This window comes from Pelophylax lessonae (assembly GCF_965119305.1).
Source record: "Pelophylax lessonae genome assembly, chromosome: 1".
NCBI lineage: Eukaryota > Metazoa > Chordata > Amphibia > Anura > Ranidae > Pelophylax > Pelophylax lessonae.
The window spans coordinates 584284248-584356336 of NC_138768.1; the positions used below are offsets into that span (position 1 = coordinate 584284248).

Here is a 72089-nt window from a genome sequence, read left to right on the forward strand (position 1 = left end):
CCACATAAAACACAGAGCCATGGCTGCAGCACGTAAAGTGGGTTAATTGCCTGTCACAAAAGCCTTGAGAGAATTAAAAATTGTGTACATTTGAATTTTTCCTGACAGTTTACAGGTTTCTCACCAAGGGCACACTGTAAGTATGAACTCTACTCTCCGGAGGAGGTTAAAAAACTTCCTCAACAATGGCGAATTCCAACTCCCACGGTGAGAGACAGATATTGCTCTAACCTCCCTATCCCTCCTCTCAACCCCCAGTCCAGGCTAGCCTTCAGTGGATCATAAGGGCTCCATTTGACCTATGCTATTTTGTGTACCATTAGCTTATAAGGCATCTATCACCCTCCCCTTGTACAGATCATCTAACCTCATAACCTCACGCACTAGTTGTTAGTTCATCTGTTGTATGTTACAGGACATTCAGTCCAATTTTGCTCACGTTTTTGACTCTGTTTCCTATTGTTATCTTACTTCTGTAGTACTACTATAGGATGTTATTACTTCTGACTGTTTTGGCGTAGAAATGTACTTGTCCTAGGCTGTGGTACATCCCTCTGACCGTGTGCACTTCTCTGGATTAACTCCTCACTTAAATCTATATTATTTGACAGTCCATCTCCTTCATCAAAAATGCCTCTTAAAATTGTTTCCCTAAATGTTAAAGGCTTGAATAGCCCCTACAAGAGATCAATGTTTTGGAGAGAAGGTCTTTCTCAGCAGAGTGACATATTTTGCATACAAGAAACTCATATAACTCAATATAACATACCCATTATAGATTCCCCTACTGGTTCTTTGCCAACTCAGAAAAGAAAACCAAAGGCGTAATGATTGCAATTAATGATACGATTACCTTCTCGCAAAAAATTGTGGAATATGATCCCAAAGGTAGATATATTATATTGGGAGCGTTAATCACCAACCCTTCACCTTGGTGTTAATCTACTCTCTGAGCCTTACTGAAGCGAATCTGATTAATTTAGCTTGGTCACTTTATTATGTGTAGATATTTTAATGCAATCTTTGACTCCTCTTTGGACTCCACTAGCCTTTGTATAAGACACACACAGAACCTTGACCCCCCTTTTACATGAGGAAGGGCTGTATGATGTATGGAGACGTGTACACAGATCAGAGAAAGACTTTACTTTCTACTCTTTCACTCTTCACATTTACTCCAGGATTGACATGTTCCTGGTAGATAAAGCCACACTCTTCCAAATATCTAATGCTAAGATAGGCACTAACTTATGGTCCGACCATGCCTCGATCTCACTTTCACTGGTACTTTACCATAATATGCAACACGCTAAATTGTAGAGACTGAACACTGACCTATTACATAACCCTAACTACGAGCAGCATTTTGAGTCTGAATTGGAAGATTTCTTCACACATACTGTAATGTATATCCTGTAGCAAATATGCATTCCTTTTGGGCGGCTCACAAGGCATTTATGTGCAGAATGTTTATCAAATTTGGTACCCAGAAGAAGTGCAGGAAAATGCGAGAGGTGTCTAACCTCACTCGAGCTATCGCTGACCTTAAGTCCAAAAATAAACTCTACTTCTCCTCTGACAGTGATAAACAATTGAAAGATTTACAGAACAACCTTTCCCAATGCTTTGTGTCACAATATAATATTCTTCTTAAAAGATTCAAGCTAAATTACTGTGTAACAAGTAACAAAATGTTCCCTCTGTTAGCAAGACAGGTTAAACACAAATTGAGCAAAAGCGGAATTGATCACCTTAAGAATGCCCTTGACTAGCGACTTACTAACCCGCTTCATATCGCTAACCGCTTCGCAAATTACTATGCAGATTTTTACAACTTAGAATTAGAGATGTACAGAACTGTTCGCCGGCGAACAGTTCCCGGCGAACTTCGCATGTTCGCCGCTGCGGGCGAACATATGCGATGTTCGGTCCGCCTCCTATACATCATCATTGAGGCAAACTTTGACCCTGAACATCACAGTCAGCAGACACATTCCAGGCCAATCAGCATACCTCCCTCCCACACCCTCCCACCTCCTATAAATAAGCAAGGGCAGCATCCATCTTAGATCATTTCTGTGTTACTGAGAGCAGGGAAAGTGCTGGTGCTGCTGCTGCTGTTATAGCTGGGGACAGTTCCCGGTCTTGTTAGCCAGTGTTCTTGGTACACTCCTGCTGTAAGGACAGCACCCCAAAAAGCCCTTCCTAGGGCTGGTATTTGAGGTTTTTTTTTATATATATATATATATATATATATATATATATATATTGTCCCCAAAAGCCCTTTTGAGGGCTGGTATTTGTGTATTTTTTTTTGTTCTGTGATATATATATATATATATATATATATATATATATATATATATATATATATATATATATATATATATATCTATTGTCCCCAAAAGCCCTTTTGAGGGCTGGTATTTGTGTAATTTTTTTTGTTCTGTGATATATATATATATATATATATATATATATATATATTGTCCCCAAAAGCCCCTTTGAGGGCTGGTATTTGAGTATTTTTTTAATATATATATATATATATGTAGCATGTCCAGAACCAGAAAAAAAAGATCATATAGGTGTAAAAGGGGTTCCCACCATCCCTGCTCTACTGAAAAATTATCTTTTTTTTTCTGGTTCTGGACATGCTACAGAGCTGAAACTTCACAGGTACACTTTTTAGACCCCCTAGACACTAAATCACACAAAAAAAGTTCTTAAAAATTGTCATTTTTGATAGAGAGCCAATTATTGGAAAAAAAAAAAAACTTAAAAAAAAAAAATGTCTTTGGATTTATTGTTTGGGGGGTCTAAAAAGTGTACCTGTGAAGTTTCAGCTCTGCAGCATGTCCAGAACCAGGAAAAAAAGATCATATAGGTGTAAAAGGGGTTCCCACCATCCCTGCTCTACTGAAAAATTATCTTTTTTTTTCTGGTTCTGGACATGCTACAGAGCTGAAACTTCACAAGTACACTTTTTAGACCCCCTAGACACTAAATCACACAAAAAAAGTTCTTAAAAATTGTCATTTTTGATAGAGAGCCAATTATTGGAAAACTTAAAAAAAAAAAAAAAAAAATTTCTTTGGATTTATTGTCTGGGGGGTCTAGAAAGTGTACCTGTGAAGTTTCAGCTCTGTAGCATGTCCAGAACCAGAAAAAAAATAGAATCAGGGTTAGGGCTAGGGTTAGGGTTAGGGCTAGGGTTAGGGTTAGGGTTAGGGCTAGGGTTAGGGTCAGGGCTAAGGTTAGGGTTATTTTTAGTGCTTAGGGTTAGAGTTAGAGGGGTAGGGGTAGGGCTACTAACTCTAACCCTAAGTATCTCACCGTAACCCTAACCCTAGCCCCTAACACTAAACCTAACCCTAACCCTCTAACCTTAACCCTAACCCTCTAAGCCTAGCCATAAAAATAACCCTAACCCTAACCCTAACCCTAGCCCTAACCCTAACCCTAACCCTAACCCTAACCCTAATTCGTAATTTTTTCTGGTTCCGGACATGCTACAGAGCTGAAACTTCACAGGTACACTGTTTAGACCCCCCAGATGCTAAATCCAAAGAAATTTTTAATTTTTATTTTTTTTTTAATTTTTCCAATAATTGGCTCTCTATCAAAAAATTACAATTTTTAAGAACTTTTTTTTGTGTGATCCCTCTCCGGCATGCCACAGTCCAGGTGTTTGTCCCCTTGAAACAACTTTTCCATTACTATTGTGGCCAGAAAGAGTCCCTGTGGGTTTTAAAATTCGCCTGCCTATTAAAGTCTATGACGGTTCGCAATGTTCGCCGGTTCGCGAACATTCGCCGATGTTCGCGTTCGCCGTTCGCGAACAGCAAATTTTATGTTCGCGACATCACTACTTAGAATCTTCCCAATCAATTCCTCGCCCTAACTCAGACCAAATCCAGTGCTTTATTTTGTCTCTTTCACTCCCTTCAGGGTCCTCTATAGACCTTTCCAATTTATCCACCCAGTTTTTTTTTCTTATTCCAAAGATTCTTTATTGGATTTTCAGGAAATAAAATGATACATGCATGTAAAATTATTATCAAACACATACAGTTTAAATTCAATGATGTGAACATACCGTATAATGAGTGTGTACACCATAAAAATATAGGCATGTTTAAATTTCTAACATTGGATATTGAGCAAATTTTAACAGTGTTGACCCTGAATTGGGAACAAACTTCCGTTTTTTTTCAAAGAAAAAATGTTTTTATTCAGATATCAAGTGAAACAAGTAACGTTTAGTATATGCAGGTATTGTGGTCGCAGCTGCTTTCGCGATTAAATAAACATATCAAATGAAAAACCATCAACCCAGTTTTTTACCCAGGAAATCCAGAAGGCAATCTCCACGCTCCATATGCACAAAGCCCAGGGACCTGACTGTTTCGGTAACGAGTATTATAAAAAAATTAGGTGAAAAACTCTCTTCTTATCTACAAGACATAATACCGCATAAAATTTATATTAAAAAAGAATAGCGCGCAAATGCAAAAGAAATTACTACCAAATCTGAAGAGAGTCCATAAATAAAAATGGGGGTTTGGTCCCACCATATGGCCATATCGTGCTCAAGCCCACTACTGCGTCAAAGTACCCCATTATCAGTGGGTCCTACACTATCCATGAAAAAGAGATGAATCCAGCCCTTCTAACCCTTGGAGACAACACTCCTTGCTGGGAAAAATGTGCAAATGCACTACAGGGGACTCCTCCTATATCCATTTGATGGTGGACACTGATTGAGTACAGGTGTATGTGGGGGGTGGGGAGGGCTGCTCAACCTCGATAGTCTGGTCAGACCGAATACATAATAAACAGGCAAAAAATTTGGGGGAGCATACCCATGTATTTCCAAAGCTGCTGCAGCTATGAACCAAAAGACATGTATATTAAAAAAGAATAGCGCGCAAATGCAAAAGAAATTACTACCAAATCTGAAGAGAGTCCATAAATAAAAATGGGGGTTTGGTCCCACCATATGGCCATATCGTGCTCAAGCCCACTACTGCGTCAAAGTACCCCATTATCAGTGGGTCCTACACTATCCATGAAAAAGAGATGAATCCAGCCCTTCTAACCCTTGGAGACAACACTCCTTGCTGGGAAAAATGTGCAAATGCACTACAGGGGACTCCTCCTATATCCATTTGATGGTGGACACTGATTGAGTACAGGTGTATGTGGGGGGTGGGGAGGGCTGCTCAACCTCGATAGTCTGGTCAGACCGAATACATAATAAACAGGCAAAAAATCAGTGTCCACCATCAAATGGATATAGGAGGAGTCCCCTGTAGTGCATTTGCACATTTTTCCCAGCAAGGAGTGTTGTCTCCAAGGGTTAGAAGGGCTGGATTCATCTCTTTTTCATGGATAGTGTAGGACCCACTGATAATGGGGTACTTTGACGCAGTAGTGGGCTTGAGCACGATATGGCCATATGGTGGGACCAAACCCCCATTTTTATTTATGGACTCTCTTCAGATTTGGTAGTAATTTCTTTTGCATTTGCGCGCTATTCTTTTTTAATATACATGTCTTTTGGTTCATAGCTGCAGCAGCTTTGGAAATACATGGGTATGCTCCCCCAAATTTTTTGCCTGTTTATTATGTATTCGGTCTGACCAGACTATCGAGGTTGAGCAGCCCTCCCCACCCCCCACATACACCTGTACTCAATTAGTGTCCACCATCAAATGGATATAGGAGGAGTCCCCTGTAGTGCATTTGCACATTTTTCCCAGCAAGGAGTGTTGTCTCCAAGGGTTAGAAGGGCTGGATTCATCTCTTTTTCATGGATAGTGTAGGACCCACTGATAATGGGGTACTTTGACGCAGTAGTGGGCTTGAGCACGATATGGCCATATGGTGGGACCAAACCCCCATTTTTATTTATGGACTCTCTTCAGATTTGGTAGTAATTTCTTTTGCATTTGCGCGCTATTCTTTTTTAATATACATGTCTTTTGGTTCATAGCTGCAGCAGCTTTGGAAATACATGGGTATGCTCCCCCAAATTTTTTGCCTGTTTATTATGTATTCGGTCTGACCAGACTATCGAGGTTGAGCAGCCCTCCCCACCCCCCACATACACCTGTACTCAATCAGTGTCCACCATCAAATGGATATAGGAGGAGTCCCCTGTAGTGCATTTGCACATTTTTCCCAGCAAGGAGTGTTGTCTCCAAGGGTTAGAAGGGCTGGATTCATCTCTTTTTCATGGATAGTGTAGGACCCACTGATAATGGGGTACTTTGACGCAGTAGTGGGCTTGAGCACGATATGGCCATATGGTGGGACCAAACCCCCATTTTTATTTATGGACTCTCTTCAGATTTGGTAGTAATTTCTTTTGCATTTGCGCGCTATTCTTTTTTAATATACATGTCTTTTGGTTCATAGCTGCAGCAGCTTTGGAAATACATGGGTATGCTCCCCCAAATTTTTTGCCTGTTTATTATGTATTCGGTCTGACCAGACTATCGAGGTTGAGCAGCCCTCCCCACCCCCCACATACACCTGTACTCAATCAGTGTCCACCATCAAATGGATATAGGAGGAGTCCCCTGTAGTGCATTTGCACATTTTTCCCAGCAAGGAGTGTTGTCTCCAAGGGTTAGAAGGGCTGGATTCATCTCTTTTTCATGGATAGTGTAGGACCCACTGATAATGGGGTACTTTGACGCAGTAGTGGGCTTGAGCACGATATGGCCATATGGTGGGACCAAACCCCCATTTTTATTTATGGACTCTTTTCAGATTTGGTAGTAATTTCTTTTGCATTTGCGCGCTATTCTTTTTTAATATACATGTCTTTTGGTTCATAGCTGCAGCAGCTTTGGAAATACATGGGTATGCTCCCCCAAAAATTTTTTGCCTGTTTATTATGTATTCGGTCTGACCAGACTATCGAGGTTGAGCAGCCCTCCCCACCCCCCACATACACCTGTACTCAATCAGTGTCCACCATCAAATGGATATAGGAGGAGTCCCCTGTAGTGCATTTGCACATTTTTCCCAGCAAGGAGTGTTGTCTCCAAGGGTTAGAAGGGCTGGATTCATCTCTTTTTCATGGATAGTGTAGGACCCACTGATAATGGGGTACTTTGACGCAGTAGTGGGCTTGAGCACGATATGGCCATATGGTGGGACCAAACCCCCATTTTTATTTATGGACTCTCTTCAGATTTGGTAGTAATTTCTTTTGCATTTGCGCGCTATTCTTTTTTAATATACATGTCTTTTGGTTCATAGCTGCAGCAGCTTTGGAAATACATGGGTATGCTCCCCCAAATTTTTTGCCTGTTTATTATGTATTCGGTCTGACCAGACTATCGAGGTTGAGCAGCCCTCCCCACCCCCCACATACACCTGTACTCAATCAGTGTCCACCATCAAATGGATATAGGAGGAGTCCCCTGTAGTGCATTTGCACATTTTTCCCAGCAAGGAGTGTTGTCTCCAAGGGTTAGAAGGGCTGGATTCATCTCTTTTTCATGGATAGTGTAGGACCCACTGATAATGGGGTACTTTGACGCAGTAGTGGGCTTGAGCACGATATGGCCATATGGTGGGACCAAACCCCCATTTTTATTTATGGACTCTCTTCAGATTTGGTAGTAATTTCTTTTGCATTTGCGCGCTATTCTTTTTTAATATACATGTCTTTTGGTTCATAGCTGCAGCAGCTTTGGAAATACATGGGTATGCTCCCCCAAAAATTTTTTGCCTGTTTATTATGTATTCGGTCTGACCAGACTATCGAGGTTGAGCAGCCCTCCCCACCCCCCACATACACCTGTACTCAATCAGTGTCCACCATCAAATGGATATAGGAGGAGTCCCCTGTAGTGCATTTGCACATTTTTCCCAGCAAGGAGTGTTGTCTCCAAGGGTTAGAAGGGCTGGATTCATCTCTTTTTCATGGATAGTGTAGGACCCACTGATAATGGGGTACTTTGACGCAGTAGTGGGCTTGAGCACGATATGGCCATATGGTGGGACCAAACCCCCATTTTTATTTATGGACTCTCTTCAGATTTGGTAGTAATTTCTTTTGCATTTGCGCGCTATTCTTTTTTAATATACATGTCTTTTGGTTCATAGCTGCAGCAGCTTTGGAAATACATGGGTATGCTCCCCCAAATTTTTTGCCTGTTTATTATGTATTCGGTCTGACCAGACTATCGAGGTTGAGCAGCCCTCCCCACCCCCCACATACACCTGTACTCAATCAGTGTCCACCATCAAATGGATATAGGAGGAGTCCCCTGTAGTGCATTTGCACATTTTTCCCAGCAAGGAGTGTTGTCTCCAAGGGTTAGAAGGGCTGGATTCATCTCTTTTTCATGGATAGTGTAGGACCCACTGATAATGGGGTACTTTGACGCAGTAGTGGGCTTGAGCACGATATGGCCATATGGTGGGATCAAACCCCCATTTTTATTTATGGACTCTCTTCAGATTTGGTAGTAATTTCTTTTGCATTTGCGCGCTATTCTTTTTTAATATACATGTCTTTTGGTTCATAGCTGCAGCAGCTTTGGAAATACATGGGTATGCTCCCCCAAATTTTTTGCCTGTTTATTATGTATTCGGTCTGACCAGACTATCGAGGTTGAGCAGCCCTCCCCACCCCCCACATACACCTGTACTCAATCAGTGTCCACCATCAAATGGATATAGGAGGAGTCCCCTGTAGTGCATTTGCACATTTTTCCCAGCAAGGAGTGTTGTCTCCAAGGGTTAGAAGGGCTGGATTCATCTCTTTTTCATGGATAGTGTAGGACCCACTGATAATGGGGTACTTTGACGCAGTAGTGGGCTTGAGCACGATATGGCCATATGGTGGGACCAAACCCCCATTTTTATTTATGGACTCTCTTCAGATTTGGTAGTAATTTCTTTTGCATTTGCGCGCTATTCTTTTTTAATATACATGTCTTTTGGTTCATAGCTGCAGCAGCTTTGGAAATACATGGGTATGCTCCCCCAAATTTTTTGCCTGTTTATTATGTATTCGGTCTGACCAGACTATCGAGGTTGAGCAGCCCTCCCCACCCCCCACATACACCTGTACTCAATCAGTGTCCACCATCAAATGGATATAGGAGGAGTCCCCTGTAGTGCATTTGCACATTTTTCCCAGCAAGGAGTGTTGTCTCCAAGGGTTAGAAGGGCTGGATTCATCTCTTTTTCATGGATAGTGTAGGACCCACTGATAATGGGGTACTTTGACGCAGTAGTGGGCTTGAGCACGATATGGCCATATGGTGGGACCAAACCCCCATTTTTATTTATGGACTCTCTTCAGATTTGGTAGTAATTTCTTTTGCATTTGCGCGCTATTCTTTTTTAATATACATGTCTTTTGGTTCATAGCTGCAGCAGCTTTGGAAATACATGGGTATGCTCCCCCAAATTTTTTGCCTGTTTATTATGTATTCGGTCTGACCAGACTATCGAGGTTGAGCAGCCCTCCCCACCCCCCACATACACCTGTACTCAATCAGTGTCCACCATCAAATGGATATAGGAGGAGTCCCCTGTAGTGCATTTGCACATTTTTCCCAGCAAGGAGTGTTGTCTCCAAGGGTTAGAAGGGCTGGATTCATCTCTTTTTCATGGATAGTGTAGGACCCACTGATAATGGGGTACTTTGACGCAGTAGTGGGCTTGAGCACGATATGGCCATATGGTGGGACCAAACCCCCATTTTTATTTATGGACTCTCTTCAGATTTGGTAGTAATTTCTTTTGCATTTGCGCGCTATTCTTTTTTAATATACATGTCTTTTGGTTCATAGCTGCAGCAGCTTTGGAAATACATGGGTATGCTCCCCCAAATTTTTTGCCTGTTTATTATGTATTCGGTCTGACCAGACTATCGAGGTTGAGCAGCCCTCCCCACCCCCACATACACCTGTACTCAATCAGTGTCCACCATCAAATGGATATAGGAGGAGTCCCCTGTAGTGCATTTGCACATTTTTCCCAGCAAGGAGTGTTGTCTCCAAGGGTTAGAAGGGCTGGATTCATCTCTTTTTCATGGATAGTGTAGGACCCACTGATAATGGGGTACTTTGACGCAGTAGTGGGCTTGAGCACGATATGGCCATATGGTGGGACCAAACCCCCATTTTTATTTATGGACTCTCTTCAGATTTGGTAGTAATTTCTTTTGCATTTGCGCGCTATTCTTTTTTAATATACATGTCTTTTGGTTCATAGCTGCAGCAGCTTTGGAAATACATGGGTATGCTCCCCCAAATTTTTTGCCTGTTTATTATGTATTCGGTCTGACCAGACTATCGAGGTTGAGCAGCCCTCCCCACCCCCCACATACACCTGTACTCAATCAGTGTCCACCATCAAATGGATATAGGAGGAGTCCCCTGTAGTGCATTTGCACATTTTTCCCAGCAAGGAGTGTTGTCTCCAAGGGTTAGAAGGGCTGGATTCATCTCTTTTTCATGGATAGTGTAGGACCCACTGATAATGGGGTACTTTGACGCAGTAGTGGGCTTGAGCACGATATGGCCATATGGTGGGACCAAACCCCCATTTTTATTTATGGACTCTCTTCAGATTTGGTAGTAATTTCTTTTGCATTTGCGCGCTATTCTTTTTTAATATACATGTCTTTTGGTTCATAGCTGCAGCAGCTTTGGAAATACATGGGTATGCTCCCCCAAATTTTTTGCCTGTTTATTATGTATTCGGTCTGACCAGACTATCGAGGTTGAGCAGCCCTCCCCACCCCCCACATACACCTGTACTCAATCAGTGTCCACCATCAAATGGATATAGGAGGAGTCCCCTGTAGTGCATTTGCACATTTTTCCCAGCAAGGAGTGTTGTCTCCAAGGGTTAGAAGGGCTGGATTCATCTCTTTTTCATGGATAGTGTAGGACCCACTGATAATGGGGTACTTTGACGCAGTAGTGGGCTTGAGCACGATATGGCCATATGGTGGGACCAAACCCCCATTTTTATTTATGGACTCTCTTCAGATTTGGTAGTAATTTCTTTTGCATTTGCGCGCTATTCTTTTTTAATATACATGTCTTTTGGTTCATAGCTGCAGCAGCTTTGGAAATACATGGGTATGCTCCCCCAAATTTTTTGCCTGTTTATTATGTATTCGGTCTGACCAGACTATCGAGGTTGAGCAGCCCTCCCCACCCCCACATACACCTGTACTCAATCAGTGTCCACCATCAAATGGATATAGGAGGAGTCCCCTGTAGTGCATTTGCACATTTTTCCCAGCAAGGAGTGTTGTCTCCAAGGGTTAGAAGGGCTGGATTCATCTCTTTTTCATGGATAGTGTAGGACCCACTGATAATGGGGTACTTTGACGCAGTAGTGGGCTTGAGCACGATATGGCCATATGGTGGGACCAAACCCCCATTTTTATTTATGGACTCTCTTCAGATTTGGTAGTAATTTCTTTTGCATTTGCGCGCTATTCTTTTTTAATATACATGTCTTTTGGTTCATAGCTGCAGCAGCTTTGGAAATACATGGGTATGCTCCCCCAAATTTTTTGCCTGTTTATTATGTATTCGGTCTGACCAGACTATCGAGGTTGAGCAGCCCTCCCCACCCCCCACATACACCTGTACTCAATCAGTGTCCACCATCAAATGGATATAGGAGGAGTCCCCTGTAGTGCATTTGCACATTTTTCCCAGCAAGGAGTGTTGTCTCCAAGGGTTAGAAGGGCTGGATTCATCTCTTTTTCATGGATAGTGTAGGACCCACTGATAATGGGGTACTTTGACGCAGTAGTGGGCTTGAGCACGATATGGCCATATGGTGGGACCAAACCCCCATTTTTATTTATGGACTCTCTTCAGATTTGGTAGTAATTTCTTTTGCATTTGCGCGCTATTCTTTTTTAATATACATGTCTTTTGGTTCATAGCTGCAGCAGCTTTGGAAATACATGGGTATGCTCCCCCAAATTTTTTGCCTGTTTATTATGTATTCGGTCTGACCAGACTATCGAGGTTGAGCAGCCCTCCCCACCCCCCCACATACACCTGTACTCAATCAGTGTCCACCATCAAATGGATATAGGAGGAGTCCCCTGTAGTGCATTTGCACATTTTTCCCAGCAAGGAGTGTTGTCTCCAAGGGTTAGAAGGGCTGGATTCATCTCTTTTTCATGGATAGTGTAGGACCCACTGATAATGGGGTACTTTGACGCAGTAGTGGGCTTGAGCACGATATGGCCATATGGTGGGACCAAACCCCCATTTTTATTTATGGACTCTCTTCAGATTTGGTAGTAATTTCTTTTGCATTTGCGCGCTATTCTTTTTTAATATACATGTCTTTTGGTTCATAGCTGCAGCAGCTTTGGAAATACATGGGTATGCTCCCCCAAAAATTTTTTGCCTGTTTATTATGTATTCGGTCTGACCAGACTATCGAGGTTGAGCAGCCCTCCCCACCCCCCACATACACCTGTACTCAATCAGTGTCCACCATCAAATGGATATAGGAGGAGTCCCCTGTAGTGCATTTGCACATTTTTCCCAGCAAGGAGTGTTGTCTCCAAGGGTTAGAAGGGCTGGATTCATCTCTTTTTCATGGATAGTGTAGGACCCACTGATAATGGGGTACTTTGACGCAGTAGTGGGCTTGAGCACGATATGGCCATATGGTGGGACCAAACCCCCATTTTTATTTATGGACTCTCTTCAGATTTGGTAGTAATTTCTTTTGCATTTGCGCGCTATTCTTTTTTAATATACATGTCTTTTGGTTCATAGCTGCAGCAGCTTTGGAAATACATGGGTATGCTCCCCCAAATTTTTTGCCTGTTTATTATGTATTCGGTCTGACCAGACTATCGAGGTTGAGCAGCCCTCCCCACCCCCCACATACACCTGTACTCAATCAGTGTCCACCATCAAATGGATATAGGAGGAGTCCCCTGTAGTGCATTTGCACATTTTTCCCAGCAAGGAGTGTTGTCTCCAAGGGTTAGAAGGGCTGGATTCATCTCTTTTTCATGGATAGTGTAGGACCCACTGATAATGGGGTACTTTGACGCAGTAGTGGGCTTGAGCACGATATGGCCATATGGTGGGACCAAACCCCCATTTTTATTTATGGACTCTCTTCAGATTTGGTAGTAATTTCTTTTGCATTTGCGCGCTATTCTTTTTTAATATACATGTCTTTTGGTTCATAGCTGCAGCAGCTTTGGAAATACATGGGTATGCTCCCCCAAATTTTTTGCCTGTTTATTATGTATTCGGTCTGACCAGACTATCGAGGTTGAGCAGCCCTCCCCACCCCCCACATACACCTGTACTCAATCAGTGTCCACCATCAAATGGATATAGGAGGAGTCCCCTGTAGTGCATTTGCACATTTTTCCCAGCAAGGAGTGTTGTCTCCAAGGGTTAGAAGGGCTGGATTCATCTCTTTTTCATGGATAGTGTAGGACCCACTGATAATGGGGTACTTTGACGCAGTAGTGGGCTTGAGCACGATATGGCCATATGGTGGGACCAAACCCCCATTTTTATTTATGGACTCTCTTCAGATTTGGTAGTAATTTCTTTTGCATTTGCGCGCTATTCTTTTTTAATATACATGTCTTTTGGTTCATAGCTGCAGCAGCTTTGGAAATACATGGGTATGCTCCCCCAAATTTTTTGCCTGTTTATTATGTATTCGGTCTGACCAGACTATCGAGGTTGAGCAGCCCTCCCCACCCCCCACATACACCTGTACTCAATCAGTGTCCACCATCAAATGGATATAGGAGGAGTCCCCTGTAGTGCATTTGCACATTTTTCCCAGCAAGGAGTGTTGTCTCCAAGGGTTAGAAGGGCTGGATTCATCTCTTTTTCATGGATAGTGTAGGACCCACTGATAATGGGGTACTTTGACGCAGTAGTGGGCTTGAGCACGATATGGCCATATGGTGGGACCAAACCCCCATTTTTATTTATGGACTCTCTTCAGATTTGGTAGTAATTTCTTTTGCATTTGCGCGCTATTCTTTTTTAATATACATGTCTTTTGGTTCATAGCTGCAGCAGCTTTGGAAATACATGGGTATGCTCCCCCAAATTTTTTGCCTGTTTATTATGTATTCGGTCTGACCAGACTATCGAGGTTGAGCAGCCCTCCCCACCCCCACATACACCTGTACTCAATCAGTGTCCACCATCAAATGGATATAGGAGGAGTCCCCTGTAGTGCATTTGCACATTTTTCCCAGCAAGGAGTGTTGTCTCCAAGGGTTAGAAGGGCTGGATTCATCTCTTTTTCATGGATAGTGTAGGACCCACTGATAATGGGGTACTTTGACGCAGTAGTGGGCTTGAGCACGATATGGCCATATGGTGGGACCAAACCCCCATTTTTATTTATGGACTCTCTTCAGATTTGGTAGTAATTTCTTTTGCATTTGCGCGCTATTCTTTTTTAATATACATGTCTTTTGGTTCATAGCTGCAGCAGCTTTGGAAATACATGGGTATGCTCCCCCAAATTTTTTGCCTGTTTATTATGTATTCGGTCTGACCAGACTATCGAGGTTGAGCAGCCCTCCCCACCCCCCACATACACCTGTACTCAATCAGTGTCCACCATCAAATGGATATAGGAGGAGTCCCCTGTAGTGCATTTGCACATTTTTCCCAGCAAGGAGTGTTGTCTCCAAGGGTTAGAAGGGCTGGATTCATCTCTTTTTCATGGATAGTGTAGGACCCACTGATAATGGGGTACTTTGACGCAGTAGTGGGCTTGAGCACGATATGGCCATATGGTGGGACCAAACCCCCATTTTTATTTATGGACTCTCTTCAGATTTGGTAGTAATTTCTTTTGCATTTGCGCGCTATTCTTTTTTAATATACATGTCTTTTGGTTCATAGCTGCAGCAGCTTTGGAAATACATGGGTATGCTCCCCCAAATTTTTTGCCTGTTTATTATGTATTCGGTCTGACCAGACTATCGAGGTTGAGCAGCCCTCCCCACCCCCCACATACACCTGTACTCAATCAGTGTCCACCATCAAATGGATATAGGAGGAGTCCCCTGTAGTGCATTTGCACATTTTTCCCAGCAAGGAGTGTTGTCTCCAAGGGTTAGAAGGGCTGGATTCATCTCTTTTTCATGGATAGTGTAGGACCCACTGATAATGGGGTACTTTGACGCAGTAGTGGGCTTGAGCACGATATGGCCATATGGTGGGACCAAACCCCCATTTTTATTTATGGACTCTCTTCAGATTTGGTAGTAATTTCTTTTGCATTTGCGCGCTATTCTTTTTTAATATACATGTCTTTTGGTTCATAGCTGCAGCAGCTTTGGAAATACATGGGTATGCTCCCCCAAATTTTTTGCCTGTTTATTATGTATTCGGTCTGACCAGACTATCGAGGTTGAGCAGCCCTCCCCACCCCCACATACACCTGTACTCAATCAGTGTCCACCATCAAATGGATATAGGAGGAGTCCCCTGTAGTGCATTTGCACATTTTTCCCAGCAAGGAGTGTTGTCTCCAAGGGTTAGAAGGGCTGGATTCATCTCTTTTTCATGGATAGTGTAGGACCCACTGATAATGGGGTACTTTGACGCAGTAGTGGGCTTGAGCACGATATGGCCATATGGTGGGACCAAACCCCCATTTTTATTTATGGACTCTCTTCAGATTTGGTAGTAATTTCTTTTGCATTTGCGCGCTATTCTTTTTTAATATACATGTCTTTTGGTTCATAGCTGCAGCAGCTTTGGAAATACATGGGTATGCTCCCCCAAATTTTTTGCCTGTTTATTATGTATTCGGTCTGACCAGACTATCGAGGTTGAGCAGCCCTCCCCACCCCCCACATACACCTGTACTCAATCAGTGTCCACCATCAAATGGATATAGGAGGAGTCCCCTGTAGTGCATTTGCACATTTTTCCCAGCAAGGAGTGTTGTCTCCAAGGGTTAGAAGGGCTGGATTCATCTCTTTTTCATGGATAGTGTAGGACCCACTGATAATGGGGTACTTTGACGCAGTAGTGGGCTTGAGCACGATATGGCCATATGGTGGGACCAAACCCCCATTTTTATTTATGGACTCTCTTCAGATTTGGTAGTAATTTCTTTTGCATTTGCGCGCTATTCTTTTTTAATATACATGTCTTTTGGTTCATAGCTGCAGCAGCTTTGGAAATACATGGGTATGCTCCCCCAAATTTTTTGACCGCATAAAATTTAGCTGCTTTTCCCAAGGAAGCACTAAAAGCATTAATAATCACCATACCCAAACTGGGGAAATCCCTTGACAATCCAGCCAATTACTGTCCCATCTTGTTCCTCAATGTGAACATAAAGATCCATGCAAAAATTATCGCCTCAAGATTGCAGAATATTATTCCCAAATTAATCCACCCTGACCAAGTGGGATTTGTAAAAGTTTGCTAGACTTCAGATGGCACCAGACACATTCTTAATTTGATCCAGTGGGCTGAGCTCCATCAAATGCCCTCTCTGCTCCTTTCCTTGGATGCAGAGAAGGTGTTTGATCAGGTTCACTGGCTGTACCTGAAGGAAGCGCTACAGATCTTCGGCCTCACTGGCTTTATTGACTCGGCCATTAGAGCTTTATATACCAAACCTAGTGCAAAGGTTTACTCCTCTGGTACCCTCTTGTGTCCCTTTAATATTACCAATGGTACAAGGCAAGGATTCCCCCATAATCGTCATGCTGGTCATGGAACCACTTGCACAAGCCATTAGGAATCACCCAAACATTTCAAGGATCAAAACTGGACCTGTTGACCATAGAATTGGTGGCTTTGTCCCAAACTCCTGCCCTTTTGGGAAAATGTGTTTCACCTAATCTCATCAGTCATTGGCACCAAATTCACTCCTGATCCAGCCATGGCTCTTCTTAAAAGATTACTGCCAAGAAATTTACTGCCTTAGCTTGGTAACAGCCAGATCCTCCGAAGTTTGCTTCCTTTTTTGACCCACCTCAAAACCCAAGACCCAATTCGAACTCATGTTCTCTGAAAAATTGAAAAAGTAAACCTTTTTGTGCACAGTGATCAGTTTGGCTCCACCACATGTTATGTACTGCTCTTCTCTAATGGTGTAACGATAAGCCCATGGTTAGTCCTTGGGATGTCACCCTTGAAGTCTAATTGCTTTCCTTTCCGTTGATACCTCCGTTCTCTACCTATGAGATGTACCCAGCAATTGTTCATATGTTTGCTCTTCCCTGCTACTGGGTGTTGCCTTCTGTGAAATTTTTGGATAGAGTAATTCTCTGTAACTCAACTAATGTTGCATTTTCTCTTAAAAAGCCTTATATGTATGCATATACAGTATGTATGTATTGAAATCCTAATAAACACTACTGACAAAAATCAATCCAGACTGAAGGGGATCAAGAAGGTTATTCTTAATGAGGTGGTCACTCAGTTGGTTGTAGACCAGGCGTTCAGGTAGTTTCTTGGAAAAGGGGAGCAAGGAGATGGGGCATAGGTTATTAGGATTAGTAAGGTCCATGGAAGGCTTTAGAAGTATGGGAGTGACTAGTGCATGTTTAAGAGAGTTGGGAAAGAGTACAACCTCCTATGTTCCTGTGATCTAATTAAATTATTTGGGTCTTATGGTCCTGTAAAGCAGTTTGTAGAAGTGTCATGTACTTGCACTGTCTCTTTGAATATATGGGAGAAATCTACCTAGAGATTCGTTTCAGACTTTTATAGTCAGTTTGCAACCCCTTGGATGGTGGCAGTCTCGTGTGTCCTTTATGATGAATCTGGTTGCATTTGGAAGACTATTTTTTTAGATATCTGTCTGTGCCTGTGTATGTAATAGATTCCAGCATCTGCTTTGTCAAGGTGCCTGCAGAAATGCTGAATTTTGCAGAAAAAAACAAGCAGAGGGGCAGAGCTCTTCACACTTGAGATTATTGAGAGTGTTGAAACTGGAAGTTACTTTTGTTTCTTTTGTTGGAAGATTACAATTTCTGGATTTGCTCATGAACAGCTAGAATATGATGTGATTTCCCTCTACTTAATAATGACTAAAGCCCGTTTTAATTAATACACACAACATTATACATTGCCATAACCTTACTAAGCTAATTATTTAAACAGTTAAGGTATTTGGCACCTATCTTAAACAGTCACCCTTTGCATACAAAACATTTGAGTAAAGTAATATACTGTCCTGTAATGCAGCTGTTTGAAAAAATGTACCGTGCAACCTACCCAGAACTCTAAAGTCTTTCTTTTACAATCTTCCTAGCAGGGATGGACTTGATGTTCGAGTCGAACGTAAGTTCGTCTCGAACATCAGCTGTTCGTGTGTTCGCCGAAAACAAGAACAAATGGGTGCTCGGCGGGAAGTTCGCCCGCCGATGAGTGCCCCATAGTGCACTGCGCTGGTGCAGTGAATAAATTACTGATGATTGGCCAAAGCTTGCACCTGCCCTTTATGCTTTGGCCAATCACAGCACAATGTCCTGTCAGAGCCGTGATTGGTAAAAGGCAGGGTGCCTTTAGCCAATCATGGCTCGGGGGGCCCATACTATATAAAACTGCTGCTTACATAGCAGCCATGTATAGTGTATTATAATAGAGATTATGCAGGTAGTTAGTGGACAGTGAATTGAGTTAGTTTAGTGCAGTCAGTGTAGTGTACAGGCATACTCTACTTTATAATGTATGGGTATGTTGTAGTCCTGGGTCCCCTCTCGGTGCTTCCCAAGTTTGGTGTCCCTGTCATCTATAGTTCGTTAGCAGTGCCATGTTAAGCTGGCCAAGATTTCCCATAGACGCCAAAAGTAGACAGCGGGGACCCCACGCCATTTTTTTTTTTCAATTTTGGCGTGGAGTTCCCCTTAAAATCTATACCAGACCCAACGAGCCTGATATAGATTTTGGGGGGGACCCCATGCCTTTTTTTTTTATTCTGTCATAGGGTTCCCCCTAACCACTTAAATACAGGGCATTTTCACCCCCTTCCTGCCGAGACCAATTTTCAGCTTTCAGTGCTCATTGGCATACATGGGAAATATTAATCAGCTTGGCATGGTACTGCTCCCCATCTTTATCATTGGCATCTATGGAAAATATTGGACAGCTTGGCATGGCATTGCTCCCCGTCTTTAACATTGGCGTCTATAGGAAATCTTGGTCCGCTTGACATGACATCTGTATTGTTGGGAGCTGACAATACATTACAGACGCAAGCAAGTTTAAATTACAGTTTTTCCTTTAGAAATTTCAGTATTGCTGCAGCAGACTACATACATCGTAAGGCATGATATTTGAAGGCATGATATTTTAAGGAATTTTTCATTTTTATTGTTTCACTTTAAGCATCATTAAAATCACTGCTCCTGTAAAAATTATCATTTTAAAAATGTCTTTTTGCATAGATACATGTCCCCCAGGGTAGTACCCGGGTCCCCATACACTTTTTATGGCAATAACTTGCATATAAGGCTTTAAAATGAGGACTTTTGATTTTTCATGTCCGTGTCCCATAGACTTTACTAGAGTTTGCATGGTCCCTAGAACTTTTTCCCTGTTCGAGATGTTCTGGTGCAAACTGAACAGGGGGGTGTTTGGCCCATCACTACTTCCTAGTGCTACATTGCAGCACCCATAGATACAGTGTGTGCTTGGGATTCCATACTCTTCAGTGAAAGCCTGTTAAAAATTGTTAAAGTGATTGTAAAGTCTTGTTTTTTTAATTATTTTTACTTACCTGCTCTGATGCAGTGAATTTGCACAGAGCAGCCGAGATCCTCCCTCTTGGCAGCTCCTGGCCCCTCTCTTCAGTCGGGTGCCCCCATAGCAAGCAGCTTGCTATGGGGGCACCCGAGCCAAGCTGCAGCTTCGTCTGTCCATTCAGACATGGAGCTGCAATTCGGCCCCCCCCCTCCTGATTGGCTGACTTTGATTGACAGCCACGGGAGCCAGTGGCTCCGCTGCTGTGTCTCAGCCAATCAGGAGGGCATTTCTCTAAATGAATGATCTCATATTGTTGACTGTATGAGTAATTAATCTCCTCACAAGTCATCACAAATTGCCAGTAAACCAATAAGACCTGATATTGTGGATTGTTTGGACTTGTCTATCTTTCTTAGCACTCTTTTGATGAACATATGGTGTCTCTCTCCACTCTCTTCCAGTTTTGCTTTTGCAAGTGTGATACTAATGATAATTAAGGATACTACTGGTTTGTTTTCTATAACAACTTTTGTCTGTGATGACATAAACCCCTCACATTTTTGTAAATATTTTATTATATATTTTCATGTGACAACACTGAGGAAATTACACTTTGCTACAATGTAAAGGAGTGAGTGTACAGCTTGTGTAACAGTGTCAATTTGCTGTTTTCTTAAAATAACTCAACACACAGCCATTAGAGTCTAAACCTGGGCCCAATTAAAAAAATAAATAAATTGGGCCCAATTAGCCATTTTCCCTCCCCAGTGTCATGTGACTCGTTAGTGTTACAGTGTCTCAGGTGTGAACGGGGAGCAGGTATGTTAAATTTGGTGTTATTGCTCTCACTCTCTCATACTGGTCACTGGAAAAAAGAACTCTCTGAGGACCTGAAAAAAAGAATTGCTGCTCTACATAAAGATGGCTATAATAAGATTGCCAAGACCATGAAATTGGGCTGCAGCACAGTGGCCAAGACCATACAGCGGTTTAACAGGACAGGTTCAACTTAGAACAGGCCTTGCCATGGTTGAATAAAGAAGTTGAGTGCACCTGCTCAGCGTCATATCCAGAGGTTGTCTTTGGGAAATAGACATATGAGTGCTGCCAGCATTGCTGCAGAGGTTGAAGGGGTGGGGGGTCAGCCTGTCAGTGCTCAGACCATACTCCGCACACTGCATCAAATTGGTCTGCATTGCTGTCTCCCCAGAATGAAGCCTCTTCTAAAGATGATGCACAAGAAAGCCCTCAAACAGTTTGCTGAAGACAAACAGACTAAGGAAATGGATTACTGGAACCATGTCCTGTGGTCTAATGAGATCAAGATAAACGTATTTGTTTCAGATGGTGTCAAGCGTGTGTGGCACCAACCAGGTGATGAGTACAAAGACAAGTGTGTCTTGCCTACAGTCAATCATGGTGGTGGGAGTGTCATGGTCTAGGGCTGCATGAGTGCTGCCCCCACTGGGGAGCTACAGTTCATTGAGCGAACCATGAATGCCAACATGTACTGTGACATACTGAAGCAGAACATGATCCCCTCCCTTCGGAGACTGTGTTGCAGGGCAGTATTCCAACATGATAACGACCCCAAACACACCTCCAAGATGACCACTGCCTTGCTAAAGAAGCTGAGGGTAAAGTTAATAGACTGGCCAAGCATGTATCCAGTCCTAAACCCTATTGAGCATCTTTGGGGCATCCTCAAACGGAATGTGGAGGAGCGCAAGGTCTCTAACATCCACCAGCTCTGTGATGCTGTCATGGAGGAGTGGAAGAGGACTCCAGTGGCAACCTGCGAAGCTCTGGTGAACTCCAAGAGGGTTAAGACAATGCTGGAAAATAATGGTGGCCACAAAAAATATTGACACTTTGGGCCCAATTTGGACATTTTCACTTAGGGGTGTACTCACTTTTGTTGCCAGCGGTTTAGACATTAATGGCTGTGTGTTGAGTTATTTTGAGGGGACAGCAAATTTACACTGTTATACAAGCTGTACACTCACTACTTTAAATTGGAGCAAAGTTTGATTTCTTTAGTGTTATCACATGAAAAGATATAATAAAATATTTACAAAAATGTGGGGGGTAATCTCTTTTGTGAGATACTGTGTGTGTGTATATATATATATATATATATATATATATATATATATATATATATATATATATATATATATATACACACATACTGTATGTAAAATATATATATATATATATATATATATATATATATATATATATATATATATATATATATATATATATAGCAACAGGTGGGCAGAAAATACATTGAAGAGACAGGATGTTCTCAAGCCGACAGCTAATGCTGTCTACTGCTGACCTTTTCAATGTTTTCTGAATATATTATATACAATGTGCTGACAACAAGAATAATTCAGAATTAGTATGCATGAGACTGTGAATGACGCCTAATTTTCTTAGCACAATTAAAGTTCTAATTAGAGCCAGGTGTTTTGCTTCTAAGTAAAAGTAAACAAAATTATAGGTAATGCTATAAGTAAAATAGTAAATGGGTCTCTGTAAGGTTTTTTATGAGACCTCTTATGTCATTATTGTCAGAAAAAAAGCTAAGAAAACCACAAATACAGCTGCATAAACAAATACTACCTACAGATCTTTAAAATGCAATTGGGATCTGAATACTATGTATTACAATTTATTTAAAGGGGTTATTTGGAAATACAATTTTTTTACAGGGTTGATTTACTAAAGGCAAATAGACTGTTCAACTTTCAAAGGATTTTGTTTCAGAGCTTAGTGACTGGAGTAAAGCCCCTTTGACTGCTCTAATGACCTCCATCATCCAGTCATGTGCAAGCAAAAATGCTGTTTTTATTTTCCTTTTACATGATTGGATATTCTTTGCAAAAATAAACTTTATCACATTTACTAAGCTCTGGGGAAAAAAAATTACTTATGCAAAGTTCAAATTCACTTGCAAAGTAAACAGCCTATAGTACAGTAAATCACAGTCTGCAATTATAATGAAATAAATATGACAAAAACTTTTATTTGAATATTATGATATTAGGTGGAACGCACGCCGCCTACCCGGAAGTCAGCTGGAACGCAGTACGGGGGATACCGCTCTCCACGTTACAGGCTTCACGATAGCGGGCGCGGCTTTATCTTTAACTGTAATATACTGTAATACTGTAATTTTGATCTCTATTTTGGAAATAAACCTTCTTAAACGGTACTACACCATCTGGAGATATTTATTTTTCCCTAACCAGATCTTGAGGACTTTGCCTGTCTAGGAAGGGATCTCGGTCGGTGAGGGATAAGCCCAGCAGGTACCGCATCTGAGGCCAGGAGGGCCATCAAGCTTTACTGGTCTTTGTGCCGTAAGGTAACTCAGACCCACTACATCTGGTAAGCTTACATCTTACCTATCCTAAAATCACTCGATCGGCTATTGGACCATAGGAGGATCCAGCACTGAGCACCTGCACTTTTCTTTGCACTGCAGTGTAATCAACTTTCACCAAGTCACTTATGAACTTTTTATTGGACTTTATTTTTGCACGATTATGCACCTTATGACACCTATTTGACTTAATTTTTATGATATTTATTGGGTATACTATTTCTTAATAATGTATTTTTATTGGTACTATTTATGAATTTTATTGATCTTAATGATATATTTTTATTGGTGACATTTTAGCCCTATGAATATTTATTGTCTTAAACCTACAATTCCCTGTTCCTAGTTCCTATTAGCAAGCGCTATGTAATCCCAATCAGCTTGGGGTTTATCCATTTCAATAGGAGTTATAGATGTTGTGTTTTTTTTATGTTGTTTAGGTTGTATCCACAAGGCCTGCTCTTGGTGTAGCTTTTGGAGTTTTTTTGCTTACTGCTCATGGCAAGTTTTCAAGTTGTCTTTGTAAGGTTTACATTTCATTCTTAATTTGGTTGATGCTTGTAGGGACCAATGATGTTAAGGTTTCAAACACCAGCTGCTTTTGATTCCTGATTGTTTCCCTTTTACCATACAGTTTGTGAATGAGGTTGTTCCTTAACCACTTAAGCCCCGGAAGATTTTACCCCCATTCCGACCAGGGGGTATTTTGCGATTCGGCACTGCGTGACTTTAACGGACAATTGCGCGGTCGTGCGACGCTGTACCTAAACGAATTTGGCGTCCTTCTTTTCCCACAAACAGAGCTTTCTTTTGGTGGTATTTGATCATCTGTGCGATTTTTTGATCACGCGCTATAAACAAAAAAAGAGCGTCAATTTTGCAAAAATAACAATATTTTTCACATTTTTTTTAATGAAATTCCCCCCCAAAAAAAAGTAAAAATCTAAATTTTTTAACATTTTTGGCCAATTTGTTTTATGCTACCTATGTTTGGTAAAAAAAATCGCAAAAAGCGTATTTTGATTGGTTTGCGCAAAAGTTATCGCGTTTACTAACAAAGGGAAAGATTTTTGTCATTTTTGTTGGTTTTTTTTTTAACGCATAATGGCGGCGATCTGCGATTTTTTTTGCGGTACTGCGACATCGGACCCTTGACTGAGATTTTTGACACTTTTGGGGTTACCAGTGACATTTCTATAGTAATCAGTGCTATATATATGCACTGTTACTGTAAAAATACACTGATAGTGAAGGGGTTAACTTTATTTGGGAGGGAGGGGCTGTGTGTGTCCCTAGGGGCGTGCTTTCTACTGTGATTGGCTGTGGCTTCAGCTGTAAGGACACTGATCAACGGATCTACATAGTAGATCCATGTGATCTGTGTCTTTGCAGCGAGGAGAATGACAGGCAGCTTGTTTACACAAGCTGCCTGACATTCTCCCTCTCCCCCGCCGATCGCCGAGTGACCGGCGGACATCGGGTCCGCTGGTCACACGCGCGGGGGGGTCCGTGACCACGCGGGAGCGCGCCTCCGGGGGCGCACGCTCGCTCCCTAGACCCTCACAAGCAAGCAACGTAGCCCTACGTTAGTTTGCCTGTGAGGGGCTGACCGCCGACGTAGATAGTCGTGCGGCGGTCGGCAAGTGGTTAATCTTTCGCTGGTGCCTCTGCAAAGTCCTTCTGCATAAGGAGAGTTCAGTGAATTTGCACAAGGATTTTTAATCCGGAGACCTTGAGGTATGAGGTTCCTCTTTTTGCATCTTGAGAGAAAGAAGATGTCACTATTGATCTGTGTTTCCTTTGTGATCAGGTTGGTTAACTGCTTCTTATATGCAGTATCTTCCATCATGCTTGAGGTCAGTGCACTAATATGGCTACAATGACCTCAAGCAGTATAATAGCTGAAGAAAAAAAACAGAAGATCTGGACAGTTGCATATCCTGCAAATCACCTTTATTGTAATATTCCATAAAGCAACAAACAGGCACAATAAGCTGGATAAAGGGCTAATGCATTTCATGCTATCACCAGCTATTTATCATAACTAGTGTTGAGCGAACACGGACTGTATTATTCGTGTTTGTACCGAATAATTGGATTTTTGTTACCCGAACACGGACACGAAAACTTTACTGTATGTTCGGGTTTAAAATCCATGTTCGGTCATTTTATTTCCTGTTTTGTATGTAATGACGCGCTTTTAATGGCAGGCTTTCAACAGCCAATCAACAAGCGTTTAACTGGTGTGCCTTAAGCCATCCCAGCCATGCCTACTAATGTATTAGTAGTTGTGATTGGGCATCTGAAGCATGTGACCATGTCTTTATAAGTTCGAGAGCCCCAGCGCGCCGCGTCATTCTGCTGTAGTTTAGGGACAGAGCACACATCATCCGTGCTGGCTGCTGATTAGGGACAGACAGTGATTCTGTGAAAAATTGTGTCCGAAAATAATGCAGGGACAGGTCGGAGTGCAGGCAGGGAAAGTTATTAGAGCATTTTAGTGCCAGGCTGGAGATTAGGCAGGGTCAGTCTACATCGATTTTGCTGTGTGGGGGGTGGTGCAGTGAACGATCTTATTGAGCATATTAGGGCCAGGCTGGAGATTAGGCAGGGAAAGTCTACATCGATTTTGCTGTGTGGGGGGTGGTGCAGTGAACAATCTTTTTGCCATCACTTGAGCCCACTGAGGAGGAGGGAGAAAAAAAATCTATTTTTATCAGTCAGTTGTGTGCAGCGTTCATCTATTTTTTACTACAAGTTAAAAGGGATTTTTTTCCCCCCTCATAGCCTTTTTGCTGCAGTGCTGACTGTGACATAAGACACTGCTGTGTTCACATGTGCTATTGAGTGATTTTCAATTTAATACACTTTTTTCTATTCCACTATTCAATATACACCCTTTTGGGTTAAAAAAAAAATAAATAGTGGCATAGTCTGTACTAATCTATTTAAAAATTACAAACTTAAAGGGGAATTTTCTTTTTTTTCATAGCCTGCTGCAGAGCTGACTGTGACATAAGACACTGCTGTGTTCACATGTGCTATTGAAAAATCACCAATTTTATATCATATTTTCTATTCCGCTATTCAATCTTGGGGTAAAAAGAATTACATTGCGGCATAGTCTGTATTGATACGTGTGAGATACACCTTTCCAATTTTTGGGGCGCATCTTCCACCGCCGAGGATTGCAGGGTGCTTCAGTTTGCCTCCTGTTCCAAACACCTCCTACTCCTCATCCTGCCTTTAGGGTACAAAAAATAGTAATTGGGGCCTAGTCTGGGTCTGTACGTGTGAGATAGATACACCTTTTGATATCACATTTTCTATGCCGCTATTCAATCTACACCCTTGGGGTAAAAAGAATTAAATTGCGGCATAGTCTGTATCGGTACGTGTGAGATACACCTTTCCAATTTTTTGGGCGCATCTTACACCACCGAGGATTGCAGGGTGTTTCAGTTTGCCTCCTGCCTGTTCCGAACTCCTCCTACTCCTCATCCTGCCTTTAGGGTACAAAAAATAGTAATCGGGGCCTAGTCTGGGTCTGCACATGTGAGATAGATACACCTTTTGATATCATATTTTCTATTCCGCTATTCAATCTACACCCTTTGGGGTAAAAAGAATTAAATTGTGGCATAGTCTGTATCGGTAGGTGTGAGATACACCTTCCAAATTTTTGGGGCGCATCTTCCACCGCCGAGGATTGCAGGGTGCTTCAGTTTGCCTCCTGTTCCGAACTCCTCCTACTCCTCATCCTGCCTTTAGGGTACAAAAAATAGTAATCGGGGCCTAGTTTGGGTCTGTACGTGTGAGATAGACACACCTTTTGATATCATATTTTCTATTCCGCTATTCAATCTACACCCTTTGGGGTAAAAAGAATTAAATTGTGGCATAGTCTGTATCGGTACGTGTGAGATACACCTTCCAAATTTTTGGGGCGCATCTTCCACCGCCGAGGATTGCAGGGTGCTTCAGTTTGCCTCCTGTTCCGAACTCCTCCTACTCCTCATCCTGCCTTTAGGGTACAAAAATTAGTAATCGGGGCCTAGTCTGGGTCTGTACGTGTGAGATAGATACACCTTTTGATATCATATTTTCTATTCCGCTATTCAATCTAAACCCTTGGGGTAAAAAGAATTAAATTGCGGCATAGTCTGTATCGGTACGTGTGAGATACACCTTTCCAATTTTTTGGGCTCATCTTTCACCGCCGAGGATTGCAGGGTGGTTCAGTTTGCCTCCTGCCTGTTCCGAACTCCTCCTACTCCTCATCCTGCCTTTAGGGTACAAAAAATAGTAATCGGGGCCTAGTCTGGGTCTGTACGTGTGAGATAGATACACCTTTTGATATCATATTTTCTATTCCGCTATTCAATCTACACCCTTTGGGGTAAAAAGAATTAAATTGCGGCATAGTCTGTATCGGTACGTGTGAGATACACCTTCCAAATTTTTGGGGCGCATCTTCCACCGCCGAGGATTGCAGGGTGCTTCAGTTTGCCTCCTTTTCCGAACTCCTCCTACTCCTCATCCTGCCTTTAGGGTACAAAAAATAGTAATCAGGGCCTAGTCTGGGTCTGTACGTGTGAGATAGATACACCTTTTGATATCATATTTTCTATTCCGCTATTCAATCTACACACTTTGGGGTAAAAAGAATTAAATTGCGGCATAGTCTGTATCGGTACGTGTGAGATACACCTTCCAAATTTTTGGGGCGCATCTTCCACCGCTGAGGATTGCAGGGTGCTTCAGTTTGCCTCCTGTTCTGAACTCCTCCTACTCCTCATCCTGCCTTTAGGGTACAAAAAATAGTAATCGGGCCTAGTCTGGGTCTGTACGTGTGAGATAGATACACCTTTTGATATCAAATTTTCTATGCCGCTATTCAATCTACACCCTTGGGGTAAAAAGAATTAAATTGCGGCATAGTCTGTATCGGTACGTGTGAGATACACCTTTCCAATTTTTTGGGCGCATCTTACACCACCGAGGATTGCAGGGTGTTTCAGTTTGCCTCCTGCCTGTTCCGAACTCCTCCTACTCCTCATCCTGCCTTTAGGGTACAAAAAATAGTAATCTGGGCCTAGTCTGGGTCTGCACATGTGAGATAGATACACCTTTTGATATCATATTTTCTATTCCGCTATTCAATCTACACCCTTTGGGGTAAAAAGAATTAAATTGTGGCATAGTCTGTATCGGTACGTGTGAGATACACCTTCCAAATTTTTGGGGCGCATCTTCCACCGCCGAGGATTGCAGGGTTCTTCAGTTTGCCTCCTGTTCCGAACTCCTCCTACTCCTCATCCTGCCTTTAGGGTACAAAAAATAGTAATCAGGGCCTAGTCTGGGTCTGTACGTGTGAGATAGATACACCTTTTGATATCATATTTTCTATTCCGCTATTCAATCTACACCCTTTGGGGTAAAAAGAATAAAATTGCGGCATAGTCTGTATCGGTACGTGTGAGATACACCTTCCAAATTTTTGGGGCGCATCTTCCACCGCCGAGGATTGCAGGGTGCTTCAGTTTGCCTCCTGTTCCGAACTCCTCCTACTCCTCATCCTGCCTTTAGGGTACAAAAAATAGTAATCGGGGCCTAGTCTGGGTCTGTACGTTTGAGATAGATACACCTTTTGATATCATATTTTCTATTCCGCTATTCAATCTACACCCTTGGGGTAAAAAGAATTAAATTGCCGCATAGTCTGTATCGGTACGTGTGAGATACACCTTTCCAATTTTTGGGGCGCATCTTTCACCGCCAAGGATTGCAGGGTGTTTCAGTTTGCCTCCTGCCTGTTCAGAACTCCTCCTACTCCTCATCCTGCCTTTAGGGTACAAAAAATAGTAATCGGGGGCCTAGTCTGGGTCTGTACGTGTGAGATAGATACACCTTTTGATATCATATTTTCTATTCCGCTATTCAATCTACACCCTTTGGGGTAAAAAGAATTAAACTGCGGCATAGTCTGTATCCGTACGTGTGAGATACACCTTCCAAATTTTTGGGGCGCATCTTCCACCGCCGAGGATTGCCGGGTGCTTCAGTTTGCCTCCTGTTCCGAACTCCTCCTACTCCTCATCCTGCCTTTAGGGTACAAAAAATAGTAATCGAGGCCTAGTCTGGGTCTGTACGTGTGAGATAGATACACCTTTTGATATCATATTTTCTATTCCGCTATTCAATCTACACCCCTTGGGGTAAAAAGAATTAAATTGCGGCATAGTCTGTATCGGTACGTGTGAGACACACCTTCCAAATTTTTGGGGCGCATCTTCCACCGCCGAGGATTGCAGGGTGCTTCAGTTTGCCTCCTGTTCCGAACTCCTCCTACTCCTCATCCTGCCTTTAGGGTACAAAAAATAGTAATCGAGGCCTAGTCTGGGTCTGTACGTGTGAGATAGATACACCTTTTGATATCATATTTTCTATTCCGCTATTCAATCTACACCCTTTGGGGTAAAAAGAATTAAATTGCGGCCTAGTCTGTATCGGTACGTGTGAGATACACCTTCCAAATTTTTGGGGCGCATCTTCCACCGACGAGGATTGCAGGGTGCTTCAGTTTGCCTCCTGTTCCGAACTCCTCCTACTCCTCATCCTGCCTTTAGGGTACAAAAATTAGTAATCGGGGCCTAGTCTTGGTCTGTACGTGTGAGATACACCTTCCAAATTTTTGGGGCGCATCTTCCACCGACGAGGATTGCAGGGTGCTTCAGTTTGCCTCCTGTTCCGAACTCCTCCTACTCCTCATCTTGCCTTTAGGGTACAAAAAATTGTAATCGGGGGCCTAGTCTGTGTTTGTACGTGTGAGATACACCGTTTTATAAAAAATTTTCTATTCTGCTATTCAATATACACCCTTTTTGAGTGTAAAAAATTAAATTATGGCATAGTCTGTATCGGTACATGTGAGATACACCTTTTTAAATTTGTTTGGCGCATCTCCTTCCACCGCAGAGGATTGCAGGGTGCTTCAGTTTGTCTCCTGTTCCAAACTCCTCCTACTCCTCTTCGTCATCCTCATCCTGCCTTTAGGGTACAAAAAATAGTAATCGGGGCCTAGTCTGTGTTTGTACGTGTGAGATACACCGTTTTGTAAAATTTTTTTCTATTCCGCTATTCAATATACACCCTTTGGGGTAAAAAGAATTAAATTGCGGCATAGTCTGTATCGGTACGTGTGAGATACACCTTCCAAATTTTTGGAGCGCATCTTCCACTGCCGAGGATTGCAGGGTACTTCAGTTTGCCTCCTGTTCCGAACTCCTACTACTCCTCATCCTGCCTTTAGGGTACAAAAAATTGTAATCGGGGTCTAGTCTGTGTTTGTACGTGTGAGATACACCGTTTTATACATTTTTTTCTATTCCGCTATTCAATATACACCCTTTTTGAGAGTAAAAAATTAAATTACGGCATAGTCTGTATCGGTACATGTGAGATACACCTTTTTAAATTTTTTTGGCGCATCTCCTTCCACCGCAGAGGATTGCAGGGCGCTTCAGTTTTCCTCCTGTTCCTAACTCCTCCTACTCCGCTTCCTCATCCTCTACCGCCTCCTCATCCGGTCAGCATAACACTTTCACCACCAACTTCAGCACAGCCAGGGGTAAACGACAGCAGGCAGTTTTAAAACTTGCCTGTTTGGGGGAAAACCCACACACCGCGCAGGAGTTGCGGAGGAGCATGAACAGCAGACAAATGAGTGGTTGCTGCCAGCGAGCCTCAAGCCCGGCCTGGTGTACGATAACGGGCGAAATCTCATAGCAGCTCTGGGCCTAGCCGGTTTGACGCACATCCCTTGCCTGGCCCATGTGCTGAATTTGGTGGTGCAGAGGTTCCTTAAAAATTACCCCAATATGTCAGAGCTGCTGCAGAAAGTGCGGGCCATCTGTGCGCACTTTCGGCGTTCTCACCCTGCTGCTGCTCGCCTGTCAGCGCTGCAGCGTAACTTCGGCCTTCCCGCTCACCGCCTCATATGTGACGTGCCCATGCTGGAAAGACTGTGCGAGCAGCAGCAGGCCATAGTGGAGTTTCAGCTGCAGCACGCACGCGTGAGTCGCTCTGCGGAACAGCACCACTTCAGCACCAATAACTGGGCCTCCATGCGAGACCTGTGTGCCTTGTTGCGCTGTTTTGAGTACTCCACCAACATGGCCAGTGCCGATGATGCCGTTGTCAGCTTAACTATCCCACTTCTATGCCTCCTTCAAAAAACGATTAGGGCGATGATGGAAGAGGATGTGGCACAGGATGAGGAGGAGGAGGACGAAGAGGTAACATTTCCAAGGCTTTCAGGGCAGTCATTCGCAAGTGGCTCCGAGGGTGGGTTGCTGCACCCACAAACACCAGGGACACAATTGTCCAGCAGGGGCACAGTTCTGGAGGATGAGGAGGATGAGGAGGAGGAGGAGGAGATGGAACCATGTTCACAGCAGGGTGGCACCCAGGCCAGCTCATGGCCATCACTGGTGCGTGGCTGGGGGGATACAGAGGACACAGACGATACACCTCCCACAGAGGTCAGCCTTTTGTTGCCTCTGGGCAGCCTGGCACACATGAGCGATTACATGCTGCAGTGTCTCCACAACGACCACCGAGTTGCCCACATTCTAACTTGTGCTGATTACTGGGTGGCCACGCTGCTGGATCCCCGTTACAAGGACAACGTACCGTCCTTAATTCACTCACTGGAGCGTGACCGCAAGATGCGTGAGTACAAGCGCACGCTGGTAGACGCGATGCTGCTGGCATTCCCACCTGACAGCGGGGCCACAGTGGAAGCACAAGGCCAAGGCAGAGGAGGAGGAGGAAGAGGTCGCCAACGCAACCAGGGCACTGCCAGCACCTCAGAAGGCAAGGTTAGCATGGCCGAAATGTGGAAAAGCTTTGTCAGCACGCCACATCAAACAGCAGCACCAGCAGCTCATATGGAACGTCTTAGCAGGAGCCAGCATTTCACCAACATGGTGGAGCAGTATGTGTGCACACGCCTACATGTAGTGAATAACGGGTCTGCCCCCTTCAACTTCTGGGTCTCCAAATTGGGCACATGGCCTGAGCTTGCCCTTTACGCCTTGGAGGTGCTGGCGTGCCCTGCAGCCAGTGTATTATCTGAACGTGTAATTAGCATGGCTGGGGGCGTTATCACAGACAAGCGCAGCCGCCTGTCCAGAGACAATGTGGACAAGCTCACGTTCATTAAAATGAACCGGGCATTGATCCCACAGGACTTTTCCGTACCTTGTGCAGAATAGAGATGGATACCGACCTTACCCAGCCATTGTTATATTTTTGATCTTTCTCACTCTTTTGGGGTGTACCCTCATTTAAAATGACTGAAAAAAAGCAGTGTTGGCTACCTCGTCCTCCACCGCCGCTTCCACCTACACCGCCACATCCACCGCCACCTCAACCTCCCTCCTACTCCATATGGGCCTCGTCCTTCACAGATGAAGAAAATTGTTTTATTTTTCTGTTTTTTTTTTGTTGTTTTAAGTTATTTCCCTATCCACGTTTGTTTGCAGAGCACTTGCCATGCTCTTTACTACGTTTTGCTGCCATTTGCAGCACTCTAGCCCTTTCTATTGGTGTTTTAGAGCCATTTTAGTGCCTGAAAGTTCGGGTCCCCATTGACTTCAATGGGGTTCGGTGTCCGGGTAAAGTTCGGAAAAAGTCCGGGACATGGACCCGGACTTTTTTTTCAAGTTCGGCCGAACCCGCCAAACACGGACATCCAGGTGTCCGCTCAACTCTAATCATAACCATAATGTTGCAGCACCTCTTATCATTATTATGCATATTTGAAGCTGTGGGAATGCTAGTCCTAGTTAACACATTTTATTGAGTGTTCATTCTGCAGTTATTTTTATATATGAATTAAGTTATTACATTAATTGGCCACCTTATCCTACCTTACTGGTGGATGAACTAGCAAGGTACTATATGGCATAGTTTAAGGGTTATACACTACCAAGTTTTCCACCAAGTGATACAGCCCTATACATAGCTACTGAGAATCTTTAACCACATTAAGACCGCCCACCACACATTTACTGCAGCAGGCTGACTCTCCTGCACGAACCAACGTAGCCCTATGTCGGTCGCGTGCATGGTTTTGGCAGGCGAAAATGTCCCCCGAAAAGTGTCAAAAATGTCAGTTAGGGGTGTGGATCAATGTCGCAGTTCCATTAAAAATCACAGACTGCCGCTATTACTAGTAAAAAAAATGAAATAAATAAAAATGACATAAATCTTTCCCCTAGTTTGTAGACGCGATAACTTTTGCGCAAACCAATCAAAATATGCTCATTGTAGCAGAATACAAATTGGCCTAAAAGGATGAAAAATTTAGAATTTAATTTTTTTTTTTTTTTTTTGGGAATGTTATTTAGCAGAATGTGAAAAATATTGTTTTTTTTTTTCAGAAATTTTGCTCTTTTTTTGTTTATAGCGCAAAAAATAAAAATCGCACAGGTGATCAAATACCACCAAAAGAAAGCTCAATTTGTGGGAAAAAAAGGACATCAATTTTATTTTGGTACATCGTCGCACTACCGCACAATTTTCCACTAAAATAACGCAGTGCCGAATAGAAAAAATAGGCCTGGTCATTAAGGGGCAAAACCTTCCAGTCCAGAACTGGTAAAAAAGAGAGCTTGGAATCCTGTGCTCTCATACTTGTGCTATAAGCAGCTCTAAATTTGCTAACATGGAAAGCTCTCTCCAACTCTCAGCTTCATAATTTTTCACACAGATATGTTGGTTTAGAAATTAGAAATTAATGTGCAAATGTACTGTTACTGATTAAATATTGTTCTGCTTTTCCACAGAGAGGGAGGATTGATTCTTTCATTTTGTGTAAGTCAAAAAAAAAAAAAATGTTACAGGTATGGTTAGGTTGTACATCAGCCATAATGGGCAGGTGTCTGATATGTCTTTGTAATCAATCTTCTTCAGTTCTCCCTTTCAGCCTTAATTGAGCACTGATATTTTTTTCTTTTTTTTTTTTAACTAAAGGTAAACAATAAAAATAACATTTATTTGATTCAGCTCACTCAAAAAAATGATACATACTAATATGTTTGTTTTTTTTTTTTTTTTGTTTAATAAAAGTCTGTTTATTAGATGCCGGGGGTGGGGGGGCTGGGTTTATTTGCCCTTCTTGGCTTTTATCTTCCTCAGGTAGAACTCCAACTCTTTGCCTTCCAGGCTGTATCCATCTGCTTGGCCACACTGCCCCGGCCTAGAGGCGATGCACGCAAGCAGTTTTCCCTGCTTGAATTGTTCCTCCAGCAGAGGGCTGATCTTCGCCGTCTTTTTGCGATCGTCATATTTTTTCTGGGTTTTCTTGGATCTTTTCTTGTTGAGGATTTCTTCTTCCTCAGGAGTCAGTTTGGCTCCCTTCTTGCGGCCGAGCGGTGTGGCATAGTGCGCCTCATACCACTGTCTGTAGGGAGTGCTGTCGATCAGGAGGATGCAGTTCTTCACCAGAGTCTTGGTTCTGACCAGCTCGTTGTTCGATGCGTTGTATACGACATCAATGATTCTGGTCTTCCGGGTACAGCACTCAGATCCCCAGGAGTTTCCGGCATCCAACCTCAGAGCGCGGTACTTCTTATTCCCTCCCCGGACTCTCACGGTGTGGATACGGCGCGGGCCGATCTTGGTGTTTTCGGCGGGGTGGCCCAGCTCATACTTCCTCTTCTTGTGGTACGGCTTCCTTTTACCTCCGGTCTTGCGGCACTTGTGCCAGTTATCCCTTGAGATACCCATTTCTCAGGCGCTGGCTGGAAAGAGCCTAATATGTTTTTTTTAATATACCTTTGTTTTATGAAGCCAATGAAAGCCAACGGAGTTATTTTTTCCACATTGACTATACCCTATACTAGATAGTTGCATTGATGAATATCATGTCATGTTGGATTTTGATTTCGATTTTCATTTTTTTTTTCCAATTTCATTTGTATCCTTTCCCTTTCTCTCTTAGACATTTTGATCTAATTGTGTTTGATACTCTCCAGAAGAAGTGCGGCTGCACAAAACATGTAGAGAACAGTATTATACAGTGAATCCACCGCCACCATAGGAGACTACCTATCACTTCTATATACTACTCCATTCCAGAAGTGGAACATAGGGTCCTTTTCCTATATTGTTAACAATATCGGTTGGTTTGATGGTGTTCATACGTCAATTTTCAACACATATATTGTTGGTGGTGTATATTTTAGAGGCAATGTTATATGTATTTGTCAACAATTTTAATTTGTCTTAAATAAAGTATATGTTTTTATGACATTGGTGCCAGTCATGATGTGCCAACAAAGTCCAAGTCTAGTTCCCCTTTTTTTTCTATACCCTATACTACATTTTGGGATTTCTAATGTACTGCTTCTAGTGCCTGCATAAAACCTATTTATTCTTTCTGCTTCCAGGAACTATGAAGGTTTGAGGTTATCTGTAATATAGTTACCAGTCAAAATTCTTCATCACTGACACTGACTCTGCCACCTTCTATCCATATGTTTTACTATTGTCTAGCAAGAGAACCCATCATCATGTGTCAGCAGTAGTAAGAAACAGAGGAAGGCTGTTCTTATGCAACAGCATGCAATGTCAAGCGGCAGCTGCCAAGGCTAGCAGAATATTAGCATGCATAAAGAAAGGGATGTATTCCAGAGATAAGACTATAATCCTTCCACTTTATAAAACTCTGGTCCGACCGCATCTGGAGTATTCTGTCCAGTTCTGGTCGCCAGTCCTCAGAAGGGATGTGTTGGAGCTGGAGAGGGTCCAGAGAAGGGCAACTAAACTAATTAGGGGATTGGAGGACCTTGATTATGAGGAGCGTCTGCAATCGCTTGATTTATTCTCCCTGGAGAAGAGACGCCTGAGGGGGGACATGATAGCAATTTTTAAATATCTCAATGGGGATCTAGGCTTAGAAAAAAAGCTGTTCAGTCAAAGGGATTGCATGAGGACTCGGGGACATACAATGCGATTAGAGGAGAAGTGTTTTAACCTCAGGCAACGTGGGGGGTTCTTTAGGGCTACAAGATTGTGGAATTCTCTACCACAAGAGGTGGTTTCTGCAGCTAGTATGGTGGCTTTCAAAAGACTACTAGACGTACATCTCAAGGATCAGGACATTCAGGGGTATGCGAGATGATTACAGCCACACACACCTACACAGGTTGAACTGGATGGACTATTGTCTTTATTCAACCTCACCTACTATGTAACTATGAAGGTAGCATGGCAAGCACTTGTGACCAGGAAGTATTGTCCGTAATTGCATTACAAAGTACCTTGCTTTTCTGGGGGTCCCAGAGCACTCTAGATGGGAACAGAAGCTGTTTAATTGCCAGATTATTTTTTTACTTTTTTTTATTTCTTCAGCAAGTAATACAATGCACATTTTAGGCCTGAATATTAGCTAAAACCCTCAAAAGTTATATATTTTATGAAAGCAGACCCTGGAGAATACAATAGTTGTAGTTTTAGTTGCAGTTATTGTCATATGATATTAGCACACCCTATTATCAAATGCATATTTTCAGTGAAAAATACAACAAAGTTAGTATCAGGGCACACAAACAAAATATATAATGCAAATGATTAGGTTGCTTTGAGTAAAAAGATGTCAAACACATTGAACTTTAAAATTACACGCACCTGTGAAATGGGGACAAACTTGGTTATCGCCAAAATTGTCCATAGGCAATGTACCATGTGTAGCACAACTGTCATTTTCATATCTAGCCACATCTGATGCATGCATTTATTTATTTTATTATATTTTTTTAAATTTAGGTTTTTAATTAACTTTATTGCTATCACATAATGGGCCAATTGTCCCCTTTGTGATAGCATATTGCTAGTGACAGGTCTTCTGTATTTCTTTAAGAAGACATGAGGGGTCTATTTAACCCCTCATACCACCTATGGACACCATTGAAGCTGATTATGCTTGTTAAGGTTCCTCCCTGCCAGTGCTGCTGGGTAATGCTGACAAAAAACTTATAGTCACCTTTTCAAGTATACATGCATTCTCGGCTCCTGCAGCACCAGGGAATTTGTGTATTTACCCCCCACGGCTGCCAATGTAAGCCTATGCTGGTGGCAGTGAATAGGTTAAAGCATATCTAAATGCAAAAACAAACATTTAATATATTGCAGCTTACCAGTCATTAGATGTGGTGTCTGCATTGGTTTTATTTTTTTCATATATTTATTATTATGTATTTATTTATATAATATAATATAATATAATATAATATAATATATAACTAAATAGATATAATAAATATAATATAATTGCCACTAAGGCTGGACTCCAAACATGTCTGCCTTTGTTCATCTTCATTAAATGGGAGAATTTTAAAAAAGATAGATCAGATTGCTTTTGCTTCCAGTTCATTTCTCAGGAAGCGACAATGACAATGTATTTCTGGCAAGATTAGTACGTATCATCTGCACTTATAGTGTCTGTAGCCTGAAAATGAACACAGCCATGACACCTAAGGATTGGTAAGCTGCAATATATTACACCTTTGTTCTTTGGTTAAGCTTTGTAGATGAATGGGAAACTTTAAGGATTAATTTAGATCTTGGTGTCCTGGTATGGTTCATTAATGTAGTGTGTTATCAGACGTTCTTTCACATATTATCATGGAATGAATAGGCTGGCAGTGCACAAAAACTTACAAATGGATTTGCACTCTTTTTGGCAATGTGGTGCACTGCAATGGCCAGTAGTGCTGTGACACATGTGCTTTAGAACTGTGTTGCCATAGTGTTCTAGGGGCAAGCACATGAGTGTGAAGGACTCTTGAACTCTGAGCTTCGGTTGCCAGTGGGGGCTTCTACTCCACTGTCAAGTAACCAAGCTAAGTCTAGATTCAGGATAGATAACCAGCAAAACCATGAATATTGGGTAAACCCTTCTAATGAACCATTAGACGATACTAGAGACCTCCATGACTCTATAGACACATTTCCACTGTTGACTAACTAATTCTTCACACTAACTTAAAAGACATGCTTATCTCTCTATTAACCACTTGCCGACTGCCCCACGTAGATTTACTGTGGCAGGGTGGCTCAGCTGCGCAAATTCACGTAGATCTACGTGATTTTGTGCACTCGGTCTCGGCGGCGCGCTGCCGCGGCCACGCTCCCCCTGTGATGAGACACAGCAGGAGGCAGCAAGCGGGAGGAGCGGAGGCAATCGCCACCGGCCGCCCGCATTCATCAGAGAAACTGACAGAAGACCCACCTGCTTATGTAATCAAAGCAGACGGGTCTTCTGTCACACAGGCAGAGAGAGATCAGGAGTTTCAGCTAACTGAAACCCCGATCTCTGTGTGCCTGTCACAGAGCCCTTCCCCCCACAGTCTGTAGGCACAGCTAGGTATACATTAACCCCTTTGATCACACCCAGTATTAACCCCTTCCCTGCCATAATAATGTATGCAAGAGAAATACACTAAAAGTTACTTATCTTGCGTTTTAGATGTAGTGTCATCCCCAGGTAACAAACCTGCTTATAGTCTTTCTTTATAACGGAGTTTCAGGATCCAAGAGTCTTCCAGACTGCTTCTTGCTCCTTGGAATCCTGCAAAGCTTCTAGTTCCTTTGTGTCCCCAGCCCTTGGCTGTGTTTAAGTCCCCATTCCCCTCCCCCCTAAATCCTGTAGCAACACTTCCTGTCCTGAGCTCATGAAGCAGTCCAACATGTTCATTAGCATATAAACAGGGGAAGCCTAGCTTCTAAAAACAGTACCTGGTCCCAAATAAGTTATTCCATATTTATGCTAAAAAAATACATTCCACCTCTTGACTTTTGTAGCGTAATATAGGAAAAGTTGGAACTTAGCATTTTTTAGCAGCTCTATAAAAACTTTGTCCAGAAAAGGGCAAAACAAACCCCCATCTTGTAAATGGGAGGTCAAAAAAATCCCTTTTGACCCCGCATATTCTGGACGCTCATACTTTGTTTCTGGATAAGCTGCAATAATCTGTTAGGCAGGGTTATCAATGTCTTTGGCAGTCTGTGTAACATAGATAGAAGGAAAATTCCAGATGAATGTCCATTGTCCTCCAGACCATAAGAAAATGCTCAGATAAAAGTCCACTCCTGTTCTTGTCTCCTCTTCTGGTCTCCTCATCTTTTCTGACTTTTCTGAGTCTTCGGCTCTGCCTGCTCCACCTCTCGATGTTCATTATCTCAAAAGAGTACCAAAAGTAATGAGACAGATTAACAATCATAAATCAAACTTTCACTTTTTAATACTTGGTTGCAAATCCTTTGCAGTCAATTGCAGCCTGAAGTCTGGAACACATAGACATCACCAGACACTGGGTTTCATCCCTGGTGATGCTCTGCCAGGCCTCTACTGCAACTGTCTTCAGTTCCTGCTTGTTCTTGTGGCATTTTCCCTTCAGTTTCGTCTTCAGCAAGTGAAATGCATGCTCAATCTGATTCAGGTCAGGTGATTGACATTGTAGGCAATCTGTGAAGTTCAACAATGTTAAGGATATTGAACATGCGACAAGTACCATCAGGGGCCTGTCTACCCTTAACAAATCCAACCTGATCTGGTTCTACAAAAGCAGGAGTTACAATAGCTAAACTGTTCACCAATATCTTTACATATATGTGAAAATCTGTATTTAAAAGTGAAATGGGCCTAAAATTCTACAGGCTAGTCGGCTTTTTCCCTGTTTTGAACAAAGTTACTGTGTGGCCTGGAGCATTTCCTTGGGAAAAAAGGCAGAACTGGCAGCTGAGTTAAATAGATTATTAAAATGAGAAAGTACAACATTTTTATTGCCTTAAAAGCCATCCAGACCTGGCGATTTATGGGGTGGCAACAAATGGATTACTGTTAGTATTTCCTTATCGGAAATAGGTGCATTTAAGAATGTTAAAGATTGGACTAGGCTTGCGGAGTTTAGAAAATCATTAATAAGGTTTTCAGTAGGTTATGGAGTATGGGCATCTTGGTTTAGATTATAGAGGGTATTGTAGTACTTCTGAATAGCATGATAGTGGTGGGGTGAAAAGCTGTCTGACCTATAACTCGGTATTCCATAGAATTTATTTTAGTTGCATGTTGCCTTTTGCTGAGATAATTGGCTTGGAATTTACCGGCCTTGTTGCCTTGGGTGTTTTATAAAGCTTTAAAGTGGTTCTAAAGCCTCAAGGTTTTTTACCTTAATTTATTGTATGTGACTGGGTGACTGGTGGAAGCAGCACAAAGGACGCCCCACTGCGCACACTACCTCTGAAGAGTCACACAGCTTGCACATTTTGCACAATTTTTGTTGTTGCACTTTATTGGACTTTATCTTGGGACTTCTGTAGACCACTATCAATTTGATTTAACCAACTTTATCCAATTATTAAGAATATATATATATATATATATATATATATATATATATATTTTTTTTTTTATATTTTTACATTTGGATATTTGATCTTGTTATGAATTGTGATAATTTATTTTCTCGGCGATATTGCACAAATTTACACTTTATATTCTGTGCGGCACTTTGCACAGATCATTTCATCAGTTCATGGTAAAACACATGTTTTGCATACATTATTTTAACCACGTCCAGGCCACTTTTTGCATTTCGGCACTGTGCCATTTTAACTGACAATTGCGCAGTCATGCAACGTCGTACCTAAACGAAATTTACGTCCTTTTTTTCCCACAAACAGAGCTTTCTTTTGGTGGTATATAATCACCTCTGCGCTTTTTATTTTTTGCGATATTAATAAAAAAATGCGACAATTTTGAAAAAATAACAATATTTTTCTACTTTGACAAAAAAAAATCCAATATATTCAATTTGTGTCATATATTTAGGCCAAATGTATTTAGCTACATGTCTTTGACAAAAAAATTCTCAATGAGCGTATTTTTAACCGCTTTAAGATCAGAAGATTTTACCCCATTCCTGACCAGGCCATATTTTGCGAATCGGCACTGCGTTATTTTAACGGACAATTGCGTGGTCGTACGACGCTGTACTCAAATAAAATTTATGTCCTTTTTTTCCCCACAAATAGAGCTTTCTTTTGGTGGTATTTTATCACCTGTGCAATTTTTACTTTTTGCGCTATATACAAAAAAAAGTGACAATTTTGAAAAAATAACAATATTTTTCAAATTTTTTTTATATGAAATTCCCCCCCAAAAAAATGTAAAAATCTAAATTTTTTAACATTTTAGGCCAATTTGTTTTCTGCTACATATTTTTGGTAAAAAAAAATCACAATAAGCGTATTTTGATTGGTTTGCGCAAAAGTTATCGCAGCTACTAACTACGGGAAATTTATGTCATTTTTATTGCTTTTTTTTAAACTAGTAATGACAGCAATCTGGCGGCGATCTGCGATTTTTTTTGCGGGACTGCGACATTGCGGCGGACAGATCGGACCCTTGACTGACATTTTTGACACTTTTGGGGGTACCAGTGACATTACTACAGTAATCAGTGCTATAAATATGCGCTGTTACTGTAAAAATGACACTGGCAGGGAAGGGGTTAACTTTTATTGGTGATCAAGGGGTTAATGTATGCCTGGTGCTTACTAAGGTGTGTGGGGGGAGGGGACTGTGTGACACAGGCACAGATTGCAGGTGCAGCTATGCTTAATCCTGCAATCTGTCCCTGCCTGTCACTTAGGAGATCCGCCCGCTTTGTTTACACAAGCAGGCGGATCTCCACACTCGTTCCCCGACGATTGGGGAAGAGCGTCGGTGATCACCACCACTCCTCCCCTGGCCCTACTCCCGCTGTAACTGAATACAATGGGAGCGAGCCTCCGGAGGCACGCGCGCGCCACCCACAAGGGGAGAAGTCCAGCGACGTAGGTCTACGTCGCTGGACGATAACGAACCACTTTGCCGCAGTAGTATCAATGTGAGCGGTCGGCAAGTGGTTAACTATTGTAGGGTTGATCATTGATCACATGCATATAGTTTTTTTTGTGTAATCGCTTCAGCACTGTGCACTTTATTGAATTTATATTTCATATTGTCTATGCATTTTACACTTGTATAGTTAGTTTTGCACTTGTCACTTTAGGACACTTATTTATACAGATGTGCCAATTTTTATATCTTGGTTTATTGCATCACTGCACTTTGTTGCAGACAATTGGCAGCAATTGTAAATTTGTTTAGACAGCCCTAGACCTCCTTGACGCCTGATCCCAAGTATCTCTAAAAAAAACTTCTGTGTCATAGACTCCCCACTCACCCCCCCCCCCCCATACTTACCTGAGAACCATCAAAATCCAGTGCTTGTGCATGAGAGCTGCAGCACTCCTGGCTTTGTCCCTCCTCCTCAGGCAGATCAATAACAGTGGGAGCTTATGACTCATGTCAAACAACTTCAGTAACGAGGGAGCAGGGGGGGGGTATGTGTCAACGGATGCAGCAGTGTGTCTTGGGGGCGAGCCCACGCAAGGGCCCCTATGGGAATCGGCTTCCTATTCGGGGAGCCAGGAGCATTGGCAGGGGACCCGAGAAGAGGAGGATCCCGGCAATTCTGTGCACAGAGCAGGTAAGTACAAAAATGTTTTTTAAAAAAAATGATTTCCTTTACAACCACTTTAAGCTTCTGTGGTGCTTTTTGATGCTCAGAGAAAAAAGGCATTCTCAATTCCTTGTCTGGAATGGAACAATTCAGATCATTAGGAAGATGAAAGGGTGCTTTTATTTTATGTTTCCAATATTTTCAATCTAGATAGAATGGAATAAAGTGTTGTGTCTTCCCACCTTATTTCCTTTGCTGCCATTTATTTCAAAATACACCTGCTGTAGGCCTTATGAGAAAACTATAAGGATAAAATGTTGTATTGACATGAAAAAATTCCTGTAGGTGTTGAAGTAACCTCTCCCTATGTTGTGATCTGATCAGTAGAGTAACATTATTGTGCCACAGATAAGAAGGTTTAACATTACATTTCTCTTCTAGGGTAATGGACACTGATACATGGTCTGACCAGGTTATAGAATGGATACCAACTGATAGGGCTTTTTGGAGTGAAGCTAGGTCAGAGACAATCAAGTCTATTCTGGAGTATGATTTGTGAGGTGCTGAGCTAAATGTATAGTCACTTTCGGACATCATCAGGCATCATACAAATCCACAGAGTGGAAGAAGGTGTTACATTTGTTGCGACTTGCCATAGAAGGAGAGGAGCAATATAAGGATTTGTCAACAACACAGCTGAAATCCCTGCACAGGAGTAAATAGCCCTATTTAACCTTGCTGGGATGTTTCTTGGGTACCTAAGTCATTTGTTTTGAATTGGGGTCATATACTGTAAGTTAACAAGAATGTAGGTAAGGTTGTTAAGGTCGCATATCAGAATGCTATATTGACCAGCAGTGTCAAATGTTAATTCATGAAGAAAAGGAAACATATATATATATTTTTTTTTTATTTGTGTAGGTTTTTATTGATTTTATGCATAAACATTGGAACAGTGCATAACTGAGAAAAGCAAAGAGTACAGCAGGTAATAAGAGATACTCATAGCAATGTGCTGACCATCCCATTTCACAATGTCCTGCATTCCCTGCATGCATTGCAACTTCTCCTTTCACTTTTACTTTCAGTTTATAAGGACTACATATTCCATGGTACCTTTCTGGTGATTCCTGTACTGACTCCTTAAACCCCTCCTGTCAGCTCCTCTCAGCTCTGTCAGCTCTGTAAAATTTGTGACACAGCAGTGCCTACTCACAGGGCATAATGAATATGTGTTAAAGAATTCAAGGAAGTACATGTGTGAAATTCTTCACAAAGCAAGTTTACAAACTTCAAGATTGTTCATAATAAGAGTAGCCTAGAAATAATTGCAATACAATGTGGATGTGTATATATGATTTTAAATTTGAACCATAGATAAATTGCTTTTTAGATACACTTAAAGCAGGGCTATATTTTAGCTTTTTACAATGAGCACCAAGAGTTAGCACTCAAGATAATGCATTTGATAAGCATTTAGAACTTTTTCTAATAAAAGTTGACGTAGAGGTGTTCTGTAAGCAACCTAATATGCCTTCTTTCTACAGTAAAGGCCACTTTAAAAAAAATACCCCTAAATCAAGGCTTTCTGCAATTTTTTGTTTTTACAAAAATGAGTCCACAGGTATGATCACTATTTCTCTATTTTCTCTTTATATAAGATGTAGGTAATGATGACACCACCAATATGTTCAAAATGAGAGGTGGGATTGAAACTATATGACTTACTGTGGGTGAGCTATTTAAATGTATCCCTAGACAATTTTTAAAATGTATTTCCAAAGCTTTAGCTAAGATTTTGTTTGCTATTTTATATACTTATGGGAATACAATGTTTACTTCAACAAAATAAACATCTTCTAGTATTTCATCTGCACTATAATTTATATCCTGTGTAAGTTTGCAATTTCTGTTGTCTGCAGCTTTTTAATTTTTTTCTTGACTTTTTTACATTTTCAAGCCCTGTGGCATTTTTTATATTCACATTTATTTCTTGATTTTCTTTTTTATTTAAGTCTCTAGATTTAACCAAATGTAGACAAGTAAAGCAGTCATTTTTCTTCCTTTACAACATACTTGGCAAAATATCCTACGGCAGTAAAAGAAACTAATAAGCTGGTGTCATTTCTCTATAAGACAGGGTCATCTTATGGCACCAGACTCTTTTTCAAACAGAAGTTCAGTAAAATTTTTCCGCTTTTTATTTATTTTTATAAAGAGACACAGGTGAATAATTGAAAAATATTTGTCTTCTATCTTTAGTATGTCATATTAAAATATTATTGAAAAATACAGGATACAAAGCTCTCATAATGAAGATAAAGTTGGTTTAAGAAAGAAAGTGTGCTTGCTTGGATCCATAGTGTATTGATTAATTCAGCTACTGCAACCTGGCAAAAAAAGCTGTATTACAAGACTCAACATCTAAATTTAAACCTTTTTTTCAATAGGAATGTTTCCATTTACATATCTTTGTGAGTACTTTTTATTTGTAGGAATGTCCCAGAATGAACCACAGAGAAATAATGAGGCTACATGTATAAACCTTATCTAGAGGGACAAGTTAATATTTCTTCATTTTCTGGTTACATCTAATATCTTTTTGTGCAGCCAGGTTTTAGTTGTGTAAAACGTTGTGTTAGTATGAGAGGGTGATCGCATTTTTGAGACAGCCATTGTTTGGTATATGGTTACTTTCCTGACCCTTATATTTGTGTCAAAAGTGTGGTTTGTATAAAAAATGTGCAAAATATTGGACTACATTATAGGAATATATTATTATACATATTCCTGGAAAACAGAAACTAATTGAATTTCCACTCTGGACATAATCTTTTAACATTGATAAAATAGTGCAAGGAATAAATATATGCACAGCAAGCAAGACACTAACAGAAAAGATCAGCTTACCCAGGCTTACAACAATTTCAGGCAACAAGTTAAACCATTCAGTGAGCTACTACTGCTATCCAGAAAATGCTGAAACTATGCTAAAAACAATTATTTCACTCAGTTTCACTAAATTTACCTTATTATTTACCCCAGGGCTGGCTCCAGCAAAGGCAGGCTAAACGGCCACCTGGAAAGAGGGGGCTGTAAAACTTGAAGCCCCAGCCACTTGCTGGGGTTTTGAATTTTTAAAGGGAGTCCCTCCAGCAATCCAAAGATCCTGGTGCCAGAAAGCCTGTGCCTCCTACACATGCAAGGGATAAGCTGGGATCCACTAAGTGATGTGATCGGAGGCAAGGTGATTGGTTGGAGCTGAGCCTAGCTGTTTGTGGAGGTTGTTGGCAGCTGAAATGGAGATCAGAAGGATGGTGAACAGGCAGATAGCCCTTCTCATTACTGGATGCCTGCGGGTCTGGGCTGTGGGGGCTCAGAATGGTGAGTTCTGAACTTTGTATGGGATGGGGGGTGATCATTGGCCCGGTACAGTCCGGATCTCAGGATTGTGCTATTCTGACTTCTTCAATGGGATCCTCCTCTGTGTCTTCCAGCAATGAAATACCAGCCATTGGGGGGAGGAAGAGCAGGCGGCAGCTCAGGAGAGCGTGATCAGGTAAGTGATTATCAATGATGGGAGGTTATGTTTGACTGCTGCCACTGACCAAGGATGGAATGGGGCTGTTATAAAACACTAACTACTGCTGAGGAAGAGGATTGTGGAGATGTTAAATAGCATTTCTACTGACCGCCAGCGTGCATGGGGGGGGGGGGGGGCAATGGCACTGGCACTGACCACCAATGTGGGGAGGAGGTTTGATATCAGTGCTGGGGATTTGATATTATATAAGGCTGTAATTGGCAATATTAAACCAGGCACCTACGTCCATTAACATGCATGAAGAAGAAACAACAACCTCACACTGCAACCATGTGGGATGTACCACTCTTACAGACCAAATGGACCCAAGATCCAGGTCAAGGCGAACCCAGACGGGTGCAATAGTGGGGCAAAGGAAGGGGGCCAAAAGAGAGGACTTCAATGGTCCCACAGAAATTGGATAGATTAATAGAGGAATAGACACATGTAATATGTTAAAACCAAAATGTATTACACAAAACTTATTATAAAAGCAGAATATCCATACAATACAGTTTCAATCAAAACAATAGCATTATACACAAGAGCAGTTGTCCACCAAAACAGTCAAATTATGCTGAATGGGCTGAGGACTGGTCAAAAAAGATAACCATATTCTTCAATCCTGAGCATAGTATAGTCATGTAAATCATGTCCATGCCAATCCATACTTAACATGTTTTGCGGGAATAAGCCGCTTCTTCAGAAGTTCTAGCAATTTCACTGTTTAACTGGAGCAGAAGTAAACCTCAGAGTAAAACCCTGAGGATCAACATGTCCCTCAGTGGAAGATTACTATTGTATTGTTGCCCTGCATAGGTATAGATGATTCAAATATAGTTGCCAAACACAATCCCTGTAGGATTGTGTGCACACACACAGAAGAAAGTATGCGGGTCACATCCGGAGAATATCCCAGTGAGGACATATGCTGTTTCAAATAAGGAGGGGATTCAACATACTGCAGTATAGTAAAGCATTCACCCTTGAAATTCCATGGGGTATGCAAGATTTAGCAGACTAATGCAACAAGGGGCTGTTCCAAAAATTCCTCAAAGATGGACTCCGCTCGCATGACCGCCAAGTGCTGGGGATTTATTATTGTGGCCACTGACACCATTGCTGGGAGATATTAATGTGGCCACAAAAACCAGTGCTGGGAGTTTTTATTACAGCCACTGACACCATAGTTGGGTGTTATTATTACATACATGGGCACCAATGCTGGTGGTTATTATTTCTGCCACTCACCCCAATGCTGGGAGTAAGTATTGTTGCCACTAACACCAATGCTGGGGGTTACTATTACTTTCACTGAAACCAATGATGGTGCTTACTTTACTCCCATTTCCTTTTCAGTATGCATAGCAATACACTACAAAAATGCACCAGGAGCAATATATTGTGCATTGAGGTTCATTACAGTCTATTAATTTTAAATGGCTTCCTAAATTGGATGCCAGGGCCTGCACCAGGATTAGGCTGCTTAGCCAACCCCCTTAGGGTGCCAGGATGGGGGCCGTATAACTTGAATCGCTAGACAGGAGATCGGTTTCAGTAATTTCCCTCCCACCACACTGATCACCCTCTCTGTGCACCATCCTTTACCCCCAGCTGCCCATTCTCCTCTGTGTGCCACCCCTGCCCAGCAAAACTGCCGGCTTCCCTTCTCTCCTAACAGCTGTTGCTTCTTTTAGGATGGACGGGGGGGGCGGACAGTAAAATGTTCTATTTACCAGCCCCTAACTTTTGTAAATAAACATAGTAATTTATCAGTACCGATCATTCAATGTGTTCATTCATAACTGAAGCAAAGCAAACTGTGTTTACTATGCTTCCGTTTGTGAATGAATAGGAAGCCTCAAAGCTCTTCCCATTCATCTACTGCCCACTGCAGCAGAGGCTACAGAGAAAGGGACTAATGAAATCATGTCCTCAGTCCCTTTCTTTGTCTCAAATGTAAGACATCAGGGGCCTGTTAAAATATAAAAAAAAAAACATTTTAAAAAATAATTTAAACAATTGTAAAATAAAAAAAATGTAAAAAAATAAAAAGAAGAGTTCATTCACACAGATTTTCTGTCGAATGCATAACCCTGCCTCTTCATTACACACTGGCCACATGAGGAAAGTACCGGTGTGTGAGGGGGTGGCAGGAGGCTGGGGAGCAAAATGCCTGTGTAGACAAAAAGCTTTACACCAGCCATGGCTACGCCACATGAAATTAATTGGGATTAAATGGAGAATGTACTGAAACAAATGATTTTGTAACTTCCCCTCTCTTTTTTTCTTGTTTCAGTAAAAAAAAAAGCCCATGTCTAACACAGGTTTGAATTAGATTAGTGGTCATTAGAGGTACTGACATTTTTTTTAAAATTAGGCCTCCTACATGTCCTATATGAATTTAACAAGCAAGGAGACTGTAGAAGTTTTGTGTGGGAATTTATTTCTTATATCACAGAAGGGAATTCAGATTACATGATTACTAACAACAGGAACTGGTGCACTACATTAAAAGAGAAGTTTGGAAATTAAAAAAAAAAAACATACTCACCTAGATGGCTGCAGCCCTGATCCCAGCTGCAGCTGTTCTCTGTCACCTCCAAGACCGAGGACTGAGCTATCAAACACTGCTGATCGCTCAGCTCTCAATCTGCAGACTGGGAGACGGGCACGTCTGGCTGAGAGGCTGAGCCAGCTGCTTATCAAGTCTTCTGAGTGGATCCTGACCATAATGTTAGCCTCACATGTTGTGGCTGAAGTTTTTGGTGTCATTGCTGATCAATTCCCCAATGCACATGTACTCATTCACCTAGCTTGTTCCTATTCACTAAAGGGGCAAGAAACATCTTGTTCTGGGTCATGCCTGCATCCAATCAATGCCCTCCCATTTTTTGGGGGGTCATCAAACGTGGGAGTGTTTATACAATGGAAACACAACGTTTCCCTTCACTGCTCTGTCTGCTTGTACCTGTTTCAGATCTAACTACTATTTTTAACATAAACAGCATTTCACTGAGAAATCCAGGGATTGTAGATTATGTATTTACTTCACAGAAAGTGTCAGTTTTTAGACTAAAGAGAGAGGTCATACATTAACTTGTGCAATGCCATGACATATGCCTCAGGTTTAAATACAAACAGAAAGTTGCTGACTTTACTCTTCTATAGGCTGTGTGGACAAGCCAATAAATGACATGATTATGAAATGATCAATGCACAACCTATGCAGGTAAAAAACACAAAGTGTAGGTAGGAAGGTTTAAAATGCCTTTAAAATATAACTAAACTTTTTTGTAGTTTTGGATAGAGTGGAGAGGGATTACAACCCCTGTCAGTTTTGTTTTGCTGTCTGTGCCCCATTAAGGAGAATCATCCTCTCTATTTGTCCTGTTTACCATTATCATTTAAAGTGAATATCAAAAGGAAATCCCAAATTTTGAATTGTCCCCAGAAAAGTAATAGAGGGGAAATCTAATGAGAACACTAGTTCTGACCAGGGGGCCCCAATAAATTCCCTTAATTTGCATGGATTTCATCACACTTCCTGTTTAGCTATGGGACAGGGAGTGAAGGAAAATCCATACAATGGGACACAGATGGTGAAACAAAATCTGACATAGGTTATAACCTTCCCTTGCTCTATCCAAAATGAGAAAAAAAAATGCCTATAGTTCTCCTTTAAGGCTTTTTATAGTGCTAGTGAATGATAACACATTATCAATTAAAAATAATTAAAGGCTGCATGTCCTTATCTTAGATATGAATGATTGGTAAAACAAATAGTAGTTTCCAAATCATTTCAGATCAGTCCTCTGTGAGTTATATGACTAGGGGTGAGCTTGGTGATTGGTCTGCAAGTAAGGTTAGACCAAGTACTAGTATGAGCTTACTGCCCTTTGGATCAGCAGGGTTTGCTGAACATCAAAGAATCTAGATGCTAAACTCAAATGCCATTGAAATCATAGGAAGATGAATCTGTAGTACTGAAAATGCACATTTTCTGAACTAATAGGCAAGGGGGCGATGTGGCCATATTTATCTAGTAATTTAAAGCTCCATTCCCCACCCATTTCCCTACATGGCCTGGGAATCCATATGGTGTTTTGGATTGGTAAGGATTCAGTAGGTGCAAGCAGCAACTTATGTTTGGAACAAACACTGAGCTTATCCCTACTTAAAGCGGAGTTCCGGGCACAGATGTCATTTTTTAATAAACATACCCCCGGGACAGTCAGGGCTAGCACATTCCACAATGGCTAGCCTCTGATCTGTCCTGGTTCGCACTTACCTTTTAGAAGAAATACTTACTTATAAAATTTCTTCCACAGCGTTTCCATCTCTCTTGTGGGCAGCTGAAGCCGGCACGGTCCTCTTCTGTGTCTTCTTCCCCGTCTTCTTGTCCCAGAATGCGCCTGCACCGGCCCCTCTCGTCACTTCCGGTGCGGAAGTGACGAGTGGGGCCGGTGCCGTCGCATTGATTCCTGGGATCGATGACGTTTAGCTCCCAGGAATCATCGCAGCGCAGAAAGTGACAGCGGAGCCGCGGCGCTGAGGGAGGAAGTACCCTGAGGTGAGTATTTACGATCGTCAATTACAAGGTGAGTTTTTTTTTAAAAAAAACCTAACTATCCAATTCCTTTTCAGGTTATGCTGAACTAGCGGATGGGCACAAAAAAAAATATTGATTTTGTGCCCGGAACTCCGCTTTAATACTGGCTGTTCAGCTGTTTGTCTAAATGACAAATATTTAGGGTGTCCAGTATGAACGAATGTCACAGCTTCCAGCTGGTAATAGTTCCTAAGTCCTTACAAACCACTGACATCACCCGGTTCATTCACTTACATTACCAGGAATTCTTAGCCACTTGAATAAATGGAAGGGGAATCTTTATTTCAAGAAAGGCAAAGGTTGTGTCTTTATTTTTAGGTAACATATTTTTTTGTGAATGAGTGGGAGTACAATGTACCCAATACTCATTAACATGGGGGGGGTCAGTATCTGGGTTACCCCTTATTATTAACCACGTGCCGACCACACAAGTACATATACTGCAGCGGTCAGCCCCGTGCAGGCAAAGTGACGTACCCGTATGTCACTCGCCTGCAAGCCAATAGGGGGCGAGCGCGCGCCACCGGAGGCACGCTCCCGCCCCCGCTCGCTCATTGGGATCCCCGTGTGTGTGACCGGCGGACCCGATGTCCGCCTATTACTCGCGATCGTCAGTTACAGAGGGAGAAAGGCAGGCGGCTAATGTAAACAAAGCCGCCTGTCATTCTCCCTTGTGTAACAGCAGAGATCATACGGTCCTGCTATGTAGGATCGTAGATCTCTGCTGTTACATGAAAAGCCACATCCCTGCACAGTAAGAATCACGCCCCTAGGGACACACTTAACCCCTCCTTCTCCAATAAAGTTAACCCCTTCCCTGCCAGTGTAATTTTTACAGTAACAGTGCATATGTATAGCACTGATTACTGTAGTAATGTCACTGGTACCCCCAGAAGTGTCAAAAATGTCAGTCAAGGGTCCGATCTGTCGCAGTCCTGCAAAAAAAATCGCAGATTGCCGCCATTACGCGTTAAAAATAAAAACAATAAAAATGACAAAAATTTTTCCCTTAGTTAGTAAATGCAATAACTTTTGCGCAAACCAATCAAAATACGCTTATTGGGATTTTTTTTACCAAACATATGTAGCAGAAAACAAATTGGCCTAAAATGTTAAAAAATTTTGATTTTTAAATTTTTTGGGGGGGAATTTCATATAAAAAAAATGTGAAAAATGTTGTTATTTTTGCAAAATTGTCGCTCTTTTTTTGTTTATAACGCATGATCAAAAAATCGCACAGGTGATCAAATACCACCAAAAGAAAGCTCTGTTTGTGGGAAAAAAAGGACATCAATTTCATTTGGGTACAGCTTCACACGACCGCGCAATTGTATGTTAAAGCCATGAAGTGCCGAATCGCTAAATACCCCCTGGTCAGGAAGGGGGCAAAATCTTCCAGGGCTTAAGTGGTTAAAGAGGGCTTCCAGATTCCAATAGCCCCCCACCTGCAGACCCCCACCACCACTGTCCAGGATAACAACAAGACAACAAGTCCTCCCCCCATGTTCGGCGCATGTGGCCTGGTATTTATTGGAGTACTTGCCCCCCCCTTTCCTGGCCAGCTGGGCTGTATGCTCAGATTAAGAGTCTGGCAAAGATCTTTAGGGGATTTAACACATTTTTTATTTGTACTTTTGTATGGAGTTACTCCTAAAATCTATACCGGATCCAAAGGGTCTGGTATGTATTTCCTACGCAACCTCACACATTTTGTTTTGTGTTTTTACATAGGGTACCCCTTAAAATCCATGACAACCTTTAAAGGGTTTGGTATGAATTTTTAAGAACACTCACATATTTATTTTTCCATTTTAGCTGTTCTAAAGCAAAAGTGACATTTACAAAGAAAAAAATGACACAGTTTAAATTTCTGGCAAATAAAACGTAATTGCCGACTTCTTTTTAGAAGTAAAATTAAAAAAAAAAACAGCATAAAGACCCCTCCAAAGGATCACAGCTAATACATAACAGATCCTTAGGGGTCTGCTATGTATTTTGGAGGACTTTTGGGGTCTGTGTGTTGTTTTTGCTTTTAAAAAAAGAGACCAGGAGGGAGATATCATCTGTCAGCAAAACTCTTTATTCCTTTGTTAGCCCCCGTTCACATAGGGGCGATCCGACTTCGGGTGGCGACCTCCGAGAGGCCGCCACGGACTTCATAACATTGAAGTCTATGGCGGTCGCCTCCTGGTCGCCCCAAAGAAGCTCCGGACCCTTTTTCTAAGTCGGAGCGACTTGTGTCGCTCCTATTAGAATGGGTCCGCAGCTTCCCTATGGAAGGCGACCTGCGGCGACCTGTGAGGTGACCAGGTCGCCTCACAGGTCACCTCTATGTGAACGGGGGCTAAATGATAGCGTTTTAAAAAATAACTGCCAAGAAACAAGGAATTATTATTATTATTTTTTTTTTGCATTGAAACATTTTCCCTAGAGTAGTGCCCACCCCTTGTGCTATATTTTTACACCCCTTGCCTATTATCACAGAAAATGGGCATTTTTTTATTTGCCAGAGTAGGCTGTCATTGATTTCAGCAGGGTTCTGGCTTGGCATCCAAAATTCTTAACTGTTCGCCAAACTCAGGTCGAACCGAACCAATGGCAGTTCAGCTCATCACTATTTATATACTCAGTATAGCTGTGACTTTTTTGGTGCTCCAAGAAACACCAAAGAGTTATCAATCTATGTCTTTCTTCCTAATTATAAACATTAAAAAAGCTGAATAGTACAATATTCTCCCATTGCTGAATACATGCGCATGTGCCACCAAAATAGTTGCTCTGTGAACTCTGTGTCTGTCATGCTGCTTTTATTTAACAAAAACTTTATTTTTTCTTTTGCCCTAGAGGCAATAGTTTCCTTTAGTGAAAACAGCATTTTTGAAATTATCACTAGATGAATTGATATAGATACATAAATGAATAAATAAATCCTAAGTTATAATATAAAAGTCAAGCTTGGCCCCTACCATCTCCTTAGCCTCTTCTTCAGTGTTATGGACAATTGTACTGCCCAATGGGGGGTAGGGCTAAACTAAATTCTCTACATGAAAACTCTGCATGAAAATCTACTGATCATTTTGATATGTAACTTAAGTACATACAGTAGAAGCAAACTATTGACTAATTTTAATTAGACTGTGAAGTCTACCAATGTAGTAGGCATTAGAAATGTGAATTTCATAAGAATAACTGTGAAAAGTAAAAAAAAAAGAAATACAATTTAACAGTTTGACTATATAGTTGAAGACAGTAGAATCTTTTATGTTTCAAAGAGAGGAATAAAGAGCTCAGAATATGTAAATTGTGCTCAACTATAAAAAGCATTAATCAATAGATAATAATAGTATTTATTTGCACTTTTTTTTATATGTAGGTTTTTCTGTATAACAAAGACAACAACATGTTTTTAGGGTTTAAGTGCATTCTAAAGATGCAGAGCTTGGTGCACAATGCTTCAATTTGTGTTGCTGCATTCAGTTATTTGTCCTTCACCTTGCTTTAAAGGCTTGCATGCATATAAAACAATGCATATATAAGAAGTGCAGTGCATTGAGCTGTGTCACTGTATCTGTTCAAGTAGTACTGAAGCCTGCTAGAATCTTATTTAAAGTGACAGCATTCCCGTTATGATCTGTGTTAAACATTTCAAAACTGGCTTCAAAAAAGTTTGCCGAAAGTTCTGAAAATGCTTTGTAAAACTTTCCTGTTCACACTGCCCTTATACAAATTGAAGGCCATGTGAACTAGACCTGAAAAGGCACCTGTAGTGTTGGGAAAAAAAAAATATGCTGAAAAGGAGGATGATAATAAGGGGTGGCATCACCCTGGTTTATTTACTTATAATGGAACTATAAATTTAAAAATAAAATGGTAAAACATTCATACATGATGTAATCCTCCCAACTTTCTCTCCCTCTCCCTATAAAATACCTTCCCACGATTACCCAGGTTGCCTTCCTGTTCTGATAATGTTTGAAATTACAATTTTGAAACCGTAAAATTTTGCAGCTCCACCATATATGTGCAAAGAGACCCCTTTTCTTTGATATGTTTACAAAAGTAGTTGTATACCTAAAATGTATTCTACCAGGAGTGTGGAATCAAGCTGGCCTTGTTCCACCACACACAAAATGTTGCTGGCTGTCACATACCTGGTTGGTGAACCTGACGTGCAGAGGAAGGCCTCTTGTATAGCTGCCGCTCGAGGGCCACTGATGGTGAGCCAGTAACAGAGACAGTAGTGGAGCACAGCGAGGTAAGAGCGCCTATTATCAGTTCAGTAGTCTGCGATGGTAGTAGCTGATGATTCACAGAAGGGAACGCAGGATGGCTGTATGCAGGCAGACCAGCTTGGGGCTTAGCTGGTGACAGACTGTGGATGCACAGGAGGAAGCAGGAGCTCGAAGATGACAAGCTGGACTCAAGGAGCTGTAGCAGGCAGGAGGACAAGCCGGGTCAGTAAGATCAGGCATAGATAACAGACAGCAGAATAGTCAGGTCACAAGCAATATCAGCAATGGACAAAAGATCAAACAGGAGCAGCAGACAGAGGTAGAATCCAGGGTCAAGTCAGGGGTCAGGGCAGGTAGAAGAAAGGAATAGTCTGGAGTATGCTCAGAGGTCTAACACAGGAATCAGGAACATACAGCAATTAGCCAGTGCAGAAGCTCTGTTTAAACAGGCCGTTTGGCACCAGTATTAGTGACAGGTGTGCATTCGCACTTTTGTGCATATCTGCTTGACCCATTCTTGGCCGGCGCATGTGTGTGCTTTGAAACTGCATATGCACTGTGGCGAAGCCTCTCCTGACACTGGCACGTAGCTTTTTCTACCTCACATGCAGCTTCCTTGGACCGTACTAGACTGGGACCCACCCCTACCCTCCAGCAATATGGTCCTCAATCCAAACACTCAGGAATAGATATTGTCACCTTCTGGCACCATAGCAGCACAGAACCCTGAAAGTATCCCTAAACATAGTTCACTTCAGTTCAAATTATTGAGGTTTAAGTATGTGACTGCAATTTGGGGGAATTTCCCATTGATAAAAAACAGATGTCCACAACTCACTGGACAGAATCACTACAGAAGAGCATCCCCTAGTTACAGAGGCCCTGATCACTAAGAAGCAATTGCTTCAATTTGGAGAATTGATCCAGACACAACAACCTGCAATTTCTTAGCTTTCCTAAAAAGACTGAGGGTTCCACTGCAGCAACTTTCTAAAAAACAAAAAAAAAAAATCTTCCCACTCTCGAGACTTCCACTTCTTTCATTATAGAGTAAACACACTTCTACACAACCAACCCCTCTAGTCCCAAGTAGAGATTCTGAACTTTTGTGATAAGTTAGCTATTCTGCATGCTGCTTGAATTGCTGGGAAACTGCACTTTGACGATAATTATAGCACCATTTCCTCAGACTTCTCAAATCTTTATTAAGGTCAGGAAACATTCTAAGGAAAAGGGCATTGCAAATGTCATAGTTTATTCAGTCAAGTTCTGGGTTTCACTTGATAAAAAATCCTCTTGCCTTTGAGGCCTCAGGCTGGCTGTCTGTACCTCAACATAGTAGACAGGAAGGAAGGAACAATGCACAGGAGTAATATGTATAAATTCAACCTCTGCTGGTAGACAACAGGCTTGGCAGTGGCATGCAATGCCAAGCCGCTGCAAGCAAAGCCAACAGAATACTGGGATGTATAAAAAGGGGGATTCACTCCAGAAATAAAGAGATTATTCTCCCTCTCTACAAGACTCTGGTCTGGCCACATCTGGAGTATGCTGTCCAGTTCTGGGCACCGGTCCTCAGGAAGGATGTGCTGAAACTGGAGAGAGTCCAGAGAAGGACAACAAAAATAATTAGGGGAATGGAGGACATCAGCTATGAGGAAAGACTACAAGCACTGAACTTATTCTCTCTAGAGAAGAGACGATTGAGGGGGGATATGATATCAATGTACAAATACTGTACTGGCGACCCTTGCATAAGGAACAAACTATTCAGAGAAAGGGAATACAATAAGGCACGTGGCCACTCACTAAAGCTAGAGGAAAGGCGGTTTAACCTTAAAATACGTAAGGGGTTCTTCACTGTAAGAGCAGTAAGGATGTGGAATTCTCTTCCACAAGCAGTCGTATCAGCAGGGAGCATCAATAGTTTCAAAAAACGATTAGATGGGCACCTTAAAGACCACAACATACAGGGGTATACAATGTACGGTTAACAGCAAACACACACACACATCATAGGTTGAACTGGATGGACGGATGTCTTTTTTTAACCTCACTAACTATGTAACTATGCTGTATTATTCCCCTCTCCTCCACTATATATTGAACTCTGGTAAAGTACATTAGATCTCATCTCATTTGTTGGCCTTCTTTTTCTTCTAAGCTTCAAGTTTCTGACAGTTTCATCAACATTTTAAATGTACTCTTTCTACTATACATATAGTGATCCATCTCTTGCCATGGGAAGTGTGTTTGCACAGATAACATGGATTTTCACCCTTCTTCCTCTTCCTATTTTGACTCTCTCCTGCACCTTTCATGATTTTCTCTATGGTAATTACATGGAACCTCTTCTATTCTAAGGGAGGGGCCTATGGTTCAATGCTACATTTTGCTCTAAATGCTGTTGTTGTACAGAGTGGATATTTAAAGTTATCATCTGTCAATGTCAGTGAAATTCTCCAAATATGTCTAGGTGCCCATATTAGGTCAATTATGCTACTGCCATCCCCACCCACTTGTTACGTATTGCCGTGGGGCAAGGAATTTCAGAGCATCCTGTGGGCTTGAGTCAAACTGAGTTCTGGATGAACTGTAGCACATCCCTAGTCTGTAGACATTTGTAAAAACATCAGTGAAATCCAAGCTCTTACACTGTCTGCTTTTCCAGATTACCCTCCACCATGTACCACATGGAATCTCGGTTACATTGTATATGTTTTGTTATTTGTGTTTATTATAGTTGGGTTGCTTATAAAGAGTGGGGAGGGATGGGCAAATTTGAATTTGTTATGCTATGCAGTCTTTCACTGGAGCTGTATAGGATCAAGGTCTAATTAAGAAAAAAAAATGTTGATCTTAAGAACATGTAGAGAAGGCATGATGTAAGCAAGTGTTTTTTTCAATAAAAAATATTTTAATCTAAGAATAACATGGGATGGAAGGCAATAACTGGAGGTTTTAGTGTATGGTAAGTAGGTCTGTCCTCAGACATGTTGGTGATGAGATTGAATAAGACAAAGGCGGTAGTGGAGCCGTATATCGAGTCGAGCCATGCGGGTGTGATCTGAGTTAAGGGAATGAATCAGGTGTGTAGAATTGCTGCAGGGGGTAGCAGTGGTGATTGAAATAAACGTGAAGTATTTTGTGGTACATTGTGAAAGTATGACTTAAACATATTTACAGTGGGACATCTTTTTATCCTCAGGAACCTTTTTTTGTAAATAGGCCATGGCCATTGCGAGGTTGTATTCTGGTGCATCTTTAATTTTTTTTTTTTTTTTCAAATATCTCTTTCAGGGATCCCCACCTTTTTGATGCTGTGATGGGCAGCTGCTTGTCTTTCTATAGTGAACCTGGGTCTAAAGCTTAAGCTTGCAGTGGATGCCCCTGATTTCTTTTATATCTCAAAAGACATATCATTTGTAGATGTTGTGGCATTGCTGTCAGTCCCTGGAGGACTGCCAGCCAAATACTTCACAGTGTCGACAGCATTAGCCTCACCCACAGATTACTTCTCTTAACAAAAATCTGGCCAAAAAAGTAATTTAGTGCCCAATTTATTACAGGTTAAAAAATGTACAATTTGCTGATTAATAAAATTGCAGTTTATGAAAATTGTGTTAACATAAATAAAGTACTTGCGGGTCGTTTAAACATGCTCCAAAATAGGAAAAATCCTAAGCCCAAATCCAAATATAACTGAAGTCAATGATGATTGAATTTGGGTGAGCTGTATAGGTCACACTTCCACTTTTACATGACAATTCTCAGCTGTGGAAATTTATATTTATTGCTTGCAATGCTAGATGATGTAATTTACCAACTTTTGTCGGTGACAACACTGGGATTTTTGGTGGCATTATCACAGAAATCACTGTGTCATTAGTAGTGGAAGATCGGCAAGCACAGATTGGCAGTAAGGGAACTTGTGGTTGACGTGGATGACATCACTAGATAGCTTGACAAAGATTACCTATCTATAAGCCATGATTCACATAGTTTATCTCACTGGACAACCTGATTGATGTGTATTTACTTTTTATTTTGGACCAGGTACATATGTGATTGTGTTTTATTTACTGGATGATATTTTAAACATGGTATGTGTGTGTATTTTATACTTTTTCACTGTTTTGAGTAAATGAATAATAAGGAGTACCCCTGTACTCGTTCACCTAATGGGTTTGGATATATGAGGGCTTCCTAATTAAATGTAGTCTTCCAGATTCTTATAAAAACCCTCCACATCCCTTTTGGGGGACAGGATGTGAGAAAGAGGCCCTTGTCCATCAACAGGGTAACAGGTAGGGATGAGTGAACAGTTCAGCCTGAGCATGAGTTCCGGCTGAACATTTGCCTGCTCGGCTGTTTGCTGTACACCCAAATTTGCAGGGCGTTCACCCCGACGAACACCCTGCAATGCACTGAGCACTGCTCTATTCCCTGTTGTTATATGAGTTGAACTCATTTGTGTACAAAATACATGAATGTGGTCCAGATTATTATATAAAACCCAAAACTACAACAGCACTGTGAGGCCTGTGTCTTTGCATTCTCTGTTTTTTCTCTTCCTCAGAACTAAGCTTTTTTATAATTTATATCCTATGTTGATGTAAAAGATAGGACATTGATTTCCAAATCCATCTGCAGACAAATGAACAATGTACAGTGAAAAAAATATATATGTGTAGAATCATGTGTCTCAATCAAGTTAGGCAATTATACAAGAAGGAAGAATATGTAGTAAGATTGTCTGAAATAATTAATGTATAGTAAGAATTACTGTGCCATTTACAAAAAAAGAGGGTCCCAAAGTACTCTACACATCAGGGTTTAATACCCATTAGATTGAGGATTCTTGGCTGGGTTGGAAAGTCCACCATTGCCCAGTCTGTGACCTCAATGGGGTTCATGAAAGCAATCCAAATAAGTAAGGTAGTCAGCTTGCATGATGTAGGATTAAGTGGTCTCCTGCCAGACAAAACTGAAGACAGAATGGGTAGTCCAAGAATATACATCCCCAGCTTGATGAAACCAGCCCAAGAGAGGCTTCAGCCATTTTCTCACCAGTTAAGTCCTGTGGGAGAGATTTGGGAATAAATATGTTTGAATGTCAGCTCCATCACTTTGGGAAGTGCCTCTCGCCCAGGATTTACATATTTGTTTTTAAGTATTGCTGAGTAATCAGGTAAATTTTCCAGTCTAAGACCTTTTTCTACATCGCATTCCTAAAATACAATACAAGTCTGATTCCAAAAAAAGTTGGGTCTCTGTACAAATTGTGAATAAAAACAGAATGCAATGATGTGGAAGTTTCAAATTTCAAAATTTTATTCAGAATACAATATAGAAAAAAAGGGGGAGGAAGGGGTAAGGTATGTCAGCATGAAACGGAGAGTGTGTCATTAAGAATGTTTAGATATCCATATAGACCAGTTTCTGTCGAAAAGGGCGCAGGTGGAATTGTTGATCGCCAGTGCTTGCTCGAACTGGTGGTGGGTGTTGACTAAGCTCTGATATGGATTAACTCTGATATACTTGGGGGTTCTACCGACTTCCATTTCCTAAGGAGGAGGTTGCGGGCCACTAGGAGAACATGGGTTACCACAGGTCTCATGTGGCACGGGTAGGCATTAATGCCAACATGTAGGACCGCCAACTTGGGATTGGGGGATGTCAAGATCCCCGTGGTAGTAGCTAGTATGTGGAAGATGCGTCTCCAGTAGCTGCAGAGGACAGGGCAACTCCATAATATGTGTAGCAGTGACCCATGACCTCCACAGCCGCGCCAGCTATCTGGGGATGAGGTTAGGAATATTTTGGCTAGCCTGGAAGGAGTGTGGTACCATCTGTGGATTATTTTAAACATCATCTCCCAGTGGTTAACAAAGTGGGAGTGAAAGTGTATCACCCGTATGCCTGTTTGCCATTGGTTCCAGGTGAGTGGGGTCTTCAAGTCTTGTTCCCAAAATTCCATGGGTCTCAACTTGGATGGTTTGCATTTGTTGTGCAAGAGACAGTAGAAAAGGGATATACCTTTGGGTCGCATTGTGGAATTGAAGTAAAATGAATGAGCCACGGGGTGGAGGGTAGTAGTTGGGGTGGGATTTTTAATTAGAAAGTGATGCATTCTGAGGTATGTATAGTGCATGGACGGGGGAAGGTTAAATTCAGATTGTACGATGTGCCACGATTTAAGTGTGGAGTCATCCCACAACTGTTGTATGGAGATCAGACCGCACGATTGAAGCGGTTTGGTGTGTAGAGATGGGAATTATACTGTCTAGTATAATGTGGAGAGGCATGGGAGGGAGGGGGCAAGCTGTTGGGAGGTGGGTTGGGACAGCAGTTGTCTACAGGCCTGGAGATAGACTTGAATGGGAGGGTGGTATGTGTTTTGTGTCCCAGGGTTTCCACAAGTCACTGAGCAGTAATTAGCAGAGATTATCAGTAGGTGATAGGTGCATGTCTATGTCTAGCCATAGCGGCCCTTCATCTATGTTAAACCAACGTTTCAGCTGGTCTAGTCTGGTGGCCCACTTATATGACTACTACGTCTATGTATCCTATCCCTCCCATCAATTTGTGTCTGATCAGGGTTAAATGTGGGCAACTGGCCCTTTTCCCCGCACATACAAATGCGTGCAAAATCCACGTCAATTTGTGGAGGTAGGAATGTGGGTTTGGTATTGGCAGAACTCTGAACACACAAAGTATTTGTGGGAGGATCATCATTTTTAGGGCCGCCAGTCTACCAGACCAGGTGAGTTTGTGGTGTGACATTCTAGCTAGTTGCTTCGTGACTGTGGAGATCAATGTTTCAAAGTTCGATTTTGTTAAGGAGGCGAAGGGGGTAGTTAGTGTGAGTCCTAGGTAGGGTATCCCTGACGGACTCCATTTGAACGGTAGTTGTTGCTGAAGTCTTGAGCTGAGGGATGGAGGGACACTTAAATCTATTATAAGTGATTCAGTGTGGTTGACTTTGTAGTAAGACACTATGCTAAATTTTATATGAATAAAGCCGGCACACGAAAAGGCTTCTTCCAAGTAAAATTCTTTATTCTAACATGGATAGCGGTGACAACATGACAAATTCTGACATGTTTCAGCTTTACGCCTTCCTCATAGCATGTACATTGACAATTAAATCAAACTTATATAATGTGAAAACTGCTCCTAAAACTAGGGGCGGTACATACTTAATTGCAATTGCAATTAACATCAATACATAACACCAGGGAAGAGGTGTTGTGTTTAAGTCGGTCAAGAATCAAGGAAGGTTTCCCATAGGAAAACAAACATTAAGTGGCGGTCCACACTTATTCGATGACAGACACCGCATGCGACTCGGAGTGCACTGCTCCTAAAATCACACGCAATGTCTTTGCGACGCAAACTCGGCCACACCGAAAGCATGGGCGAATTATTCGAGAGACTTAGCGAATGGGTGGGCGAATATCTACAGCCCTTACTCAAACATTTGCCGGGTTATTTGAGAGATACTGGGCATCTTTTGGGTCATATACATGAAATCAATTGGTCTTCTTTATATTCATGTATACCCCATCATTTAGCGCTCATAGCGGTTCAACATCATCTTACACGGTACAGTAATTACAGTTCAGAATTGTGTGAATTCATTTTGATGGTCATAGAATTTTTATTACAAAATAATTTCTTTATGTTTGACTCCCAATATTATTTGCAATGCCGGGGAGCATCGATGGGCTCCAAGTTTTCTCCATCTTTGGCCAATTTATACATGGGGGTGGTGGGAAGAAAATTTTCTTTTCTCTCACAGCAATCCATACAGGGATCAGATTGAATGTTACTCACGTTTTATAGATGATCTGATCCTCATGTGGAGGGGCCCAATCAATATGATTGATTTGTCTATGAGCTACTTAAACTCTTTAGAAAATTTAGAATTCACGCATAACTTTCATCCAGTCCAAATTGCCTATTTGGATGTTCTTTTGACAGGTAACAAGGAGGATGGCACAGTAAATACCAAAACGATTCAGAAAAGAAAGTGCTGGGAACTCGTTGTTGCTGGCCAATAGCTGCCATCCTCCACACACTGAGCGGGGATTACCCAAAGGAGAGTTCACCAGGGCTAAAAGAAATTGTTCCCAGGACAAAGATTACCTACAAGAATGCAGGATTATATCAGATAGATTAAAAGAACATAATTATTTTGAGATTTTTTTCTGCTAGGGGCTCAATTATTAAATTAAAAATGAAAGGGGATAGGGGGCAACCTTGTCGCGTGCCGTTTGTGATTTGGAAGGTCTTGGAGGGTAACCCCGAGGTTAGTACCCTGGGCTTCAGGGCAGGAGTATAACACTTTGATAGCGGATAGCATTGGACCTCTAAACCCAAAGTGTAGTAGTACTCGGTGCATGTAGGCCCAATGGACCCTATCGAACGCCTTCTCTGCATCAATGGAGAGAAGCAGAGGAGGCAGAGGAGGCGTTTGTGTAACTTCAGCATGGTGCATGATATTCAGTATGTGCCTGGTAGTGTCGGAGGGCTGCCTACCCCTCGTGAACCCCATCTGGTCGTGTTTGATTAAGGATGGAACTATGTCAGCTAGACGGCTGGCTAGGATTTTAGTGTGGATTTTAACGTCAACGTTAAGTAGTGAAATAGGCCTAAAATTTGCTTGTACATTGGGTTCCTTCCCTGGTTTGGGTATGGTTACAATATACGCTCCCAACATTTCAGGGGGGAAAGGAGACCACTTCAGTGTAAATATCGCACATGTGTTGACAGGACAGATTGGAAGGAGTTGTAGTATTCCGCTGGGAGGCCACCTGAACCTGGGGATTTCCCAATTGGAAAGGATCTTATTACTGTCTCTACTTCCTTAGCTGTTGGGGGGGGCGTTAAGGATGGCTAGCTGGTCCTCAGTTAAAGTGGGGAGATTCAGGTCAGCTAAGAAGGAGGCGATAGCAGTCTCAGTCGATTGGGGGGGGTGCTGGTCATCTTTAAGGTTATATAGTATGCTGTAGAAGTCTGCAAATTTATCAGCAATGTGTTGAGGGTTGACTAATTTGTGGTTTAGTGGCTAAGAGTTTGCCCATAGTTGAGTGTAAGTCGACGGAAGTGTTTGTCATACTGTCGGGTTAGAAGAAGCCTTAATTCTTCCCTGAGGTTGTGGAGGGAGGTCTCATTGTCTAAGGAGGGAGAGGCCTTCTTAAGGGTATCTAGGGTGTGCATTTGTGTGGTTAGTGCATCCAGTCGGGATGTGTAAAGTTTCTTGAGCTTGGCGCCCTGTTGGATGAGTATGCCTCTAATGAAAGCCTTATGGGTGTTCCATAAAGTGTAGGGATTCGAAACAGAGCTGACATTATTGGTGAAGAAGTCCCTGAGATGCTAGGAGATTACTTTAGAGGAGGTGGGGTCTTTTAAAAGCTTAATGTTACAGCGCCAGATGGGGTTTGAGGTGGAGACGACTCCCACCGCTAGTTGCATAGTAACAGCGGAGTGGCCCAACCACAAAATGTCTGGTATGGTGCAAGAGGAGACCCTCTGGAAGAGACATTGGTCCATTAGAAACAGGTCTATGCATGAGTATGTACGATGTCTGGGAGAGAAGTAAGTGTAGTCTCTCTCATTAGCATGGGAGCATCTCCAGACATCGTACATTCCTTCAGCATGTAAGATGTCACCAAAGGATGCAGTCCTCGTGGTATGGTCAGATGAGGAGTCCATCTTAGGGTTGACAGTAATATTGAAGTCTCCGCACATTAGTGATTCAACCTTCTTGAAGAGCTTGCGGAGAAAGCGTAGCTGGCAAGTGTTCGGGGCATAAAGAGTCACAAGTTTGTAGGGTTGTGAGTTAATGTCGCAGGTGACAATGAGGTATCTGCCATCTGGGTCAGCAATAATCTTCCGGGCCTGGAATCCGAGTGTGTCTCTGATAGCTAGCAACGCCCCTATTTTCTTTGTGGGGGCGTTAGCGAAAAAGATATGTGGGTATCGCTTATGAGAGCACTTTGGGGGACCCGATGCTTGAAAGTGTCTCCTGGATGCATAGCACATCAGCTTGGGCCTTCATGGCCTCTTTCCACATTGAGATGTGTTTGGCTGGGTGGTTTAACCCCTTGACATTCAGGGACAGGCAGTTAACGGTCATCATGGGGAAGTGAGATGATGTGCGCTGTGGTTGGTGCTGTACTGGGGGTCACGGGTAGTGTGCTGTTCTGGGGGTCACGGGTAGTGCGCTGTAGTAATACCAGATTTTGCAGAGGATGTAGTGGAGGTCAGTTGAAGACGTTGTCTCTTTGAGGAGCTTTGGAGATAAATTGGGTCGGATGCAGGAGACATCGGAAAGTTCCTGTCAATACAGTGCTGCGTACCAAAGGAACATAGGGAGGCAGGAGAGAGGAAGGCAAAAAGGACATAACAAAAGCAACCAAAACATTGTGTTAAAAAGGGACCTTGAGGGGGTCCAGACAGCAGTGATAACTGCTAGAGGTTGTGAGGGGTAGTAAACTGGGTGGTAGCAGTTCCAACAGGAAAGGAATCCAACGTGGAAATAAGTGTAATAGAGAGTGTGCCTCGTCAAGTGGGTTTTTTCTTGTAGTTGGAGCTCTTGTGGGAGACCGTTTGCTAGTCAGAGTTGATCCTGTGGGGACTGGGTCCTCCTGGGTCATTTGTTGGGGGGTTTGGAATGATACCCCAAAGGCGTAAGGCTTGAAGGCCCTCCTGCATGGTAGAAACTGTGGTGGTGGTGCCATTGTGGGTGATACACAGAGTGGCAGGGTATCTCCACTTGTGTGGAAATTGGTGGTTGCGGAGTTGACTGTGGCCAAGTTTTGGCGATGCTGGAGTGTATGTCTGGACAAGTCAGGGAGAACTTGCAGAGCGGCATACTGTTCTGGGCGCTGTGTGGCCTTTCAGAATGCTTCTAGGATGAGTTCCTTGCTGCGGAAGAAGTGCATGCGTAGGAGAATGTCTCTAGGGACCTCATTGGCCAGGAAAGACGTTTTGGGGATCCTGTGAACTCTATCCACTGTGAGGTCTAATGGTATCAGAGCACGGAGCAATGAAGTGAATAGGTCCTGTACGTATTGGGGAAGTTGGGAGGTGAGGACTGTTTCAGGAACCCCTCTGATTTTTAAGTTATTGCGGCGGGAGCGATCCTCTAGATCCGCTAACTTGTCCTTAATCCACAATACTTCATCTGTAGTGGCAGCGTGTGCGTCAACTAGAGTATTGAAAGAAGAGGAATATTCTTCCATGGTGTTTTCTACATAGTCTATTCTGTCACCCAGGGCCTGCACTTCAGCCTTGCAGCATCCCAATGCTGCTATCACATCCCCCTGAAATGAGCATCTCCTTCAGGACTGTGTCTGAGATAGGCTGGCCGGTGGTGGGGAAACTGTCTATGGGGTCAGGGCCTGTTTGCAGAGCACTGTGTTGGGAGGCCTGGGGCCCACTCACCTCCATGTTTAGGGGCCAGATGTCTCTGCCAGGGGACTCCATTCTAGGCCTGGATTTTGCCGGGCTTCTGGTGGAGGGTGATGAGGCTGATGATCCCCTGCTGTGTGGTGGTGAGGGAGGGGCCGAGGACTGGCTCCATTCGATCTCCATGATCGTCTGTCCGCGCGTGGCCGGCGGTGCCGCCATCTTTGGGTAGGCCACGCGGGAGAGGAGGAAAGAAGCCTGAAACCTTCTGTGGCTGCGGCGCGGCATAGCGGAGGTTGTGGGGGCTGTGATGTTGTCCGTGGCGGGATGGATGGCAGTGGACTCCTTTGGCGGCTGCAGAGAGCTCTCACTTCAAGCATCCATAGCGGAGCTCGGTAGCCACGCCCCCCCAAGGAAACTTCTTTCTGATATTGCTCCACTATTTTTCGCCACAGCATTGGGGGAATTGGTGATCCTCTGCCCATCTTGACTTCTAAGAGACACTGCCACTCTGAGAGACTCTTTTTATATCCAAGCATGTTGTCAATTGACCTAATAAGTTGCAAATTGGTCCTCCAGCTGTTCATTTAACTTTTCCGGCCTCTTATTGATACCTGTCCCAACTTTTTTGGAATGTGTAGCTCTCATGAAATCCAAAATGAGCCAATATTTGGCATGACATTTCAAAATGTCTCACGTTCAACATTTGATATGTTATCTATCTTATATTGTGAATAAAATATAAGTTTATGAGATTTGTAAATTAGTCCATTCCTCTTTTACTCACAATTTGTACAGTGTCCCAACGTTTTTGAAATTGGGTTTTATTTCATGACTCTAATACAGCATGACTCTGGGACGGTACTCTCTCTCTCTATATATATATATATATATATATATATATACACAGACTTCCTGAAAAAAGATTTGATTATTTATATGATAATTTAAATACGAAATTTTCTCATGGATGTATGTTTTATATACACCGTATATATAAGAGAATATATAAGAATTTGGCAAGAAGCCGTTGTTGGTGAAATATGTAGAGGAACAACAGTGTAGCCAACGGAAGAAACAAATAACTGCTGTGGTTTGCTGTATATGGATAATGCATATTTTCTTTTAAATATGTTTTTTATGTGTGTAAAGTAAAAATTATATTTTTTTAAAGAAAAAATTGTGTCTCATCACCATAAAAATCCCAATATATTTTGAATATGAATGAAATATTACAGATTTACATATTGTTTCTTCCTTTACAGAGAAAATAATTCATTTGACATCCCTTGGTTGAGTGCGTCCTGCAACATTGAGCCTATGCACTCTGTTGATCTATATCTGGGCAGTAGGTGGTTTGTTAAGGAGAGCGTTGAAGATCCTTTTGACACTGTGTGTGATATCATTTGCAGCCATTGCTGCTGGGATGCCCTGGATCTTAAAGTTATTCCTGTGATTTCAGTTTTCAAAATCATCATGTTGCATATACAGTATAATTGCCTGAATCATTGGGTTTGTTGAGATTGTAGAGCTTTGAGTTGGTAACGCCATTGGAAAAGGTCATCTCGATCACATGTAAGGGTAGACACTTGGTTTTCTATCTAGAAGACAGATTGGTAGATCTCCTGGATGTCTTTACAAAGGGAGGTTTCCTTCAAGGTAGCAAAAGACAATTAAATTAGTGCCCTCAAATTGATATCATCACTTCACTCAAGAAAAAAAGGAATGGTTACCATTATCCAGGGTTGACATGTCATAAATCATAGACAAAAGGTATTATGTGATGGATGAGAGCCTCTGTGATCAGGAAGGAGACTAACATGACCTGCATTGCTGTTGGAAGGACCCCTCTGACACCTGTAGTGTGATTGGAAGGATCTCAATTATGCCTGCATGATTAATTCACAGCAGCCCTATTGCTCCCTAACATTTGGGCAGCATATGTGACAGTAAGTGTACACTACATGTGGGTGGCAGTTGGTGTGGTAACTGCTCTCACTGGTGTTGACATGCCTCACGCTGTTTTATGAGTGGCACTGCATGCACAGTTGTGGCACATATGATAATTTCATACAGTATTACACCATATAGTTTTTCTTTCTTCCCATGCCATATCCTAAAGATGATAAAGAGGTTCCAGTACCCTGGAGGTTATGGATGCATGCGTTATTGTTGGACTTAAAGTATAACTAAGGGCAAAACTTTTTTTTAGTTTTGAAAAGAGTAAAGAGGGATTAGAACCCCTGCTTTTTTTTTTTTTTTTTTTGCTGTTTGTGTCCCTGTTAAAGGAGATTTACCCTCTCTATTTGTCCTGTTTACCATAACTATTGAAAGTAAAGGAAAATCCAAAATTTTGGGTTGTCCCCAGAAAAGTAATAGAGGGAAACATCTTCCAAAATGTACACTAGTTCTGGTGACCTGGAGGTCCCCAATAAATTCTCCTAATTTGCAGGGATTTCCTCTCACTTCCTGTTTGGCTATGGGACAGGAAGTGAAGGGAAATCTCTGTAATAGGACACAGAGGTTATAACCCTCCCTTGCTCTATCCAAAATGGAAAAAAAAAAAAAAGTTTTGCATATAGTTCTACTTTAAGTGATCAGCCGTGATTTCTGGTGAGTGAGACATTCAGCTATTTTTGGTAGGATTTTAGGACCATTTGCACTTTAGGAATCACAGTTCATTAACTTTTTGAACCTCTATTGAATTTTTTTAGTGCTGCAATTTTATACACATTTATTGCATGCATGGTTGAGGTATATATGGTAATTTCACAGTATTACACTATATAGCCTTTCTTTCTTCCTATGCTATATCCTGAGTCCTAAAGATAATAAAGATGTTCCAGTTACCCTGGAGGGTATGGATACATGCGTTATTGCTGCACTTAAGTGATCAGCCAGGTATGACATTCAGTTGTTTTGGGAGATTTTGAAGACCGTTTCACTTTAAAAATCAAAGTTTATGAACTTTTTGAACTTTTTATAAAAAATGTTAGCATTGCAATTTTATACACATTTTATTAAGGGAGATGGCAATCAGATTTTAGCATGTTTGGTGTGGATAAGCCAACTACAAAATGACAAACATCCTGTTTCTATTTGTAAGCAGAATGTAATCATAAAAGGCCAGCATCTGGAAATGTCTCCACACAGAAGTGCCAATACCAGAGAGCTCAGTATATATATATGAAAACACAACCTCCAACCTGTAAGATCGAGTTTGGAACTGCCCAATTGCATTTCCAATGAGCATGCATATCAAACCAATAGAGGAGATGGGTATATAGCAGAGACAGACCTAAGATGAACCTAAGAAACTTGGTACTGGTAAATTCTGAGCTTCTCAGGTTTCACTACTGTACTGCATCTGACAACAATTGCTCCAGGCTTAAACTAGCCTTTTAATAAAGCAGCTTCATCAAACAATATGCTAACCTCATCCAATAATGACTCAATTAGAAATAAATTCATGTTCGCAGGAAATAAACTTGCAGGGGGGGCGGAGCCGGCCGGCGAGAGAGATGGACGCTTAGCAGCACAGCTCCTCGCCAAGCAGTCCGATCGGAGCCATTAGAACAGCGGAGGGTCACCGCAGCTCAACTCGAACTAACCATCAGGATGCCTGGAAGTCGCCCGCAGGTCCCGGGGAAACGTAAGGGGAAAACCAAGCCTGGTAAGCTCCTCAACTTCTTCCACCCGGCGGGCGGGATGCACAGCCAAGATGGCGCCGGCGCTTCCTCCAGCGGCGCCTCGCGGCCTCCTCCTCACTCATCCCCTCCAACGGCACGGCCTAAGGGACCGCAGCTGTCACCTGTAGAGCCCTCGGACACTTGTGAGGGAATACAGGCTATATCTACCCCTAGCTCTGCATGTGCCAGCCCAGCCATATCGAAAATCAGGCTACAATTTCCAGAACATGAGGGGGCCCAGGGCGGAAACATGGATGACACTCTGGTGTTTCATGACACCATATCCTCGTTCCCCACTACAGGCAAACCTGTCATGGACTCTTTATTAAAAGAAATGATGATGTCCTTACGGAGTTCCATACATGCTGACATGCTCCAACTTATGTCCCGCTGCAGTACTGTGGTCGCAGCAGTCAGTGACAGGGTGGATCATGTGGAGACCAAAATGGGGGAGTTTGCTGACACCTTTAATACCATGGTGGATGCCCATAATGAACATGAGGACGACATTACCTGGCTCAAGGCGAAAGTTGCAGACCTTGAGGATAGGTCTAGACGCAATAATATTAAAATTAGAGGGATCCCTGAAACAGTGAAACCTCATGAGCTAGCTGAATTCCTCACCAACATCATGCAGGAAGCTCTTCCAGATGTCCCCTTGTGTGACATGGCAATTGATCGCATCCATAGACTGCCTAAACCGAAACATATTGCTGCTTCCCTGCCCAGGGACACTATAGCCCGTGTTCATTTCTACACAGTGAAGGAGAAATTCATGTCCCTGGTGAGGAAAGGTACTGATCTTCCCCCTGCTTTAAACAATCTATCCTTCTATGCCGATTTATCTGCGCATACAATGAATAGAAGGCGTAATCTATTTACAGTTACCAAACCCCTCAGGAACCATCATATTCCGTACCGATGGAATTACCCAGCAACCTTGGTGGTAACCAGAGGGGACAGGGATTACAGGATCTCCTCGCTGGAGGACGGCCTGGCTCTGCTGAAAAAATGGGGAAAACTAGATCCAGACGGAGAATCAAATCCCTCTCAGATGGAATGAAACTGGGCTGTGTAACGTGCCTTTTAACGATTGTGGTGACCCCCTACAACTCACTTCCCAGCGACCATGCTCCAGAAGACATGCTCGGCTAACGATTGTTTCTCTATACCCCCTCTTCAAACGGTTCATACCGTACAGACCCCCCTGAGGAGTCGCCTTTTTTTACCCTTTTCGTGCCACCTGCCGAGGGCACTCTTCTCCTGACTCCCCTTTGTTACTTTTGTTAGACTTTGTACTTAACTCTGCTCTTTTCTTTTCGGTGTTCCGGACACGCCACCTTGACCGGTCTTCACGGGCGGCTGCCCTCGTCGGATACCCCTCACCTACCTACCTACCCAGTGTGCCCAGGATCAGGACTTTCACTTCAACGAGATACCAGTAAGTGCCTCTCAGTTTCTTGTGCAGGCTTGCCTAACCTCACCCTCCACGATGTCATTCCAAATGCTTTCGCTCAATGTTAATGGCCTGAACAGTCCTCACAAAAGACATATGCTCTGGCGAGAGCTTAAGACCTTGAAATGTGAACTGGCGGTCATCCAGGAGACCCATTTTATGGCTGGCAACCACCCACAAATCTCATCCAAAGACTACCCCCAAGTGTATTATGCTAACGGCCCTAAGAAAAAGTGCGGAGTGGCTGTATTGGTTAGGGACTCCCTGGACTTCAGCGAGCTGTCTCAATTTGCAGATCCGGAAGGTCGCTTCTTGGTTCTTTCATGCAACATCAACAAAGCCACCTACACCATAGTGGCGGTATACGCCCCCAATACGGGTCAAAT

At 42.2% G+C, this 72089-nt stretch overlaps 1 protein-coding gene across 1 annotated transcript; it reads right to left on the bottom strand.

The window, feature by feature from the left end:
* Positions 1-34282: 34282 nt before the first annotated feature.
* Positions 34283-34952, bottom strand: LOC309544550 (small ribosomal subunit protein eS8). Its single transcript, XM_082243455.1, has one exon. The coding sequence runs from the start codon at positions 34927-34929 to the stop codon at positions 34306-34308; it is 624 nt and encodes a 207-aa protein (XP_082099581.1). The 5' UTR covers positions 34930-34952; the 3' UTR covers positions 34283-34305.
* Between the last annotated feature and the right edge of the window lie 37137 nt (positions 34953-72089).

Coding starts and splice junctions, on each gene's coding strand:
- LOC309544550 (XM_082243455.1), bottom strand. CDS start 34,929: ATGGGTATCTCAAGGGATAACTGGCACAAGTGCCGCAAGACCGGAGGT.